Below are 52,699 nucleotides of genomic sequence, written 5' to 3'. Positions count from 1 at the left end.
TTCGCCCTAAACTTTAAAAAGAAAAATCCCCCCCCCCTCCAAGGCATGATATTTCAAATTTTCTAGAAGGGTACGTGCAAAAGGCAAATAGTCAATGTATGTTGCGTCGAAAAACATCAGCAAAAATTACGCCAAATTTATAGAAATACAGTTATTTTTCCAAAATCATTAGAAGGGCAATGCCTCTCCTGACCCTCTTAAATGGAAGACCTGTTCCCCTCCCCCCAAAGAAAAAGAAATAACAATAAGAAGAGTGTATAACTCTAGAAAAACCTCTTGTAATCCACACAAGTCTTATGTTTTGCCGAAATATTTCAAGATACCAGCTTTAAAAACCCATTTGAAAACCATCTTTGGTAATGTTGGAAAAGAAAGGTTCAGAGATTTTTCCCCGGGATTTTTTTCAAACTGAATGTCTAAAACCAGAACTTATTTAAAGATGTTCGAAGATGTGAGGTTACATCCCAAGCAGCGAAGGCACGTTTAGTAAACGTCTTCAAAAGGTATCCGAAAACATTTATGGGAAGGTCTAAATGTCCCACCTGGCAACGTTATTTTAGACCTTTTTTTTGAAAGACGTTTTGTAAACGTTATCCACCGACGTTTTATAAACGTCGTTCTTTCTCCAATTATATGCATTTTGTAAACGTTGTCTGGATACGTTTTATAAGAGCGTTCATATGCGTTTTGTAAACATCATTTAACAACGTTTTATAAGCGTTTTATAAGATCGTTTATATGCGTTTTGTAAAAGTCATTTAGCAACGTTTCGTAAACGTTTCATAAGATCGTTTATATGCGTTTTGTAAACGCTTTCAAATCTGCTCCAGTGGTGAGAATAAAGTCAACAGTCCCAAAAAATGCGTTATTACTATATGGACTAACGGTCAACAGACCGAGAATAAATGATTCAGAGCAGTCTCTGAAAGTGCTATTGTCACTCCAGTTATGTTATTTTTCACAGAAGTAGGTAATACCTTTAAACTGTGACTGTACTTCTTCTAAAAAAAGGGGCGTGATTTTTGAGTTTGTTTATCGAACGAGATGAGTTTGTCGAGTTGCAGTTGTCGTGTCTGTTTACTTCATATACATTCTATATCGAAGAATGTGTTGTCATTTTTGAGTGATATTAATCAAGTGCGATGACAGTTATAAATGAACGAACCTTGCGTCACCGACATATATTGCTTTTCATTTTGATATGTATATTCGTAATTGCTGTTCTTGGTGTAACTGTTTCAATTTTAATTATTCACCCGCCTCAAACTGATGAAGGTAAACCAATTATAACATTTAACTTACCCTTTCAAATTTCGTTCCAGAAAAAAAAAAGAAAGAGTTTCTCTCACCTTTTTTTCCCTTTCTTTTATATGAGTTGAAATTTAGTAAAAATTGAAGAACGGAAGAAAGTACTAAAAACTTCTGTGCAATCAAATTCTTAGATACGAAATTTATTTCTGAACAGAAGATATTACTTATGTTGAGCAATTTAATGTTAAAACATCACTTGCTTAGTCTAAGCTTAGTAAAAATTTTAATTCAATCAATTTGGGTGACAATCTCAACTAGTCTGGAAAAAATAATTCTCATAATTTTAATAAATTAATTATTTTTTATGAAATGTGGCAGTGAGCAGCAAAGGAATGTGAGTGAACATGTATAAGTTTTGAATAAAATGCATTTAAAGTTGCTGTCTGAGGTAGATTTTTATTGAAATTTTTTCCTAAATCCTTAGACTATTGAGAGATAAACAAGCTATCCCATTCAGTCACTATTGTAGGCGCTGAAGCAGGAGTAAAGTTTTATGATCCAGGGAAAAGATCAAATAATTTCGCCACCGTGTACCCCATGGTTCAGTAAACGGTCCTTTGGATATCAGCCTTTTTTACCTCTCACTATTCTATGAGCTCAACTTTTAGAAATATTTTTAAATCTGCATAAGTCAACACCTTATTGCAGAGATTGAAAAAAAAAAAACACTTATCCATGAATCAGTAAACTATTTGCTTGCGAGTGACAGAAAAAAAACCATGCCAAAACATTTCAGGCAGAAGGTAAAAAAGGCCTCCCAATATTTTGTTCAAATAAGACTTTTTATGCTTATATTATTTATTATAATGATAATAAATACATAGCCTATGAAAACTTATAAACTTCAAACTAGACACGACAAAATGAAAAACCCTCCCTGAAAAATAAAATGGAATCATCAGGCATAGAATGCCCTCCACCACCGCTCCCTGGTATACAACTACTATACTACCCTACTGTGTGTAGTTTAGCTAACTCAATGAATCAGAATAAAATTTCATGCCACAAGTAAAATCCACCCCCCCACCCCCCTTTTTTGAGAATTAAGGATTGCTTCATTTTCCCCTCTAGCTTATTATCTTGTGAGTTTTTATTTATTTACTTATTTATAAAAGCATTCTTCTCCTTTTTGATAATTTTTTTTAAATTTAAAAAAAAAATTTTTAATCAGTTGAAGACTTTAGCTGCTCCACCCCTGGCAAGAGGCACTCCTGCCAACCCCTTGGTATGCTACCAGTGGCGGATACAGCCGGCGGGCAACCGGGCATTTGCCCGATGGGCCGGTCATGCATTGGGCCGATCAAATAACAGCAAAGTATTTCGGGCCTGTCTACTAACAGCAAAATGTAAATTTTGCGCGCATGTGTTTAGAATAACGCAAATGCGTAAAACACAGCCTCAGCTCTTTTTTACGAATGGGCTAAAGCTTGCGGGTGGAGGGAGGCAGGGCCGTCACCAAGAGGAGGGAGGGGGAATTTCTGAAATGGAACTGTCCAGGGCCTGATTACCATTACAGGCTGACTAGGCCTAGGCAAGGGGCCCCATGTTCCTATGGGGCTCCACATTTTTCAAAGAATTATGCAGAGCATTGCAACGATATGAAAAAATACACATATTTTTAAAAAAATAATTATACATTATGACTTATTAATTGGAAAAAAAACTTCTTTAAAGGGGAATTTTTAATCATTCTGCCAGTAACGAATTTCCTTGTTCACGATTATGAGGGAGCCCAAACGGGATTCAAAAATGAACATAAGTGATTTATACATAGTTGTGTGATTAGACAAAGAGGCCTCCAAAAGTGCATTCGTGCCTTAAAAATGTAATTCAAACACTGCATAGTCTTCAGGGGGCCTCCAAATTAATGTGAGCCTAGAGTCTTACTTTTAGTTAGTCGGGCCCTGGGGCTGCCAATACATTTTTAGTGGTGTAATAAAAAAATGAATTAAAAAAAAAAAAACACGGAAACCTTAACGGTCGTAAAAAGTTAAAATACTTTTGGTTTCTTTGACGCTTTTATTTATAAATGACAATTCACAATTGCTCTAAAATGCAACTTACAACAAGGGCCGACGTGAGGTCATGTCAGCTCAGTTGGAGAATTGGCCCGGCTCGGAATTGAACTCGTGAAGAGTGTAAAATATCCTAATGGCGAAAGGTGTAGAAGGGGGCCTGTGAAAAATATTGACCTATGTCATTTTTTTCCATTTTTGCTCTCGGCGACCCTGCTTATAACTATTCGAATAAAAGTGACAAAATATTTTTTTCCGTAAAATTATTTTAGAAAATGCAATTTTAAAATACCATTGAGGAGCATGAAAGACTCTACATTATTAAGATTATCAAATCAAAGCCCAAAGGCCGCTGAAATGTGAATTTCAAACATTTTTTGACGAAACATTCAAGTATTCTGTCGCTGCACAAACTTACGGTTTCGGGCCCCTCAGTTTAAAAAGAAAATAGGTTGATAGATGTGAAGTGTGACAATGTTGAAAGAATTCCGGTGGTCCCCAGAATCTCCCCCCCCCCCCTAATATCATCGAAGATCGCGTAAAATTTAAATTTTTGGGCTTCAATTTTGAATAATTTCCTAAGAGAACAGCAGAATCCACTCCCGCCATAACATGGAATTCCAGTTTCAAAAGTTGCTGGAGGAAAGCACTCGAACCTCTCCCATTTTTTAACATTCCCAAAGATGGTCTAAAACTGGGGTTTTAAATTAACAGTATCAAAAATTTTCTGGGAAAGTGCCCCATCCCCTCCTCTCTCTCTCGGCATCATCAATGAAGAACGTTTTAAATCTCGTTTTTTAGTGCTTCAATTTCGAAAATTTTCCCGGGTGAGCCTCCTGAAAACTCCTTTTCCTAACATCACTGAAGGTCAGCAGAAATTGCGTTTTTGGAACTTAACTTCGAGTAACTGCCGGTGCCCTAGTCTTTACCAAAAAAGGCTTTTAAGACTTCAATTTGAAAATTTTCTGGTGGATGGCCTTAGAATCTATCTCGACTTAAAATCACCAAAGATCTTCTAAAACTGCGTTTTCAGAGCTAATATATATATTTTTTAATTTCAGAGGAGAGCCCCCGGAACCACTCTTCATAGCATATACTCGAAGATAATTTGAAATTCTGTTTTTGGCTTTCCACTTCCGAATAATTGCAGCAGGAGAAACCATGAACCTACGCTCCCCTGACATCACCAAATATTGCCTAAAATTGAGTTTTTAAGACTACAATTTCGAAAATTTCCGGGGGAGAGGCCCCTTGGACCCCCCTGTTTCAAACTCAATGTTAATCTTTCCATTAAGTTTATATGCTAATACTTTAATGGCTCCCAGAAGTCCGAAAGCTAAATCCACTTTCTCTCTTTGTATTGATACATGAGTTTGAAAAAAAAATTAAGGGGCTGCCAAACTCGTACCCGACCCCTCCCACCAGGTTTTTGACCCTGTATCGAGTCTGGGGGTCGTCAGGGTATGGCAGTATAAAAACGGGAATGTTTATGACAGGGCCCAGTAATGTGTGTTTGTGTCGAGGGACCCATCATGTTCTAAGACGGCCCTAGTCTTTCACCCATGAACATCATAAAACAGGGCAATTAAGTTACTTGTTATGACTGCAGAAAAGGACATACTAAACAAGCAGTGTTATCAAGTATATTCAATCGAATTCCCGGCATTATAAAAATACTTAAATGGACAATTACAATCACAAATTTCCCCCCAAATAAGATTTAGCTTATACTGTATCAATTTGTTCACCATTAAAGCGCAGAAGTGTTCCTATCTGTATAATTTCGTTTAAATAAAACATATTTAGTTGTTAAGAATAATTTCCTCATATTTAAGTGATATCCCAATCGTTAGGTAAAATTTAATATCTATAAGAGCTATGGGGCCGCTACATCTAATGCCAGGGCCAATTTTTTCAACCAATCCGCCACTGTATGCTACTGAGTGTAACATCTTTTGTTATGCAGCTATAATATATTTTCTGTTTTAGTTATCAAATTTAGCCTCTTTAAAACTCATTTCTTTATGTGGTATTTCAATAATGTATTCATAAAACTATCTTAATTTGTTTAGTAATGCTTATTTGTTACTTCTTTTTATCTGAAAATAGGGCTCAATTTTGATTATTTTCCCACTTGCTTTAAATTTAAGATTAATGAACTAAGTCAAGCACTATCTCCATAGTTAGCATTGATCTCTGAAATATTCCTTTCGCCATTAATCCTTTTTTCTTTTCTTTTTTTGTCTTTAAAAAGAGTAAAAAAAGAAAAATCTCCAGGAAAAATCAAAAGCGACAAAAATTATAATAATGATAATTTTATGATTTTGCTCATAATTACTATACTTGTTGCAGATTAATATATCATGCCCCAAAATGTAATTCTGTGGGGGAAAAAGATCTTGTTCTATCCAAATTCCGCCCTCTCATCCCTAAATAAACTTTACGAAACTTTTTGCTGTATTCCTGTGCTTTCTTTAGATACAAGAACTGATCAACACTATCAATTTTTATTGACTGTTAATTTTAAGCTTAGAAAAGTGGAGGGGCTAAACCCCTTTACTTTTTAAGATGAGAGGGCAGTTGCCCCCCCCCCCCCCCCCACTTTGCCCTTCCCGCACTAGCTGCCTATGTCCAATAAAACTACATCTCTATCACTCTTATTAAATTCATAAAGCACATGTGTATTTTTTAATTATGATTTGCTTTAAATATTTTGTTCTTCATTACCTACTTTTAGCTTTTGAAATCATCCTTCTCATTTTATTAATCTATTGTTCTATGTTGTCAGCATAATAAATATTTTTTTGTATAATTATACAGTGAAGCACCATTTATGCATTTCTCTTTTGTAGGTTTTTATCAATTATACATTTTTTAAATTGGTTCCTGCAGAGTCTAATACGCATTAACCTATACCTATTATATGTTTTTTCATTTGTATGTTTTTTCATACAGTCCCTTCAAAAACGTTTAAACGCTGCTTCACTGTATATATATTTACAAACTCATGTTTGATGTTTTTTTTAATAGATGATGATACTATTAGAAAAAATATATTGTTTATTGTTGTGGATGATTTAAGGCCAGCTTTAGGATGTTATGGAGATAAAAACGCAATCACTCCCAATATAGATTTCCTTGCTTCTAAAAGTGTCATATTCAAGAATGCTTATGCACAGGTATATCTCATTTAGTTGCATGTCACCTCTTTTATTTCTGCTATTCTTCCTCTTAATTGTGCATCAGGTCTAATTTAGATGTATATTTCAGTTATGTATTAGTAGTATTTTTTGCATTGATTTTGTTTTCTTCCTATTGTCATAATATTTTTTCCTCTCTGAAGTTTTATTATTATTAATTCAAAATAAATGCAACAAGTAGCAAAAATTACTATCACAGAATATAAGCTTTTTGTACAAAAGTATAAGTCTACCCATTTTTAACGTAACAGTGTTTAAACAATTATTTTCAAAAATCACTGGAAAACGTTTTCAATTAGCAGAATGTAAGAGATTGACTTATATGTGGGTTTTCATTTTTTTTCTCTTGTCCTAAAACTAGAGACATCAACTTATACGGGAGTATATTTTGGTTAATACTTTCTACCAAGAAAGGAAGTGAGTATAGAAATGCAGTATAACTCCTATGACGATATTTTACCTGTTCATCTTCTCCTAGAACATTGCTAGGAGTGATTTTTTGTATGATAATTTTTTGATGCCCAATGTAGTATATTTAATTTTATTTTGTTAACAAATTAATTTCTTAGTTTTTCCTAAGAAGTTCATCAACAAATAGAGGGATTACCACTGAGATTTATCAAGACAAAACATAACCATCCTTCTTGATTGATTTCAAAACAGCCAGTCTCTCCAATTTTTATTATTTTTACACTTTTTAAACTTTATGTACATGCATAATCAATTTTCCAAAATCGATTAATTTTGAAATTATTATCTTGTTTATCTTGCACTCAAATGTATTGCTATGTAATGTATTAAATACACTAAAATATGCTGGAAAAGTAAGACACTTTCAGTGAAAAATAAAAGTCACGCTGCAAATGATTTGACTGGAGTCCAGAATAAACAAAAGTAAAGTTGGTGAAACTTTTGAAAATTAGAATTTTCATTCTAAAAGCCATTGTCTGTTACGATAAAAATGATTGAGAACAACAGCTTGCAGAAACAGTATAGGCAGCTAATCCATAAAAAAGTGGGGGGGGGGAGGGGTCAAACGAAGTGTATGGATTAGAGGACATGAACCCTGAGCCTTTTTTTTTTGTAAAATTGGGCAATATTTAATACTGGCTTAAATCAAGAGCTTCTAAAAATGAAAAATGTGGAATATGGCAACAAAAATTGAGACAGATGGCCACTGTAGACTTTCCCCTTTCATTTTAAAGTTCCATTCTTGTGAAATAAAATGACAAAAGTTCATTTATTTGGAATTTTTAGTTTTTACCTTCGTGAAATTAATCAATCCACTCTATAGAAAATCATTTTTCAATCGATCATTAATTTTTAACTCTGAAAAGTGAAAGGGCAAAGCTCTTTTGCTTTTGAAAGTGAGGGGGCAGTTTTCCTCCTTGCCCCCCTCCCCGGACGAGCCGCTTATGGGAAACTTAGTGTAAAATTTTGTTTCAAAATGCTTAAATGAAAGTAAAAATTACTGTTTCGACATAATTCCTTTTTAGTCTTATTTTTCTCTTTCAATTTAACTAAAACTGCTCATTAATATGTGGTCTGATGTTTACAGCAAGCATTGTGTTCTGCCAGTCGCATTTCATTCTTGACCAGTCGTAGACCTGACACACTACATTTGTATGATGATGGAAGTTATTGGCGTGATACTGTTGGCAATTTCACAACTATACCTCAACTGTTCAAGCACAATGGCTATGAGACTATCAGCATCGGGAAAATATTCCAGCATGGTAATAAAAAATTGTTCTGTTTTTAAATTTAAACAAAGTATGAAAATGAAAAAGAAAAACCTTTTGATCTTAAGTGCATTCATGCAGGATGTTTTTAAATAGCTTATTAACGCTTAGATTTGGTTATATGTAACATTATTTCATTTTTGAGATTGAAATTTTAACTGGAGGTGTTTAACTTCTATTCCTCTAATAAATATGAGTTTAGTCTATTGAACCAAAATTTGTGTTAATTTAAATTATATTGAACAAAAAAACAACAACGTTAGTTAGTGTATTTGTCCTTGTGCCAATGGTGAATCCAGGGGGAGCTATGAGGCTTCAGCTGCCCCTAGACCAGAACTAAATTCTTAAAATTGTCTCCTTTCTCGCTCTTTTTAACTATTCTTCTATTCCATTTACACCACCTGCTTATTGCCATGCGCAATCTTTTTGCATTTTTAACAAGAACTGAAATTTTTGCCTTCAAATTGCATGCATGAAGTTTAACTTTTTTTTTTTTTTGCACTGACATTAAAATTTAAAGCTTTTACCACTGAATAAGGGTATTTTCCAATGATTTTTGTAAGCAAATTTTGATGAGATTTTGTGCGAAAGGGGGAGGGGGGTGCGAGCTTCCTCACAGTTTCTGGAAATTTCACACTATTTTCAAAAAGTTTTACTTGAGTCACCCCCTAGTGGAACTTGATCGAGGGTGTTTGCCGTTTTTGCCCAACCTAAAGCTTGCAGGTCATATGGGGATTGTTAAGCTGTTCATGACTATAGTTATTTCTTAATTTTAACAAATTTACTTATAATTTATTTTTTATTATTTTTAAAATGCAACTTTTAGATGTTTATTGTTTACATTATTTAAATTATGCTAATTTTTTATGCATACTTTTAAATGTTTACACACTACGTTTTGGACAATTACTGTGTGTCATTAAATCAGCAAATCAGATTTGTCTCCAATACGTAAAAGCTTAATACTTGGGAGGGACTACAAGTTGGCAATATTTTCTTATGTTTTATTATTTTTAAAGTTATGCAATCATTTTGATACTGTAGAAACTATTATTTAAAATTTTAAAAATAGTTTTCAAAACCATGCAATTCAGTGATTTAAATTTTAAATTGACTAAAAATAAAATATACAGCAGTTTGAAAATATTTAAAAGCAATTTTGTTTTTTAAGGATCTTGTTTAAAGGTTATTGATTGGAGCTGAAAGACTATGTTTTAATAACACATTTGTTTTTGAATAGTTTGGTCACAGGAAATGAAATTGAGCCAATATAGTTTACCATATTTGTTTCATATATTTTATTTGCTTAAAACTCAAACTTCTCATGGGCGCCCATATGCAAAATTGTAAGGGGGGGGGGGGCAGATATTTTAACCATGGTTTAGCAGGATATTTTCCCCATGGAAGCAGATTATAGGACAGATTAGAGTCATTATAATTTGACATTTTTAATAACGTATTCATCAATGGCTGGAGAAGAAATGTTTTTACATTTTTGCAAAGAAAAAAGCATTGAAAGCAAGGAAGTTCTAATTTCCAGGGGGGGGGGCTCGAGCCTCCCCCCTTGCCCCCTATATGGACGCCCTTGAAACTGCTCATTTGCAAGAGTTGCAAGTAGCTCATTAGCCATGCCATAGTCATTTCTTACTGTAGCCAAGTGGTACCTGCTAATAGTGATTGCAATGCCAGTTCAAAAATGCACTTCAGATGTTTTGTTTTTTATTTGATGTGATACCAAGATATTGGTAAAAAACTTAAAAAAAAATTTTTTTTAATGTAGCAAAAGTGTACTTTTTTCTTTGTTGTGTTGCACAACTTTCTAAAAAAAGACAAAACTTGTAAAAATATAAACAATTTCATTAGGAACAAGAATAAAATGAAGGAATAAATGTTACAATCAAATGTTAATACAGTGAAACCTCTCAGGAGCGACCACTCTCCGTTCCTGAAAAAAGTGGTCGTTAATAGAGGTTGGTCACTCTTAGAGGTCATTAGGTCATTTTTTAACATGCAAAGGTAATATAGCACCTTTGGAAATTATTCATATTCTTCCTGCAGGGTAATCAAAAGCAATAGAATAAGAACGTTTAAACAAAGAAACTTCTTTTTTTTTTTTTTGAAATTTTTAATTTAAAATATAATTTTTACATGATTTTTACAGTTAAACACTATTTAGTAGCGTTAAAATATATAAAGAGATTTGCCTGCTTCAGACTTTTAGTTTCGTCTGAAACAACTTTAGATTCTAACTTAGCTTTTAGCTGTAAAAATAAGTTATTAATGTCCTCATCATTAGTGCAATCTGAGTGCAACATAAGATTATCTATCTCTGTTAGAGTTTGTTGAGCTGACAGCCTTGGTCCTACAGCATCCGTCAACCCCGCGTTTTCATCACCTTCATTAAATGTGTAACATCAATACGTTTCTCGAGCATGAGATCAACTCTCTTTTTCGACATTTTTACTGCGATGTTGATCAAATGCAGATCCAATGCAACACTGAAACCAATACTTTAGCTATTCGAATGAGCTGTAGATTTTGTTCACTCTAATGACCTAGGATTGGACCATTCCAACACCCCTCTCCCGTAGTAACCAAGAAATTCCAAGAAGCAATCCTTTAGAGAACTTCTATTCTTATCACCCTTCCTCAATGATAGGGGACGCACGCTTGGTTGACTTGACTGGTGATATACCTGTGCAACCTTTTAACTTCCCAAGGGTCCGAAAAACTACGTCCTCCTTTTTGTGACATTTTTGAGGTTTAGAACAGGAGAAGACAAGAAAGGAACGTGTTTGAAACCACAGGGAGAATAGATTTTAATTCCTTATTCTGGTTTCTTTCCACTTCTGTTAACAAGAGAAGACTGATATGTGTGTAAACTAAATGTTCTATTGCTTTTCATCTGTTGTCTCTCTTTTTTGATTTCTAACGAAAAATTCCTAGCTTTTTTTTCAGCTGAAGTTTTCGATATGCCGGTCGTTGTGAGAGGTTTCGATGGTCTTTCCAAGAGGTATTTAAACATTAGGTATATACGGGGGCCATGGAAAATTGGTCGTTAATAGAGGTGGTTGCTGTATAGAGGTGGTCGTTCATAGAGGTTTCACTGTAGTAAGAGAAGAATAATAATTTATAGCATTAGAAACAAAAAATGGGGATAAAAACGAACCATTACAATGCAATAAAAGAATAAAACATCTTTATAAAAAAAGTAAATGGTAATCCAAAATTTTTTTTTGCGTGTATGTTTTTTCACATGAAAAAGTCATTCATCACACCATAATACCCCTTTTATTTCATCGATGCTCTCTTAATTCAAGTTTCGTCTGCAAATGAACGGTTCTGATGCTGTCTCATTGATGAAAACAATATGCATTTAAAGTAACAATAGAAATGTGCTAAGTTAATTTAGAAACTCTTTGACTTAAAGATATTTATTACTTGCAGAGAATACCAGTATTTTTCCTTATAAAATACTGGTTTTACTGAGTTGCCAAATCACATGAAATACCAGTATTCAGTATACCAGAATTATGGTGTTGCAATCAGCAATCACTATTCCTTAATGATTCATGCAGTTATTTACTTCTTGTAGTTGAAAATGTTTGTGCATAATCAACCGTGGATTATTTTTTCTTTTTTGTTTTAATAAATATGCCCAAAAACGTTTTCTTTATAATCTAATTTTTATTTTGAACATTTTGTATATATAAACTAAAGTGCCTACGTACTTAAAATATATTGGTTGTGGTTTTGATTTTCATGCTGTACTTTCAGGGAGTGTCTCCAATTTCACAGATGATTATCCTTACAGTTGGACGGAATATCCCTATCAACCACCCACACAAGAACATGAAATGAAACCAGTAATACTTTGTTCACTTCTCATTCTTTTAATTCCGATTTCCTTTGCTGCATGTGTTATTAAAAATGCAAAATTGGCTTAAGTTTCTATTCTATGCTAAATACTTCAGATTGAGATTCGCTGTTGTGAAATTTTGGGGTAAAAGTTGGATATTGTAGAAGTAAAGATTTAATGGGCTTAAAACTTCAAAATTTGTGGTTTCTTTACTGCCCAAAAGGTTTTTTTAAAAAGCTAAATCACCGTCTTCAAAATGCCATGTCTGCCAAATGCAATGAAGAGATAAATAATTAATCTGATAGTGAGATTTTTGTATAAATGTCAGAATAAGACTTTAACCTTCTGTGTACAGTAAAATCTCAATTGCCTGTGAGCAGATTATCTGCAGGGCGAATTATCTACAAGTCAATTAACAAGCAGGAACATGTATTTTTGCTGCAAAAAGCAAATAACAATGACTTTTTTTTTAAACTGTAAATTTAAACTCGGTTTTTTTGTTTTAGTTATTTATTTGCTTACACATTTATTTCTCATGTTTTCTTCATCATACATACACATATTCTTTATTGGTGTTTAATTCTGTTGTGCAAAAGTACAAAACATTTTAACTGTACTGTATTTAAAGTGAAGCACCTTTTATATGTTTTTGAAGGACTGCATGAAAAAAGCGTGCAAAATAAAAAGAGGTATAATAGATATACGTTAATGTCTATTTGACTCTGCAGTGACCGATTTAAAAACTGTATAAATGATAAAAACGTATAAAAGAGAAACATATAAACGGTGCTTCACTGTATTTTCAGTTTGTAGAAAGTGTTATGCATCAATGAAGCCAAGTTTTTGTGGAAGGAAAATATTTACCTTATTTGTCCCTCATTTTAACTTTCTTTCACTTTATCCACGATTTTTATTATCCCTTTCACTTGTGCCATCCAATTCCACAGATAATCAGGAGTTTACTGTACTGAGTTTGCACCAAGACCTTTTAACTTGAATATATGTGTGCTAATTATTTTATTGCTGGTTGTAACATTTCTAAAATGCCCTCTTTTTTCAGAAAATTCTTTTTGCAAAGAGAAGTGGTTGTTTAATAAAGGTTGCATTAAGGTAGTCAATAATTTCAATATATGTGCCTAAAAGTATTACCCAGTGGAACCCCAATTTTACGCTGTCTGTTTCAAGCATTATCCTGCTTCCACCATCATTTTATACTGGTCTGTAAAAATTGCTTTACTAATAATGTTAAAAAATTCCAAATATATAGTAACCCTTTTTCAAAAAATCTGCTTAATACATTTTTCTACTAACATCAAAATCATTTTTTACTTGCAAGACACTTGTTTTTTTTTCTTTAACTTTTTTTTTTCATACATATTGCCTCTTCACAACACCAATTACTTCAATATTGGATTCAATACCCACTTCCGATGATAGTGATGAAGGCAATGAAGAAATAATGGAAAATGTCGTCACAGCTAATCAAGCGATTCAAAGCATAAAAACTCTAAAACATTTTTTTTTTAATGCCAACCAAGAAGCGAATGTGCAACCAAAGTAAAAAGCAAACTTCAAAAAATTGTTAGTATGGAACGGACAAAAATGGAATTGAATCTACAAACAAAGATTATGTATTTCTTCCACTAGTTCATGGATTGGCTGTGTAAATTTGCGTAAATGTTTAACCCGGCCCCAGATTTTGCTTGCCCGCTTATTAGGTCTTTTATTACTAGTTTGACAGAAAACATGAAATCAGGGTTTCATTGCATAAAGAAAGAATTCAATAAATACTACTGTAGCTTCAATGCAATTCATTTTTCTGAAGGGGAAAAAAAAACGAGTGGATGTACTTTATAATAAGAGTGAATTCAAAGAAAATAATACTAAGTTAACTTGCTTTAATTTTGCTAAAGGTGCAAGATGAACCCCTTGATGAACAAAAACTGAACCTTTTGTTATTGTAATGCAATAATTATTCTAATATAATAATGAAAATCCCAATTTTTCAAAAAAAATCATGATACTTAATTTTACTGCTGTATAAATTCTTTTCAAGTTTTTATGTGTCTTTAAGTTGTGATAAATACCATTGCAACTTTCCTACTTATATTTGTTGAACTGATAGCTACAGTGAATTCTGCTTTAGCTAACTGAACAGAACACTAACATCATAACAGAAAAACATACTTTAAACAATTTTTATTTTTGCTGCCACTGCTCTTAGCTAGAATAGGACTATAGCAAACAGCATTTTAATATCAATCAAACCAGTAATAAAAACAGCAATTTAATACCATTTTTTGGTTGTAAAACTAAAATTTGATCTGTTTGGATCTTTTTTAACTTTTAAAAGAATCCCCACAATACTCTCCTGCTGTTTTAGTTGATTTTTGAACTTTCATTTCAAACTATGAAACTTTTTTATTTTAAACTTCTTAATGTTATTTAAAGGTGTGTACATCAACTGATGGGGAGAACCGTATGAACTTATTATGTCCTGTGGAAGTGGAAAGTCAACATGGAAAAACTCTTCCTGATATTGAGAATGTCAATTATGCTATTCAATACTTGAAAAATAAAAGCATGAGTATAAATAGGTCCACGCCTTTCTTTCTTGGAGTTGGTTTTTATAAACCTCATATACCGTTCAAATTTCCCAAGGAGTATCTAGGTTTGTGTTTGAGTGTTAAAATATGTTATCATTATTGAAATAATTGATTTTGTAATACTTGCTCTCTACTGCCTTCTTAAGGAAGAAGGGTGGATCTCAAAAAGTTCATTTTCGATCATCTTCCCAAGCTTTTGTTTCATATCCTTTTAAAGATTAAATTTTCAACCCTAACAGTTGATATTTCAATTAATTTTCTTTATTCATCTAAATCTAATCTGTTCATGATTGTATTATTAACCTTGTAAACTATACTGTTATGAAAAAAGAATCCTTTCAATAAACAAATTCAGTCCCCCGCCCCTTCTTGCTTGGGAGGGCAGTGTAGTATATTTTACAAATATGCTGTATGTGTGGCATGAAAAGTGTTTCCTCAAGATACAATTAAACAAGTTTCTTTTTAAGCAGTAAGTTAACCCGTTTAAGCCAGGGCTAGGGCTAATTACAGAAATACAGGCGTCCCTTGCTATTTCGCGCTTCGACTTTCGCGGTTTCACTACATCACGTTTTTTTCTGTTTTTTTTTTTCAATTATAGCAATGAACCTTTTTTATGTACTCGTGTAAACTTTTTCTTACAAGAGAAGTACAAATTATGTCTTTTAAGTAAGGTAAGCTCTTCTTAGGGACTGTAGTTGTACTAGTTGAGGGAGTGGAGGTTTAAAATCGCCGAAGAAAGTTTATCTCAATTTAGCCTTAAACGCTAACTGAAAAGTATAAATCACTGTATTATTACTAGGGGATAAATACATCTCTCTAATGGTGTTCAACAAACATACTACTAGCTTTTTAAGCTGTATGCATAATACCTTTGATGAGGATAAATGTAGTGGAAGAAAGGGGGCATATATACAGTCACTAACTGGAAATTAATTCATCATTGAACAAGATGAAGTTGAGCTATTTTCATAGGTTAGTTGTAGTGTGTAAGAACTGCATGTGTGTGTGTACTTTATTTCCCAATAATTAATGTGATATCGATTCCTTTTAATATATCTCGTTTTCTCATATTTTGTGCAATATATTAAGTAATAGAAATGTAATGTTGGATAAGGGTGCTGCTAGGGGGCTCTGACTATGTTAAAAACCTATTTAAATTGTCGTCAGTAAGTTTTATACCCTCTAATTAGGAAAATATTCGGTTTATAAATACAGAATCCGACTTCGCGGAAATTCAGTTACTGCGGTGAAGTCTGGAATGAATTAATCGCGATAAACGAGGGTTAACTGTACATGCAATATGCCGAAAACCTGGTTATGCCAGCAGCCTGATTAGTCCACGACAAGCGAGAAACTGCAGTCGCTGGATGGCATTGCCAGGGTGTCGGTATACTGCAAATTGCTTTTCATTAGAAGAATATTTCTATTGTAAAATAACAGTTTTGGTTTCATATAAATTCAAAATTTTGTGTTGAAACTTGATGTTGAGAACAGTATTAAATAAAAAAATGGCATCATGTTTGCTACGCTAAGTATGTGATTGAGTTGATTTTTTTAGTGCATTAACCATTAATTGGCATTATAACTTGGCAAATTCATTGTTGCCTTTTTATTTATTTTTTAAATCTACAATTATTGACAACAGTTGTACGAATATAAATAGATGGGTGACTTTTTTTACCATTTACTAGTTTGAGATATTTTTGTGACTTATTTTTAAAAGTAAATGTATAAATTTGTGTGCTTACAGATTTGTACCCAATTGATTCGATGGGTTTAGCCCCTAATAACACAATTCCTCCCGAAATGCATAATGTATCTTGGAATCCATGGATGGATATTCGAGAAATGGATGATGTGAAGAATCTAAGTGTAAACTTTCCATATGGTCCTTTGCCAACCGATTTTCAGGTGAATAATTGTTGCTTTGAATTGTCAAACATTTTTTTTCAACAAATGAAAGAAAAATGAGGCAAAAAATTTTTACTAGGACAGGCATTTGATACATTTCTCATTTTGAAATATATTTCTGATAATATGGTAAACTATAGTTTATTAATGTATTAGCTGCACTGTCGGGCTTTGCACGGTCTACCTCAAAAATTAAAGTTATGTCAAGTGACGCATGTTCAACAATCAGGCTTCAATTAGAGGAAAAAAGTTCCAAATTTTCCGTCAAAATAATCATTTTCAAAGAAAGAAAACAGCAAATCAAAAATTCCCGAAAAAATTAAACGCAACCCTCCAAAAATACAACTAAAATCCTTAAAAAAATGAAAGAAGATGAATCGCCAAATAATAATCAAAAGGGGAGATTTTTACCTCAAAACGAAAACAAAATTTTATTTAGTCACAGCTGAGAAAAAAAGTGGCAACCTTCTGAACGCTAATTTAAAATGAGATCGCACAAACAATAATTTTCCCATTTAAAATTTCTGTTCCATTAGGCTTAAGTGCTTTTTAATTTTTTCCCAGTGATTTTACAGCCTTTTTTTTTTTTGGAAATTTGAAGGAAATGAATGAACTCTATGGATGTTTTTTGCGGATTTTGAATGGTGCCAAAATTGAATTGATTGGATAATTATTTCAGTTAGAAAGAGCTACTTAATGCCATTTTCAGGCCCTAAAATTAAAATTTGAACAATTCAGTTCTTTCTTGGTGTTTGACCCCCCCCCCCCCCCCCCCCCGCATTCCTTCTCAGGTGCTCAAGGACCTCCCAGCCAAATTGGGTCCAGATCCAATGAAAACTGGATTTGTATAGGGAACATATAAATACATATACATATATACACACATTTTTTTGTTTTATTTATATAGATTCTATAACAAAACAAAATCTATGGTAATGTAGCGATCATACAAAAGAAAAATATATTTGCTGTATACACTACTTATACAGTGGGCATACTCAGGACTCGTGCTAGGGATTTCCCACTGCTTCCCAGTAAGTTTGCCAAATTTCTAAAATATTAGCCTTAGATTAATTTTAAAAGTTTCATAGTGAATTCTTGTCTTCAGAAAACTTTAATTAGCAAATAAAGTATAATTAATAAGATAGGCAGATCGCTTACATTTTAAATATGCAGCAGTCGCTTAAGTTAGATAGGACCCTAAATAACTAAATAAGGCAAATGGTTTTCATTCTACAATGAGCATTTCTCGCGGCAGGCAGAGATTACAAATCAATTCTCAAGTTCGAGGGGGTTTTTTTCTCCTGCCAAATTTTCAACAATTTCTTGAGGATTGGGGGAAATATTTTTTTCCTGTTAAAATCTTGGGAACTTTCTCCACTCACCTATACTTCTGCCAAATCAGACTTAACTTTGCTGAATATACGATTTTCTTGCATTTGGCTTGGTGGCAAATGCCGTAGCCAGAGCCCTGCATACTAGCAGAAAAGTAATTTTCTGGTACAGTATGGCAAAGAAAGATCAAACAAAATTGGCATTGAAAATGAGATAATCAGGTCTAAAAGTTTAGTCATGCTGTATTATATGCATCTTTGGTTGCACATGAAATGAATCAAAATGCATAGAAGAAAATAGAACATTCTAAAGAAGAAAAATATCCTTCATTTGGAAAGTTCTTATCATTAAAAAACTTGACCCTTTTTTTTCTAAGCAACAAACTTACTAATTCTGCTCTAACTGCATTCTTAAAAAGTACTTATGAACTATTTAATCAATCATTGTTTTACGTCGCAACTGGTTCCTACACAAAGAACTTTATATTCCTAATGAAATAAATTGGGCATAACATATTGGCTAAGTATGTAAAAAGTCATACATCACTGTGCCATTCAAGTAAAAAAAACAATAGTTAATAATGAATATACACTAGCCTGTAACGTATCTATTATTACCAGTTACGAGTTTTTGATTTCTCTGTGCTGGGACAAAAGCTTGAAACTGGAGCACATGTCCAGTGCAAATGTACTATCACAACTTGGAAGCACTAAACTTTTAAGGATCTCATTCAGAGGAAATTCAGCAGGATTTTACTTTTCTTCGCCTAAACTATGTGTAACCAATATATAAATTACCTATACATAGGTTTTGTAAACATTTTCTTGTTAATGAACCTGGTTGTAGGGAACAAAACTTTTTATCTTGATTGTTGCATTTTAACATTCTAGAGTCTCTCCGTTTATTTTTATTTATTTATTTATTTTTTGTCTTTTAGTCATAAAAAATAAGCTTGATTTTCAACAAGCTTTAGTCAAGTATTTGAATTAGTTATTTATTCGAAAGACCAAGTGAACAAATTGTGAAGTAGTTCCTAATTTATACACTTGGTCTGTAACATGAAAATTGATTCAATTCTGAGGACCAAACGGTCTGCAATATTCAATTATTTATCAGCATTCTAAAAATCATTGCCGTCATGATATACATAAACTTCATACAAGAATAAAAAGTTTTTAAGTAGATTACTGCACTTGTTTTATGTCAAACAAATTCAGTAATAAAAATGTTTCAGAAATTTGCTCGTCAAGGATATTATGCTTCTGTGTCCTACATGGATGACCAATTAGGGAGGTTGCTGGAAGTGCTTGAAGAAACTGGATATGTAAAAAACACTGCAATTATGTTACTTGGAGATCATGGTATTTTTATTGAAAATTTTCTTCACATTTATTAAAATGTATTTAATGTAATGTGATATAATGCATTGAAGTTTTGGACAGTGATTTATCAGTTTATTTGTAAAAATATTAAAAAAATCTTAAGTTGTTATGCAGACACTCTGAAATGCAGCATGTACTTATAAAGATGTACAATCTGATTAAAAACTTTAAGGCCAGTCAACTTTTTTAAGGAATTGGCCACAGCTTAAACTTAGGATCAGAAAGTCATTTCAGTGATAACTATTTACCTTAAATACAAGTGAAAAAGACAAACAAAATTCATTTGTAAGTATTTCATTACCAGAAAATATTACAGATCAATATTTGAACCTGAGTAAAATCTTTAAGGCCAACATAGTAAAAAGCATATGAACACAAAAATAAAAAGATTTATAAGCTTGTTTAGGATCCATTTCTTTAAATTACTTCAAATATTCATGCTTTCGTAGATGAAACCGGTTTTTGACAACATTCGGGATCCATTTCATGCCTTTCATCTTCAATAGTAGATTTCAGCTCTATTTGATGAAGTAAAATGTCTCCAACTTGCATTAACTCAACTTGCTAAGTCACCATATAAGTTCTCTATTGGGCTAAGATCTGGAGACTTACTACCAAACGGCACGAACTTGAGGGTCATGGATTTGAACAAAATTCTAGGTATAGGTCCATTCCCACTAGTTATGAGCACAGGTTAAGTGGTTTGACTGCATATGCCCTAGTTCGGCTACAACGGGGGTCCAAAGTTGTTACTTTGTACCCAGGATGCAATGAAGTTTCCTTTAAAATTACCCTTTTTATCCTTTTTTCTGCTACTGTACTGCAGTATGAGCCATTTGCATGTTTACCTTTGAATTAATTATGATAGATACTAATTTTTAATAAGCGGTTCTCAAATTTTAATTTGCTGCTATTTAATTTCAATAACTTGAATGCCAAAATAACATAGTTACAGGATATCTATAGTTTGCAAATGAAACTAATTATTTTCGCTTTATATTAATCGTCAGCTAGTAAAAAGTATTTATCCGTTTGCTAATAAAAACATTCACTTTAGCTGGATATTTATCGTCTGCTGTCAAAGATATCCCACATTGATAAGCAAATGGAAGAGGAGAAAAGGCACTGATTTGTTGCACATGGCACAAAAAAAAAAAAAAAAAAAAAAAAACCAAGATTGTTTCTACTTTTCAAATAACTTAGATAGTGGCCATAAATAAATACGTGTTCTTCCTCATACTCAATTTACTAACAAAAGATGCCAAAGGTGTTGGGAGATCGAACATAGTGGTGAAGTCTGAAATTCCAATGGAAAAGCCATTGCATTTTTGGGCCCAAACTAGCAACTTTGGACCCTCGTTGCAGCCAAACCAGGGCCTATGCAGTCAAACCGCTTTATCTGCACTCATACCAAGAGGGAATGGACCTATAGCTAGAATTTTGTCCTAATCCATGACCCTCAAGGTCGTGCCGTTTGGTCGTTAGTTGGTCATTGCAAAGTTTCAACATTGTTGACTTGGATCCAATTTTTTGCACTGTTACTGGAATAAATAGGTGCATTTGTCTTGCTTAGATTTCCAATTTTCTCAAGTAACAAAGTTAGCATTTGGTAAAAGATGACTTGCGAGGATATTTTGATATGCTTGTGAATTCATTTTACCTGAAACAAACGCGATTGACCCCTCACCATTGTAAGCAAAGCGCTCTCAAGTCATGACAAAGCCTCTATGTAATTGGCAATTGGAGAATATTTCTTTTTCTTTTCGCAAATCATGCCAATAGTTCTTCCATCCCTCTGGTCCATCCAAATTTTACGTCATTTTGTCACAAAAAAATTATTTGTATCCATTGGTTATCTCAGGACATGCTATCCTGGCTACAGTTCAAATGCTCGATGTTGTGCCTAGTCAGTAACTGAGGCTTAGGAAATTTTGCTGGGTAAATAAAACCTCTACACCTTTCAATTCTGTTATAAATCGTTTTTTTCAAACATTTAAAACTATCGTTTGAATAAGTTTCCTGATTGAGTACTTTTCAGTTTGTAAACTCTTTCTCTATCACATGAGGACTAAGCTTTAGGTCTTTCCCCGGTGTTCTTTTTACCATGATTGTGTTTCAATTAGAAAAAGTTATTGACTTCAATCTTCGCTCTTTCTACTTTTCGCAATAGTAGGCCTAATCATCCTCATTGAAAACAAAGCGTCAATCTGCCCTCTTTCATGAACAGTTAACTTCTCACCTTTCGATATCTTCACAAAGAAAACTAAAACATTGAAGAAATTAATGCCAAAACTGCAAATTGAAGGGTTTCCAGTCTTTCTGACTGTGGTGATAATTGTTTCAGTATATGTACATGTAGTTTTTAAAAAATACTAGTATCCTTAAAGTTTTTACTGATGTTGAAATGCTAACTTTGAATGTAGCAGGGTTTTTCTGATAATTGCGTACTTTACAAATCCTGTCTTCTGTGTTATTTCTCACAAATGAATATTAATAATTAATAATACAATAGCATTCAAATCCCTTGAAGTTCATTTTCTAGTTTTCACAAAATTTCTTCCTCGCCTTAAAGTTTTTACTCAGGCTGTACACAGGGCCGGATTTAGAAGTGTGAAGGCCCCGGCGCAACAAAGGAGTGGAGGCCCCCTAATCAGAGTCAAAAAGATCATCACATTTTCGAAAATATCTGGTACTTTGATATATAAATATCCGAATATTTTGATATATATGTATATATCCGATATTTTTGATCAGCACTTTAATAGTAAATACATTCTGAAGTTACTGCTATTTATTATTATTATTATTATTTATAGGGGAGAAAAAACGTAAAATTTGATGACCCGTGAAAGTTAGGATATTTTGTAAAAATTTTGTTGTGGGGGCCCCTTTCTTGTGGAGGCCCCGGGGCAGTAGCCCCTCCTGCCCTCCACTAAATCCGGCCCTGGCTGTACATGAACACATATGGACAATCACAAGAAAAGTGCAATTTCTTGTCATAGGCTCACATCAATAGAAATGTTGTTTTCATTTTTTTTAATTATTTATTTTTTGCCTTCTAAAAACCAAGATAACAGGCATTTAACAGTGCTACTTATTTATGTGGAGGTTTAATATAAGACCATCCACTAATCAGATCATCTCGTCTTCAATGATCTGTCTAGACTAGGACTGGGCGATATACCGATATATTGTCATATATCGATATATATCTATTACCGCTGTGACGATAGTTAGGTTTCTATCCGTCTGATGTATCGTTTGAAACGGAAATACGGGACATAATTACGGAGAAATTGAAATACTAACTCAAAAATACATAATCTTTGATAATTCTGTGTGATGAGTGAGTGTTTGAAATTTCAAGAAATTATCTGCATTCTTCAATCAGTAATTTAATATTTAATTATAGTAAAAGGGAAAATTAACAGGGCTGCTGAAGGGCAAGGTGGGCCCATTGTCAGTTTGGTCTCCGAATCCCATCTCGCTATAAAGTTTTCAAAACCAGGGCCCTTCTAAGGACCATGTCCCTAGTTTCTGGCAAGACTGATATGGCCTCTCGTGGACCCTGAAAAGTAAATGCATGTTGGTTAAAAAAGCATCTTAATGCAACAATTAAAAATTAACCAATTTAGGTATCAACACGATTCATAGTTCTAATTAAACGTAAACCATTCATATTATGCTGAATAAAAGGTTTGTAAAAATACTGAAAGAAATATTTGTATTTAAAAAAAAGAAAAACTGAAAAAACCTAATGAGACTACTTCTGTCGTATATTTATCTCACTAGGGGGAGTGCAACTCATCCCTTTCGGACCGCATAAGCTGAACAAATACAACTTATAAGTCCCGAATTAAGAGGGAAAATATTGACTTCGTTCATAACACACGAAATTAAAGTGTGTACACCAATTTCAAATCGTTATTGCTGGCAGCCCTGATAGAACGAAATTGAAACTGAAACTTCCGATATCCCTGTTGTTGCCAGACAGTTGCTATGCATGTGCAGACATAGTGTTTTTGTGTAAGTTCTAGGCATAAAAAAATTGGAGTTGAAATGATTATACAAATGCAAATTCTAGCTTGCATGAACACAGGCTTCTTTGTGAAAGATCTACACATTTGCGTACTTGAGGTTTTTCGACTTATCAAACATAGGTTGCGGAATTGGGGCTGCATATATTAGGATTTCTGATTCTCTGCAAAACATTGATTGTCATAAAAAACAGAGAATAAACTTGCATTTCTGAACTTATATGATTTTTGAAAATTATGTAAGGGAAGAAAATTTTAATGTGCAGATAATTTAAATATGGATGTTACCTCCCCCCCTCGAAAGTTTACACGGCACCTTCCTCCCCCTCCCCCCCAAAAATGTTATTCCCCAATAATGAGGTCTGTTTCACAAAGACTTGAAAATTTCCAAGCACCCTTTGTAAAATTTCAACAATTTGGTCTTGGCTTATGACCAACCACCCTTACGGCATGAGCGGGGGGAGGATTGTTGCAGCGAATATTATTGAAAAAATTACAGAAACACTACTTACCGAGGGCTTTTATCCATTGCAGATCTTGATATGCATAGATATATTAGTCCAAGTGTCCCCCCCACCCCAAAGATGACCTCCTCAATTAAAACACCCCTCCCCCCGAAAATAAAAAAGGCATTTCTTTAAAGAGACTTAAATCGATCAAAAAATCCTTTATTGATAATTTCAGTGGTAAAGTCTGCCTCATGCCCCCCCCCCCTTCCTCCAATGCGTGACGGGCAATTCTACTTCAGTTATTATTAGAATAAATTACTGAAATATTTACGGGTCAAGATTTACGATGACTTTTCTCTACTGCAAGTCATGTAGCTAGGAGTACCAATTCTAACCAAGTGCGTTGCCCCCCCTCAATTTTACCAAGCCTCCCCCCCCCAAAAAATACAGGATCCTCAAAAAATGAGGCTAAATCCTTTTGAAATAACATCTCTGATTTTTTCAGTTACATAGTCTGCCTCCTGCCCACCCTCATCATGGGCATATCCCTGTTTCAGCAATTATTATTGGGATCAACTACTTTAATATTTAGCTTTCAAAATGTCCGATAGCTTCCCTCTATTGCAGATCTCAATATACAAATACAGTAAAATCCCTCTAATGAGGACACTAACTGGACAATTTTTTTCGTCCGCAATAGAGAGCTGTCCACAGGACAGGGGTTTAGTAATGTTATTTGCATTGAGACTGGGAAATTAAAATTTGTTTGCATAAGAGGGTTGTCCGCCTTTGAGGGGTGTCTGTTTGGAGAGATTTTACTGTAATATAGGTAAGGACGCACATCCCCCAACTGCAATGACACCCTTCAATCGTAATGAGCGTCATCCCCCCCCCCAAAAAAAAGGGCTCCTCTAGTGAAGTCTAAAATCCTTTAAAAATAACTCTGATAGTTTCAGTGGTATTGTCAGCCTGATGCCCCCTCCCCCCACCTTCAAATGGCACCCCAGCTTTATCATTAGAATAAATTGCTGAAATATTTACATTTCAAGATTTTCGTAGGTTTTTCTCTATTGCAGATCTTAATACATAGACTAGCTGCGTTGCCCAACTTTGCACGGTCAACCTCAAAAATAAAAGTTATGTCAAGTGACGCGAGTTATACACTCAGGCTTGAACCAAAAAAAAAAGTCAGTGAAATTTTGCGGCAGAATGCGGAAAACCCCCAAAAAGTAAACATTTTAAATCCCCTGATTACAGGAAAAGCCTCAAAACAAAAACAAGAATTTTACCTGTTCGTATTCCAAAAAAAACATGGCAACAGATCTTTCATCTCAATTATTTTCTTCACGCTATACATTTTAATAAGAGCATTGTTGCGGAAAATTGTGATGAAGCACTGAATAATAATTTGAATGGAGGAAAGCCTTCGAAAAATAGGGATTTAATTTGGAAATCTAAGAGCCATAACTAATAGTTTTTAATTGATATCTCCACTAATTATTATCAGAGGATTATGTTAAATAGCCAAACATGAAGACGGGAAGATTACGAATCTATCGATACCTGGTTCGATGGTTAGTTCACTGTCGTTCGGGAGAAGAAGCTTGGACATGCATAGATACACTCAGTTTTTAATTATATAAGATCATGATGCTAGGGCTGCCAATCCCTAATAAGTGCGGTGCCCCCCCTGATTTTTAATTTTACCGAGCCCCCCCCTTTACCCCAAAAAAACTAGTATGTTGTGGCCATCACGAAACTTTCTTTTACATCTTTCATATAATTATGATCCCTCCCCATGCTTGATGAGGTAGCAATATTCCCAACAAAAACAAAATTACACACGCCAAAACTAAACCACCATCCCAATTCCCGATTTATCTCAAAAGCAAAGCAAAGAATGAAAATTGAAAATTATTTTAAAAACCTTGCTTAAAATAATTACAAACATTTATTTGTTAACAAATACGAGATGGCAACAGTTAAAAATTTTAAATCATTGAAATAATATTTCCGATCATTTCCATGCAATTAAAAGCACGAGATAAACGCAGACGACAGTCTATTACGATTTATCTTTCTTATTGTTGCAATTTTAAAGCTATTTTTATTCACACAAATAAAAGAAATCAGCCCCCCATGGAGCGATTGGCGTCAAAATTGAACCAACGCCTGTTTACATATGGATTTATATTTATTCCAAATTTCATCCAGAACGTAGCATTATTTCTTGAGATATTGTACTCACAATGGGAAAAAAAGAACGTTTGATTGCGCCACCCCCCTTTTCAGCTGCTGAGGCCTAAACAGAATCATTTCTTATACCTTCTAAGGGCTACTTGTCGATAAATTTTTGTTTGATTACGTTCATTATTTCTTGAGATACAGGAGTCACAATTGACGACAAAAAACGTTCTATAGCTCAACCCCCATTTGAGCTATTGACCCCAAAATTCAATCAGGACCTGTACCTCTTAAAGGCAACATATGGACCAAATTTTGTTTGATTCTGCCAGTTACTTCCGGGGGAATAGCAGTCACGCAAAACTCAAAAAACGTCCCATTGCTCCAGCCCCCTTGGAGGAATTCGCGCCAAAAACTAATAGGCACAAGTTCACATAGGGGCACATAAGTGTACCAAATTTCGTTCGATTTAATGCGGTAGTTTTTACTGTAGAGTGGCCACAAAAAACTGGTCACACACACGGACACACATACACACACGGACACACAGAGACAGACAGACATTTTCCAAAAATGATAGAAATGGACTGAGCATACCTCAAAACGTTCAAATCCTTCGAAATTCGAAAATTTGCACGAATCCAATACTTTTTTCTATATATTAGATATAGAAGAAAGTAAAAACAAGAGTCCCTACTTAAGAGACTAAAATATTTTTAAAATAAGTTTCCTGATAATTTCAATGGCATAGTCAACTTCAAGACCCCCTCCCCTCCCTAACGAATGGGTACTAGGGTGGAACGAAAAAAACAAAGATTTTATTTTCGAATTGTAATAGTGCAGAAAAGTTGTGATTGGTGAAGACTTACAAAACAAAACAAAAATTTTTAAAATCGGATAATATCTTCCAATCCCGCAACAAGCCTAAAAATTTGAAAAAAAGGAAAATTTTATGTGTTTTTAGCGATTTTTTAAAAACTTTGCTCCAAAGTTTCTTTTTAATAATCTAAGACGGAAAAGTTACGATTCCTGAAGCCTTCAGAAATTTAAAAAAATATATTGAAATCAAATAATACCTTCTGATCCAGGAACAAGCATGAAAAGTAAAAAAAAAAAAGAATTTCATCTTTTCTTAGTGATTAAAAATATAATTGTTCTTCTTGTTTTTTCCCCGGTGTTACAGGGAAAAGCCTTTTAAAAAACCCTATATTACACATAAACATTAATTCATTTTTTGGCTTTTAAGGTATCTTCTAAACATGCAAAACTACCATTCTTTACAACAATGAAACATTTTCAAATAATAGAAAGTTATAAAATATTTACCAAATTTACAATCCAGTATACAAGTCTTATTGTTTTAAGTGTTTCTTGTTGAAGCTAATTTATAATCAGATTTTTTGGAAAATTCGGGCATAATCGATCTAGATTTCATTGTTGCTCTTATGTAGCCATCTCTTGATTTAAATCCACACACTTTGAGTGAAGCCTCCGTCACTAGCTTAACACATCTTTCGACAACTTGCGTGTGGCAGAGGAATAGTTTTATATCCCAGTCGGGTATAGTGCCTGTTGCAATAAGATTTTCAATGTCTTTGTTAGGAACTTTTCGAAGAAAAGATGGAGAAAATAGCTTTGTCGTGTTCCAATTAATAATCTCTGTGTAATCTTCTGCTTCGAAATTTAGAGATGGAATGACAAAGTTTCTAATGCTTTTGCCTTTAGAAACTGACTCCCTGGCTTTTAAGACGTTTTTAAACGCTAGTTTCTCTTATGTGCCTCCTTTCATCAAACACCATTGCCATTAATAAGTTTTCGGGATGCGCAAAGAAAGAGTTTCTTTCAATGACAGGGTAAACAACTTGTTTTAGATTGTCAGGTAAGTATCGACAGGTTTGAATTGTTCTGTAAACATGAATGGCACCGTCTGTGAATTTTTTTCGGTTCTTTATTTCAAACCAGACCGGCAAGTAACCATCTCAAAATAAAAGTCACTATGTCTTTTAACTCACCTGATGGGATCGATACACTTACGTACAGTCTAAGGACTCTATTTGCACAAGTGAGCCATCTGAAATGTGAGAGTAGGGCCGGGGTCACGATTTGACAAATCATTTGGGCAATTGCCACCCTTTATTGCCTGAGATATATCTAAAAGATATCTTTGATCCTTGCTCAAGCACTTTCTGTTTACATCTGGAATTGTACTGTCAATTGCTTGAAAATCTATTACTGGCAGTTTTTCGCAACCTCTGAGTTGTTCTCCTATTAGTCCAGAAAACGAATTTGGGCCAGTTGTTCCACCATCCAAATACCGAAAAAGATGGCGAAAAGGCAACTCAATGAAATGTAATAAACAAATAGCCCATTGCAGTGGTCGTCCAATACAAATTTCAAATTGACGAATCGTGCCACTTTTCCACCCAGTATTGATTTTAGTATCATCGCAACCTACGATGACTAAATCATCCAGTGAAATTCTTTGTTCATTTAGATATGAAACAATGCTGTTTCATATATAAATTCTATTCACTATGTCTTTGGCTGATCCAGAGTTTGGAGACAGGTGGCCAATATAAATGGAATCAGGTTCTTTGATAATAGAATAATGCTCTTCTTTCACTGTTCGAAGGAATAGCTTTGATTCAATATTATCTATATATAAAGTATCATCTTTTCTTCCGTCAAAATAAGTACTCCGAACGGAGTCTTGTTTAATGTCACTTTGCAGATCTTTTCTATTTTGGCTCTTTTCTCTCCTAATTTTTTGTCTATCAACAACTTTGGAAGTATCTGTTTCAGTCACTAAGCCAACGTCTTGAAGCACACTGGATGCTATGGCAGCAGTTGCACGATCAGATACGCCATAACGATCGCTACTTAGTCTTCATTTGAAAGATCAGATTCATCTTTCATGACTGAAACGCACTCAGTAACTTTTCGTTTTAAGGCATAGGCTTTTCTTTGAAATCTTTTTTTCAACCTTTTTGTTTCCTTTTGGTCCAAAGTTCCAATTTTTCCTATGCCATGTTTCCTCTGAAGATAGAGAAATCTTTGTTCAGAGATCGGTATCTTTTTAGATTTTTCACGTGTAAATTTCATGTAAATTGGACATTCACAAATTTCTGGGGTCTTTTTACAAGTGCAAATAACATTCATTACGCACTTACACACAGAGACGTCAAAGAGTTTCCTTGCTTCACTTTTAAATTTATCAATCCTTTCTTTAAACTTTGGTTTATCCTTGTCTCGGTTGTAAGATCTCATGAAATTGAGATATTTTTTGTAGAAGATATCAGTGAGCTGAGCAATTCTTTTCAGGGAAACTGTAGGAATCGAGGCCTTATCAAAGATACATTTAACTTTTTGCGCCACTATGTCCTTAACAATGGAAAAACTCAATTTCGTGTTATTGACTTTTCTAGCTAAGTCAAATCTCTCTTGAAAGCAAATTTGAAGTACATTTTCGTAAGTATTGAGCTTATTTGTTGTCAAATCTTTCAGGTGGCCAAATATAGGGCACTCAAAGGACTTTCTCGTAATTCTTTTCTGCAAAGATGGATTCATGTTTGAAACACGTTTAGCAGAGCAAATCGACTTCACACGCACATTCGAAACATTGAGAAATACTGATGCCAGCACGACTGCTTTATTCATTTAAGTAAGATACCTATAGACACAAGCCAACTAAAAAGCTCATAAATTCAAAATCGTGAGGCGCTAATGGGGCGTATTAGATGCATACACTGTACTGAGCGGCATAAACAAATAATAGTCTCGCGGGATTAAAGGGCCATGTGGACAATTTCACAGGCAGGCTAATACTAAAATATCACATTTGTTTTATAAACAAACGTTCTTCCATTAGTATTTCATACCGAACTTATGAGGATCGTTAAACTAAAATTAAAAAAAAGCTGAAAGAGGGCTTAAAGTTTACATTTTTTTTCAAACATGTGGGTTCGTTGCGCGGTCGGAAGATATTGTTTTGTTTCAAAAAGATATATTTTTTTTTGTTTTGAAGTCTTCACTAAACGTAACTTCTCCGTTCTGTAGCCAAAAAAAGTACATTGAACCAAAAATGTTAAAAATTCGGAAAAAAGCCTAAAATTCTCAACTTTTTCGATTTTTTAGGCTTGTTTCTGGATCAGAAGGTATTATTCGATTTCAATTTTTTTTTAATTTCTGAAGGCTTTACCAATCGTAACTTTTCCATCTTAGAGCCTTAAAAAGAAACATTAAAACAAAATTTTTGAAAAATCACTAAGAAAACACAAAATTTTCCATTTTTTCAAATATTCAGATTCGTTGCGGAATCGGAGATTATTATCCGATTTTTAAAATTTTTGTTTTGTTTTGTAAGTCTTCACCAATCGCAACTTTTCCGCACTATTACGATTCGAAAATAAAAACTTTGTTTTTTTTGTTCCAACCTAATGGGTACCCTGCTCTAGGCATTATTATTCGTCTAAATTGTTGGAACATTTGCTTATCAAGATGTTCGATGACTTTTCTGTATTGCAGATCTTATAATGTATGTGATGTAGCTGGGGTGCCGATTTCCCTCCCTAAGTGGGGTGGCTCCCCTTAATTTTATTACCCCCCCCCCCCAAACAGAAGAAAAACACCATCATCTTTTTAATGGATTAAAATCCTTCTGTAAAATATTTAATGGCATTGTCTGTGTCATGACTTCCCTCCCCCCTGCAAGGGCTGTTATTATTCTTATATATTGCTATTATTATTCACATAAATTCCCCTTCCCCCTCAAATTAATCGCTCTTCCCCCAAAACACAACCTTTTATTGAAGAGACTTAACTCCTTTTAAAATAACTTCTCTGATAATTTCAATTGTATACTAAGCATCAAGACCCCCCCCCCCCCCAATGGGCATGCCTGCTTTAGCCATTATTATTTGAATAAACCGATGGAATATTTTGTTTCTAAGATGTCCAATGGCGTTTCTCCGTAGCATATCTTAATATGCAGATAATGTAACTAGGTGTGCCCATTCCTCCTGACTGCAATGGCACCCCTCAATTTTACCAAGTCCCCTTTTCCCTCAAGAATTGTGACCCACTAATAAAAAGACAAATTCTTCCAAAGTAATTTCTCCAAATATTTCTGTGGTGTAATCTGCCTCATGACCCCCCCCCCCCCTCAGCACAACAAACACATGAGAATCCTTGCTGTAGCTATATTATTAGAATAAATTGCTAAAATATTTATTCACAAAGATGGCCTACGGCTTTTCTCTGTTGCAAATACTTATACAATAGGCTTTGCAGTCCACCCCCCTCCACAAAACGTTGAAATAAATGACCTAAATATATCGATATATCATAAATATCGATATTTTGAGAGCAATATATCATGGTATTAAAATTCTGATATTGCCTAGCCTTAGTTTAGACTGATTTTAAAAAATAAAATGCATCTTTAAAATAGATTTTTGTAATGCTTCAAGTATCCCACTTTGAAATCAAGTTCGTTTTTTGCTTGGTTGCCTCCCCCCTCCCCCCCCCCCCAATTTAATGGTTGCACTATTTCCTGCCTCCAACCTCACAATATTTCCTTTCGTAGTAAAAGAGAGACTGAAGACAAATAAAGGTAATATTAATATAGACCTGGCTTAGTTGCAAAAAAAGATTTTTATTGCTTCTACATAAAATTTCAAGTTCTTTTACCCAGTTTTAGAATTTTTTAACTTGGGAGTTAAATTCAAAATTGGATTTTCAAATAAAACTTAGCTGGTAATGCCCTTAACCATTGAAGGCACAGAATATAAAATGTTTTTTTGTACTGGTATTTTTTTTTTTTTTTTTTCTTTTTGAACAGGTGTATTCAGTCAAACCCATTGTGTCAGTCGGCTGAAAAATAAAAGACTTCGAAACAAAAATGAAGTCACTTTGCATCAAAGGGGAAAGAAGATGATTGAAATTAGGACCAAATCTTGCATGAAACTGTCAAATATTAATTGGTGTTGCATTCCAGCGGACATGCATTCAAATTTATCCATGTAAATTTGAGTAACTTTGTATAGGATTTACTTCTCATGTCAAAACAAGATTATTATTTTTTTTCTGTTTTTTATCTTTTAACAAACTAATTGCATTTGTTCATGAATTTTCATCAATTGCATTTGTTCATGATTTATTCATACTGATGAATAATCCATACATTTTGGTAGGAAAATGAGTTGCACTAAACAAATTTAACCTCAATGCGAAATTAACTAAATTTAAATTATGTTCCAGGTTGGTCTCTTGGAGAACATCAAGAATGGTCCAAATATAGCAATTATGAAGTTTCTCTGAAAGTGCCACTCATAGTTCATGTGCCAGATCTCACGGAAGCCCTAAATAAGCGCAAGCCTTTCAAACACATTTCTGTTCTTGATTTGATAGGAAAGAGCATTGCAATACCAACTCCAAAATATGTATCTGAAAATTTGATTGAGCTTGTTGATGTTTTCCCTACCTTATCGGAAATAGCTAACATTGCTATTCCTCCTTTATGCAGAATTTTCACTTCTGATTTCTGTTCAGAAGGAATCAGCTTCTACCCGGTGATTCAACATTTAGTTTATGACCCTTGGGTCGAGCTTTTATGGAAAACGGCTGCATTTAGTCAGTATCCAAGACCCGCAATCAATCCCCGCAGTGATTCCGATCAACCAAAGTTGAAAGACATTATTATTATGGGTTATTCTATCAGAACAGAACAGTTTCGGTACACAGAATGGGTGAAATTCGATAACCAAGCTTTTAAACCAAACAGAGCTGCTATTATATCAACAGAGCTGTATGATCATAGGACAGATTCTTTTGAGTTTCTCAATCTCTCAAATGATACATTGCATCAAAATGTTGTAATGGAGTTATCCCTGAAAATCAAAAAAGGATGGCGGCATGCTTTGCCGCCTGGTCTTTTTGACACTCCTAAAAATGTTGTTCCTACTACCTCTATCACAAAGAAATGAAGATAGATTTACCACACTACCACAATTTTTTTAAATGGAACATCATCAGTGTTTTTATATTTCGATGATGTGCTATTTTGTAATTTTTACTGAAATTTTTTTTAGAAAGGGTTTTTAAGCTACATTTTAAAGTTAAGTGAATTTGTTATTTACTACCTTTATGTGTGTATGAATAGCATATATACTTGGCTCTTGTACAGCCACATAAGACTTACCGTATTATCCGGCAGGCCACGAAATTCGGGGGTCACCAGATTTTCAATAACACTCGTCTGGTCTTTTCCGACATGCCGGAAAAATCGAGGTTAGGAAAAAAAATTAATACTATAAAAAATATATGTTCAGCTTGAAAATGAATATAAGTTCAATAAATAATGCATATCTTATTAGTATTAATAAACAGTTTAAATTTTGTAGAAATATTTACTAACAATGTCATTTATTATTTTTAAGGAAAAATATTGTTTAATAGCCAATAATTTTATAAAAATTAAATTAAAACTAAGTCAGAAAACATTTAAGCCGTAAGTTACCTCCCCTAAACCAGTGCTAAAGAATTTACCATAGCTATTCAACAAATAAAAATTAAATTTATTTCTCTAAAAGGAACCTAAAATAATTTATTTAAAATTATTAGGAACAAATCGCAGTAACAATGATTGCTTCTGAATTGATTACATTATTGGCATATAATTAAATCCATTAATAATGACTTACCATAAATAACAAGCACATATTATATGCAATACACATTTTTTTTTTAAGAAAGTTACTTTCAGGATTTATTTATTTTTTTCCTCACAGTGGTTTGCTTTCCATTTAGAACTGAATGGTGAACTTTACTTTTGTTTTGTTGCAAAATAAACCTTGAATTATCCGGCATGCCGGAAAATTCGAATTTCCCGGCGTGCTGGTCAATCTCGCTTTTTTCCGGCATGCCCGGATAATGCTGGGTAATAAGGTAATATTGCTGATATTTTCTGTTATAACTTAAGAAAAGTAAGAAATAGTCATGATGAGGGACAAGAGCCAAGGAAAGTGCCTTTTCAGCTAGATCTCCCCCCCCCCCCGCATAAAATTTATAAAAGTTATACTGCTCTAGTTCCGAGGCGGGCCACAAAATGGTTGGGCCCCTAGTTTTTGAATAGGCTGACATAGCCTCTCCTTTGGTCCTGGTTGTGTTAATAACTTATAAGAGCTTCTAAGTAATCCATGTGATGCATCTAAGTAATAGATTTTGATTTGCATGTTGTGTATAATGCAGGTGATGCATTTTGTTATTGCAATAGTAATCTTGAAAAATTGAGTTTCTTTTTTATATAATTGTTTCTTGAAGACTGTTGCTTATTGTATCAGGGATGACGTGTAGAAAAATTTTATTTTCTATCTTAAGTTATTCTCTTTTTTTTTTCTGATAGAATCATAAAATTTCCAGTAAAATACTTAGATTTGTGAATAGCATAACTTAGACCTGTAAGAAGACCAAACTAAAAAGAAAATAAAGAAAAATGGAACAGGCATAGAAGTGTATTTATCAAAAAATAAAATCTGGGGAATGTAAATTGCTTTTCTATTGGAGCAACCTCCTCTCGTGCCACTTAGCTTATGTTTATGGGCATACCTTGGCAAATCATTTTTAATTTTGTTTCAGCCTAAATGTGATCACTAACATAGGAGCTGACTTTCGCCTGATTTTATGTTCCTATATATATTTTTCTATTAACCGTTTGTTTTGAAAGTAGGGTCAATCTATTTTTAAAATCATTGAAGATAATGTCAATTGTAGACAAAACTATGTATGACTTTTAATCTGTTACCATTCTGAGCCAAAATAAAATTCAGAATCCTCATATTTGGAAGGTGGAGGTCTTAGCTCCTCATAAATAAAACTGATCATTGAAGTGCTAATCTTTAAATATCACACAATAACCAAAAATGGATTTGCTCCACTTTCAAAATAAATGAATCTTGTGTGTGTGTGTGTGTGTGTGTGTGTGTACGTACATTTAATAATGTGTGTCAATTTTAAAAAAGACTGAAGATAAGGATTTTCATTGAAACTTTCACTAACCCTTTCAACACCAGTTTTTTCTTTTGAAAGAAAAAGAAAACAGTCAAATTATGGCTTTAGTAGGTTAAATAAAGTTGGTTAAATCGGTATCTATCAGTGAAACGTTACACCAAAGCAGCGGTTCCCAACCTTTTCCCCTTTGCGAACTCATTCCAAGTCTGAAAAAAGTTGGCGAACCCCCTGGGGACTACATAATAGATTGCAAGCCAAAAAAAAAAAAAAAAAACCTGCCGACACAAACACAATAAAATTTAAGAATTTTTTTTTTAATTTGATGCTGCTCCATAGTTTACAAGAACGAACACTAATTGCAAAATGCAGAATTGCAAATATTGCTACGAACTAAAATGATAGCTGAAAATGTATATATGCAAAAACCCCAAAAATTTACCCAGTGAAAATTCTTTTTGAAGTTTAGTCAACTTTGAAAAAGTTTTAAAAATGGAATATTTGTGGTACAAAGAAGTTTAAAGTTTGACTCAAACATCTGACAGTTTCAATCTTACCTTAGGTTCAGCTTTCAATTTGTTTCAGTATTGATCTCCTTTTATAAAGAAAATCCTTCTTCATATAGAAACGTAGTCCAAAATTTACTAAAATTTAAAGTATATTTTTCTGACACAGGGATACATTTATCTCTTTTGCTAAATCAGAAGTCAGTAAAAGTATTATTTTTAGAAAAAAATTTCGAAGAACTGTGTCAGATTAACTAAATGGTCTTTTTTCTTTCATTAAAATTACAAAGGTGTCTGAATTTATGTCTTCTTGAAGAGGAGTGCGAGTTCCGCTGTTTCACTGCCTACATTAAGCGTTTGAATGCTGTAGAATTTTCTTGTCCTTATGCTATAAGTAAGTAATAAAATGCGTATATCTATATATATAAAAATGAATGTTTGTCTGTATGTCATCCATGAACTCAAAAACTACCCGGCAGATTTGGCTGAAACTTTCACCGTTTGTTATTTTTGGTACTGGGAATGTTTATAGAACAGTTCGAAAAAAATCCGATCGATAGTTCCTTTATTATTCCAATTTAAGTCACAATCCATTGGATAAATACGAATAAAATTATCGGCTGCAGAAATTAATTCGCGTGAAAGATCTCATTGATAAGAAGTTAGCTATTGCCATTTTTCTTGAGTTTGAACAAATAAATTCTTTCTTTATTGTTTTATGACTTTTCATGCAACGGGGGGATTTAAAACTTTTTCTATTTGATATTTTTAGCGATTGATTGATCTTGCAAACTGCGTGAGTACAAAATTTGAGTATAGTCACGGCTTCACTTGATACCTGGACCAATTATTATGAAAATTGCTAGATATATGTATTTTTCCACAGAGAAGGTGCATAATATGCTCATTGAAGCCACTCGCCACCAGGTGGCACTGCAGAGTAGCAACTTCTGCCCCGTTCAACCGATTGTCATGAAAATCAGTATAATGATGTATTTTTTTGTTGGCGTAGCAACGTGGTCGGGTACAGCTACTTGAAAAATAATAGAAACGCCTATAATTTATTCTAATTATTACACAAAAGTAATTTTTACAAAAATAAAAAATCTTAAAGCTCACCTACTACAAGAGGAAATTTCTTCACAAATTTCATTAATTCCTTACTTACATATGGTTGCATTCATCGATTTTTTTTACTGCGCAAACCTCACACTGACAAGCTTTACCCACGAAAATTTTCTGAAGTAATTTATTTTAGCATACTTCCTGTGGAATTATTGGGTTGCTAGCCCTTTTTAGACAATAAAGCTTAAAGTAAATTGTAGTTTATGCAGTGTGAAAATTATAGCAGCAAATAAATGCGTGATTGCATTTTTGGTGCACCACAAAAAAAGTGCAATAGCTCATGGTTGCACTCAAATGGTGAAGAAATTAAACTTCAAAAATCAATTAAAAATATTTCAGACGCTCGCATATGCTCTATGTAACGTTTTCATCAAATTTAATCAATTTTCCGATCAAAAGCTACTGAGAAAACCAACACCTTCATATTCTATCATCTAAGGACATTATATTCAAAAGGGGAGCTTTTTTTTTTCATGGGTACAATGCTATCATTCTTAATGGCAGTGGTAAAGCTGGCGCTTTGACTTATGTAATTCTTTAAGTTTAAACTATGTCAGCAAGTATGCTTTCAATGATAAGAGTATTGAGTGTGTGAAAGACAAATAAATAACTGTTGAACAAAATTTGTTTGAAATCGCTTGAATATTAGACGTCAACTCAAACAAGCATGTTAAGAGTCATTTTTTTTAAAGCTGGACAAAGTGAATGGGAGCCTGATAGTTGACACCTTCGATTTTCCTGAAACTTTCAGAATATGTTGCTAGTATTGTGATAAGACAAAGTGTAGCTTCTTTCTTCTCAAATTTGACTTGTTGGCAATTCAGTGGAGGTCAAAGTTTAAGGACGTGAGAAAAAAGAGCTTAATATATGATACCTTTGCTTCAAAACCAATGAGTGTACCAAGCCAATTTTTTTTTTTTGTGGATACTACTTGATATTAGGTACATGCTAGCCGAAATATTTTGGTCGCTCATTCATGGCTTTGAGGGCAAAGGTCAATTGAAAATGCTATTTTTTTTACTTTTTTTGCCTTGTTTGGGCCCGGATATCTGCTAAAGCCGTGAGTAACCCTCGGAAATAAGTATATACCTAACTACTCACCACAGTATAGTACTAAGAAAAACATGAAATATCATGGGTTACTCTTTGCTTTAGTAGTTAAACGGTCTCAAAGTCGATGATTTTTTAAAAATAGCCAAGTTTAGACGTCAATAACTCTGATCGCGACGCATCAGCAACTTTGGGACACAGCTGTAGTTATATTCCAAGTGGTCTATTTTAAGGTCCAGGTTAGAAACCCATGGCAACTAATAAACTTTTTTAGTTATACGGCCTCAAAGTTGAAAATTTGAGCTATAATTTCATTTTTTTTTTTTTTCAATTACTCTATGATTGGTGAGTTAGTAACTTAGAAAAACATCTGTAATTACATTCAAAGTGATATAGTTTTAGACTCAGGCCAGAAAACTTTGGGATCTAATCATCTTGCTTAATTAAACGGTCTCACAAAAATGATAATTTTAACATAAAGTGTCAAGTTTCAACTAAGCTAATCCACGAAAACAAGACTTTCAGACACAGCTGTAATTGTGCTCCAAGTGATGTAGTTTTAGAATCTGCTTCATACCCATGACACTTTTAAAATTTCAAAAAAATATATTTTTAATTCGAACTTTTACTTGTTCAATATAGTTAATAGCACGTGTTGAGTTTTCTCCCTTTTCAAAATGTATTTCTGAATTTTTTAAAAGTTTCGTACTTTATTTTATAGATGGCAGCATTAAATTATATGTAAAACCTATAAAACCGGATAGTAGTGGCTGATGTAGCCATTTTAAACAAACAACACTGAGCCGAAGCTTTGAAAGGCGGAGCATTCAAAACAAAATCTATCAACAACCAGCTTTTTTTAAATTTTTAGCAGAGAGAATGTTGGCCAGATATTGTGTAAAGGTAAGGTACTGCTTTTTTTTATGTTAACCAACTATTTTTTCATTTAAGTAGTTTACAAGTACTAGTGTTCAAATAGTTGTACTATTTTAATGAGACTTAACACGTGGTACAATAGCCGAAACTCAAATCCCACCATTATCTACTCGCAAAATAATGACTGAGAAGCTGTATGAAAAAATATTCTTTGATGAAACTGGATGGGCATTGCCAGTTAGAAAATTTTCAAAATTTAGTGATAAGCAGAAGAATTTTATGCGTCAGCTGTTTTTGGAAGGAGAGAAGACTTCCATAAAAATTACTCCCGAAAAAGCGGCAAAAGAAATGAGAGAAAAAAGAAATCTAAAGGGAGAAAAACTATTTTCGCCTGATGAGTATCTGACGACTCAACAAATTAGGAGCATGTTCTATCGCATGGCGTCTAAGATGAAAAAAGGAAAACTTGTGGAACATGATCAGACTCTTGAAGACAATGAGCAAGTAAGTTACTATACATAATGCATTCGCATTGAAAATTTAAAAATCTAAGATTTCCTTTTGCTTAATAGAATCGAAATATTTTTTTTTAAATAATTGATTAGATAAATATAAGGAAAACTTATTAGCTGATAATAGCTTTTTTTTATAATGGTAACCTTTAAATTTGAGTGTCTCTATCTTGTTAAACTTAAGTGTACTTTCCCTAGGAAGAAGATAGAAATGAAGTAAGATCAATTCTCCAGGAGATAAGGGCATTGGAGCTATAGGAAAGCCACCTTCAGAAGTTTCAAATGTAAATTTTTCTCCATGCAGCTCCAAACCTCGGGTCTGCAAGAGCAAATCTGTGCTGTATTTTGAGTTATATTTTGCCTTTTAAGTTTAGTAAAAAAAAATATTTATTTACTTTCAATTGTTTATTATTCATGTATGCAAATTTCTACTTTACTTACTTTATTGTGCAATTGAAATCCTATTTATAAAATACAGCATTGACTTATTTTGATTATAAAATCAAGAATGACATTAAGAAATAGGAAAATTGATTGTTTTGCGCAAATGAAGAGTGAAAAAAAAGGTTGTATTTGCAAAAAAAATTAACAAGTCCCATGGATATATAATCTGGGTCAAAAACTGAATGCTGGGGACTGAAGCTGTAATTACAGCTGTGTCTCAAAATTTTGACTTGTGGATTAGCGTAGTTGAAACTTGACATTTTATGGGTAAATTATCATTTTTGAAACCGTTTCATTAAGCAAGATGATTAAATCTCATGGTTTTCTCACCTGAGTCTAAAACTACATCACTTAGGGTATGATTACAACTGTTTCTCGAAGTTACTAACTCATCAGTCATAGAGTAATTGAAAAAAAAATAAGTTGAAATTATAGATCAAATTTTCAACTTTGAGACCGTGTAACTAAAAAAGTTTATTAGTTGCCATGGGTTTCTAACCTGGACCTTAAAATAGACCACTTCGACTATAACTACAGCTGTGTCTCAAAGTTGTTGATGCGTCGCGATCAGAGTTATTGACGTCTAAACTTGGCTATTTTTAAAAAATCATCGACTTTGAGACCGTTTAACTGCTAAAGCAAAGAGTAACCCATGCTATTTCATGTTTTTCTTAGTACTATACTGTGGTGAGTAGTTAGGTATATACTTATTTTCGAGGGTTACTCACGGCTTTAGCAGATATCCGGGCCCAAACAGGGCAAAAAAAGTTTGAAAAATAGCATTTTCAATTGACCTTTACCCTCAAAGCCATGAATGAGCGACCAAAATATTTCGGCTAGCATGTACCTAGTATCAAGTAGTATCCACATAAAAAAAATTGACTTGCTACACCCATTGGTTTTGAAGCAAAGCAATCATATATTAAGCTCTTTTTTCTCACGTTCTTAAACTTTGACCTCTACTCAAGGGCAAACAAATCAGTTTCTAAAAAAAATAAACTTCACTTTTTCTTATCATAGTACCACTAACACATCCTGAAATTTTTACGAAAATCGAAGACATCAACTATCAAAAGTGTCCAAGCTTAAAAAAAATGACTCTTAAAATTCCGCCATTACAATATTTTCGCGAACCCCCTTCCCTAATAGCAAAATTTCTTGCATCAATCTTGACAGATCTTGATATTATACTGACGGCGTCAATATTGACGTGTTTCATACTGCATAAAGCTTGCATAAAGATTAAAAAGCAATATTACAATAACAACACGTATGCAACATTGCATTCATCTTAAAATATCAATATTGGTATTACCTTACAATAACAACATTGCATACATATTGACGCCGTCAAGATGTATTGATTTCATGCTGTCGCCGTCAAGGTAATTAGTACACAATAGAACAGGTGGACCTGCGTTGATACTTGCGCATGCGCACAGTTCTTTCTACCCAGCGTCTCTCGAATTGCTGGCACATCTTCATCCTTCGACGTACGATTTCAGTCGGTTCAGAGGAGCTGCACGTGGCGTTGTCGTTGCGTTCTTTAGGCTTCGTTAAGTTGGTTGCTTAGTTATAGTGTGGAATAGTATTGTTTTAGGAATAACTTATGAATGACTGATAACTGCATTTGTTTATTAATATAGCACTAAACAAGTCATATCGCAGACGATGTGCGATCAATGTTAGAAATGGCCAAAAATAACTTTTTTCGTCCCTAGACTTCGAAACGAAGGACATGAAGCCCAGAATTTCGTATTATCACTTCAAACTCATGAGTAAGATTAATTTTATTCAATGGTTATTTATGTTATTCTTTAAGAAAAATTCATGTGTTTTGTCCGTGGGATATTTTCAATGCTGACATCCATTTGGAAATGTACTTTATTGTATTTAGTTACTTATTTATTATTTTACTTTCTTTATTCTTAAATGTGTTATAAAAACTTCCGCAATTATTCCTAACTAGGCATTTTATGTCTTTATAATACAATTAGAAGCATGAATTTATAAAATAAGTCAAGTATTACGCAAAACGAAGAAACTTTCATTTTTTAAATTAATTTGTGAGTACTATTAATACCTTTATATGAATTTCCGATCAGATGTCAGCTTTAAGGAAATATTCTTAGGCTAGAAAACTATCTTGAAGAATAACAGAAATAATTACAGAATGAAATTTAATTCTCGAGTTTCAAGTGAAAATAATACAAAGAAATAAATAGATAAAACACCTTGCAAACGTGCTGATTTCATACTGTCATGTCAATGTATCCTGACATTTTCCTGTCACATCAATACGTATGCAATATTACAAAAGCAAGATCATCTTGCCTAGACCTTGATTTCATGCTGTCATGACAACATCTTGATATTATCCTGTCATATCAATACGTATGCAAGATTACAAAAGCAAGATCATCTTGCCTAGACCTTGATTTTATGCTGTCATGACAACATCTTGATATTATCCTGTCATATCAATACGTATGCAATATTACAAAAGCAGCCTACCTTGATATTTTCCTGATATTATGTTGCATACACCTTGTCAGCCAATATTGTGGCAGCCTGCTGACAGCATAAAGGGAGTAACATAACAACATTGAGGCAGCATTAATGCAAGATGATTTTTCTTGCATGTCAACCTTTATGCAATACTGAGGCAAGATATTTTGCTTACTGGGTTAGTACCTCTCGTGAACCACCGGTTGAGAACCTCTGCACTAAAGTATCAGTGTAACTGCAGAAAACTAGTGGGATATGCACTCCACTAAATTTCAAGCTTATTTATTCCATAGGGAGTTTTGGAAATATCTGCGGGACACATATGTCCCACCGGGGTCGAAAGGGTTAAGTGCAATAATATTCAATGACAGAAAATCACCAAAGATTTTTTCTATTTAAGTTCACTATTTTAAAAAGATTTTAGTTTTATGCCTTGTATATGTGTGTATGTGTTACCGAGATAACTCTTTGGTGATACTATGATTATTTTGTTACTGAAATGAAAATTATTTTTGATTTTTAAAATTGTTAATAAGTATTAAACTTAGTAGAAGAGTTGTTTCTATTCAAGATGAAAGTTATTATTTAAAAATAAAAGTTGAAAAATATCTTGAATGTGTGATTATTTCTTCTGCTGTACTTAATGTGCTAGAGGAGCATTTGAAAGACAAATTCCAGGCTAATGACAACATCAAAGAGAAAGGAAAATAAAAAAATATTTTTCTTCATTCGTCTTTCAATCTCCCAATTTTAACCCTTTTTTCCACCTATTTTTCCTTTAATACTTGAGTATACAAAAGGTGAAATAGGCCCCTATCTTTTTAGATGATAGGGACTGTTTACTTGGATGCATTCTAATGTATGCAAGATTAACAAAAAGCAGTGAAAATCTAATTAGACTGAAAGGCCGCTTTGAATTTGCTAATTGGACAATGCAACAGCAGAATCTGGGAAGATTATTGTTTTATACTTAATCTTATCATACATTTCCACTAGACATGCAGAGAAACAATAGCAAATACAGTTGAATTCGGTTAATACGAAATGTCAGTAATCTACGAATTTGTTCGTATTAGCCACATTATTCGTAACAACCGTGAATATGTAAAATGGGGAAGAAAAAATGCATCTGTATATTTTACTATGTATGTATTTGTTATATAACATAATACATTGCTAGTCATTTATATGTCTAACGTTTCACAAGCTGATAGATATTTTCTTTTTATACCACCCACCATTGGTTTGTAAAGGATTACCAGAAAAAGCGGCATTTAATTCGTAAGAAACATAGTCTGTCAGGCTAAATACTGCGGATTTGTCTCCTTCATGAACAGAAGAGATAAACTAAGTTCCAACATTATATACCTGCCTCATTGATGTTCTCGGGGAGAATAAAATATGTGTGGGACAGGTGGTAACTCTCTCCCAAATGAAAAGATATTGTTTTCCTCCTAAATAGACCTACCTGTTCAAAAGTAAGAAGCAACAGTATGAGTTTCAACTTCAACACCAATCATTCACAGAATAGCAATAGGGGGAGTAATGGCTTAGCTCTAACAATAGCCCAGCCCAATGTTCCTTACAGTTCAATGTGCACACCCTCCACCCAGGGGAGTGCACAGGGGGAGAAGGGACCAGAGCCCGATCATTCTGATATTGAACATGGGGCTCATTTGTATTTCAGGGCCCCCGTAGGGCCTCACTAAGATTTTTGAAGACACTGGGCATGAAATTAATTCTGCCCCCCCCCACGCCCCCTTATTCTGAAGCTATGAAATATTTCAATACTTGTGTATTAACACAACCATGCTAAATTTGGTGGTAACCTCATATCACAATGTTTAAAAAGAAGAGATATGGTATACAATAATTATATAAGATGGTGTTAAACTTTGCCAGTTTACCGTAAACATCAAAGGTATTTATTTTATGATATAACTTTTAATAATATATACAGACTAAACTTGGAGTGGTTTTGAGATTTGCAAAGAGATCAATTTTTTAAGGGGAATTTTTATCAACAAATAAAGAGATTTTTCCCTTCTCTTTGTTTTTGTAAAAATATCAATGACATCATTATACTCTAGATTCTGAGTGAAATCATAATTTATTTTTAATTAGCATGATAAATTAAGGAGATTTTGAGCCCCCCTGAAATCTAAGAGCAGGCGCCTGTGCTCCACTTGCCCCTGCGGTAATCAGGCTCTGGCAAGGGACATCTGTTGGCCTGGGCCCGAGCCTGAAAGGGGCTTAATATTTTTAAAACTAGGGGTGAAATATAGCGGTAAACAATACAGAGGGGGGCTCAGAAAAGCCATTTGTGACAGGCCCCCTCCATATTGTATATCTCTATATTTCACGCCTAGTTTTAAGAATATTGGGCTCTCGTCAGGCTGGGGCCCAGGCCAACAGATGTCCCTTCTCTCCCCTCCCCCCCCCCCACCTGTGCATGCCCCTGCGTGGGGGCAGCATTGATGCAGTCACTGTCAGTTACAATTTTCCGGTGCCATGTGAAAAAGATAGAATATCTCTCACCACTTGACAACTAAAAGACAAGTAGGAAGTTACTCAAAGGATTAGGAATGCATGGTGAGCTTTCTGTAATGGCAAAGTGTCACGAAAAAAAATAATAATGAATAAATTTTCGATCAGAAGTTTTGTTCATCTTAACCGAAACTTTCTTTCTGTTCTTCGTAATATCCATGACATTTTTCATGTAGTTCAATAGTAAACTAAACTTGATTTACAAAATGTTCGTTTTAGCCGTGATTTTGTATTAACAGAGTTCAACTATATTAGTTTTTATAAAACTAATTTTATAACACTAACATATCTCAAAGCCGCAAGAATAGTAATTTCACTAAGAGACCAATTTTACTGCTGTGAAACCACTCATCGGAATGTTAATTTCTGTGAAATGTCTGTTGTCTGTATTAACCAAAGCAGTGGCGAATCCAGGGGGACAGCTATGAGGCTGCAGCCACCCCCAGAAGGGAACTAATATTTTAGTGTCTATATATCTTAATGTCAAATATTTTTTAAATGACTTAATTTCCTACATTCATCCTATCTTTATCATTTCATTTGCTTTCCCTCTTTTTACGGTTGATACACAAATCTGTACCAGTAACAGGGATTTTAGTTTTCCGAAATTTCCTTTCGAATTAAGGAAATTTTTGCTCTATCTGTTTCAAAAATTTGTTTATTTGCTCCCTAAAAGAAGGAAGGCAGAAAAAAAGTGCAGACCTCATAGCTACTTTTTTTTTCTTTCTTTAATTGTGGCGTTTAGAATCAATTCAGAAAATTTGTCTTCGTTCTCGTTGTTTTTACTTTGCGAGTTTTCACGTTTTCCTTTTCTAATTTCGTCTACACTCAAAAATTTCATTGGCAATTTACCTCCCCCCCTAGATAGCAGAAAATAATGTAATATAGTTTTTAAAAAATGCTTTCGTTTGCACAGGGGTGCCCACCCTTCTAAGGGTAAGGGCGCACCCCCCTAAATATCAGGAAGATCGCCCTAAAAAAGTAAAAAAAACTTCTCAAAACAACCCCCCTAAAATGTTCAATGGCGTGAAGTCTGTGCCATAACCCCCCCCCCCTAGGTGGGCAGCCCTGGTTTACATCAATGAACTTTGGTGATGTCAAGGAGACAGAAAATTTCAATAACCTCAGTCGCCCCCAGAATAAAATCATGGATCGCCACTGAACCAAAGCTACCGATAATAATTGGCGCATACAGATTCGTGTTCCTGAGTATCACGTGATTGAATTGAAGTCTGTTGGCGGCCGCCTACAAGACGTTGTCAAAATGGAAGCGTCATTGAAATAAAGTTATACGATTAAAGTTTGTTTTCGTCTGAAGAAATCAGCATAGATATATTTGATATGATACGTGAAGTTTTCAACCATGAAGCAGTTTAGAGCCAGTACTTTTTGCTAGTATAGTCAAACCTCCCTTAACTGGCACTCCCAGATAGCGGACAGTTTCTGTATCCCCAGACCCTCGAGATAGGCATATAGTGTGTTTCACTTCTCGTTAGCAGACCGTAAATCAGCCGAGTTTCATTTTATTTTTCTGTGTCTGGTAAGAGTTTGCTCAGCACTGCTTTTGTGGTAAGCATGTTTTCTACTCTTTTCTGAAGCTCTGGGGCTAACCAGTACAGTTCTGATAAGAGGATTATCACCCCTTTTTCTCCAAAAACAGGAGTTATTCAAGTCGAACTTTTAAGTTGAACCGTATGAAAGTTTTGTTTTTATTTCATACACGAAATTCCAGCAAAAAACAGAAGAAAAAATATCTTTCTCCTTTTACACAGTACCTTGCTTTATCAGTTTGCATGGGAGAGGAATTCATTGAAAAAAAAAAACTCTAATGCAACTTAAGCCCTGATTTCCTAGGAGCGAACTCACCGATCTTCGGTGTCGACCCCTCGCCGAGGGGAAAACTTGATTCTTCTGCGCATACGCTCCCGAGCTAAATCGTCCTTTTCGACTTCTTTGCGAATCTAGTGATTATGTGGTCAATGTTTACATCAAACATCAATGTCTCTGTGGATATTCAAGAGAGAAAGTTCCACAAGGCGTTCTTCACACATTGAGGCTCTTAACCAGGTTTTTAAACGCCGCAATGTCGAGAAGGTTCGCTAACTTGTGGCAATACTTGGCAATGCAGCTATGAGTCGAAGAAGGCAATTTATTCCAGGATACATGTCCTTGTCACATTCTTCGATAAGTTTTATGATACATGGAGGGAAATCTTTAACTGGATTTTGATTCTTTTCCCGTGTCCACTTCGCGACCCGCAGTTGATATTCAACTTGCAGCGATGATGTATTAACTGGCAAAATAAAATACATCATGCATAAAAAACTGGCAAAATTTATAAAAATCCCCTAATTTGTGTAAAACTTCGTTATTAGTACCTGCTAGCAGAGTTTGCGGCAAAAATGCTTTAAGATTGAAAATATCCATGATGTCCGAGGAGAAACAGTCTTTAAGCTCAGAAATTACATTGTCCTGTAAGGGAAAATAAATTACTTTTCGAAAATATTCTGGGCTATTTGCGGGCACATTTACTCCCTGCGTTTGACGAGACACTATTCCAGGTTTTTAAAGAAAAACCTATTTGCCAGAATTTGTTTATAAATATCCAACAAAAATTACTTTAACCCCTGTCCCACCCCCTTCTTTACTTTTTTTTTAAAGCAAAGTCTCTACATTGCCTCGTTTCTTAGAGGTACCAGGTATTTTGTGTTGAGGTATGCATTGCAGTCTATATATAACTGCAAAATATGCTGCTTCAAACTGCTTAAAGCCAGAGCTCTCAGCACGAAAATCTTTCTAATTTAAATACAAAAACACTTCCCCCACCCCTATATTTGCGCTTGGATATAATTTAAATTTGTACACAAATTGGGAGATCCTCAATTTCTTCTTCGAAAAAAATCTGTAACTGGAAGATTAAAAAGGATCTGGAGGGTAGTGTTTGTTCTGGTTAAGGCGGTGGGGTCATGACCCCCCCCCCCCCCTGGATCCACGCTTGTCACCCCTCCCCCTTAATTTTGCCCTTGGATATAATTTAAATTTGTACACAAACTGGGTGATCCTCAATTTCTCTTTCGAAAAATATCTGTAACTGGAAGATTAAAAAGGATCTGGTGGGTAATGTTTGGTTTGGTTAAGGGGGTGGGGTCATGACCCTCATGATCCCCCCCCTCTTGGACATACGCTTTTCCTCTCCATAAATTTTGCGCTTGGATGTAATTAAATTTTTTATACAAACTGGGTGATCCTCAATTTCTCCTTCGAAAAAATCTGTAACTGGAAAAATAAAAAGGATCTGGTGGGCAATGTTTGTTCTGGTTAAGGGGAGTAGGCTCATGATCCCCATGACCCCCCCCCCCTTGGATCCACACTTGCCCCTCCCCCCCTTAATTTTGCACTTGGATATAATTTAAATTTGTTCATAAAGTGGGTGATCCTCAGTTTCTCTTTCGAAAAAATCTGTAACTGGAAGATTAAAAAGGCTCTGTTGGGCTATGTTTGGCCTAGCTAGGGGGGGGGGGTCATGACCCCATGACCTCCCCCTTGACCCACACTTGCCCCCCTCCCCCACAATTTTGTGCTTGGATGTAATTTAAATTTGTTCACGAACTGGGTGGTCCTCAATTTCTCCTTCGAAAAATTCAGTAACAGGAAAATGAAAAAGGCCTTATTGTGTAATTTTTGGTCTGGCTAAGGGGGGGGGGGAGGGTCATGACCCCATGACCCCCCTTTGGATCAGCGCTTGTTGAGAAGGGGGGTCCGGACCCCATGACCCCCCCTTTGGCTACGTCCTATGGGTGGATGTTTGTTACTCTTTCAAGCAAAGACTACTGAATGGATTTTAAAGAAACTTTACAATAATATAGCTTATGCATCAGAATAACACATAGGATATGTTTCGTCTCGTTATGGGGTGCAAAACCCCCATAGGGGGGCAATAATAAACTATTTTCATACAAATTCTCTAATATGGGGGTGAAAAAATACTTGATCGTATTAACATTGTGTCCATCGAAAGCTTTGATTTTTCTGCTGAAGATGGCACCGGTTCGAAATTTCTAAGTAGAAAAAAAAACGAGCTATAACATTTTTAGTTCCATGTTCGAAGGCTATCCTCAACGCAATACAGAATTTAGGGTATCATCTCAACTCCCTGGCAACAGCTACCATTGTTGTATTGTTGACTCTTTTTGCTTTTCGTCTGACTGTTCAAGGCTTTTCTCAAGTGAAATCTCAAAGTATTTTTGCAGAAGATTGGCGAAAAATAAAATGATTTGGCTGATTATTTTCCATTTTAATGCAACTTTGATGCAATAAATGTTTTTTAAATTTATTTGTGTTGACTGGACATTTACTCATTATCCAATTGACCAGCAAAAGAATCTCGTCAAACGTTTTTTGGGGAAAGACTTCAATAGCTAATTAAGGCATTGAGCAATTTTTTCAACTGTCGCTTTTTTAAGCTAAAAACAACGAAATACTGTTTCTCTGTTTTCACCATGTAATCAAAATATCGCCATTAAAAAAATCTTTAAATCTTCTATTAACATGTAAAATAATCCGCCAAATTAAGCAAATCCACAAACAGTACAAAAACTTCCATTAATTTGACTTTTTGTGCTATTTCAAACAATTGCTGAATTTTATTGTGGAAACATTTCGGTTGAAAATGTGTAGCATCGTTTTATAGTCACTAGAAGTATCTCAATATTTGGGGACAAAATTTCTTCAACGAAAATTAGTAACACACAATTTTAAAAGTAGGGAGGGGGAGCCTTATCCAAGGTATCCCAAAACTGTTTTTTGGGTAATTTGGTGAAATTTGGTAATATTTTAAATCGCAGAAAGAACCCATAGAAACTTCCCAAAATAACTAAAGCAATTATAGGAGGATTACCGGCGGCTGCATTTTTTTAAACAGTTTGGACTTCAATAGACATATAGAGAAGGTTTTAGACTACGTTCAAAGAAAAAAAAAATCCTTACTTATTGGTGACTTTGCTTGTTTGTTTGTAATTCTTTCACTCCTTCCTATTCAACTTCACTCGAATTGGAATTTTTATGAATTACCCATACAAACTTCCTTACTACTCTGAAATGTTTTCCTGATTTACGTGATTTTTTGGGTTTCTCCCCAGTTTCGCCGACATTTTTGGTACACATATGTGCCCCTATGTGATCTTGTGCCCATTGTTTTTTGGCGTGAATTCCTCCTAGGGGGGTGGAGCAATGGGACGTTTTTTGAGTTTTGCGTGACTGCTATTCCCCAGGAAGTAACTGGCGGAATCAGACAAAATTTGGTCCATATGTTGTCCCTAACAGGTGCAGATGATGATTCAATTTTGGTGTCAATAGCTCAAACGGGGGTTGAGCTATAGAACGTTTTTTGCCGTCAATTGTGACTGCTGTATCTCAATAAATAATGAACGTAATCAAACAAAAATTTATCGACAAGTAGCCCTTAGAGGGTGTAAGAAATGATTCTATTTTGGTGTCAACAGCTGAAAAGGGGGGTGGCGCAATCGAACGTTCTTTTTTTCCATTGTGAGTGCCATATCTCAAGAAGTAATGCTACGTTCTGGATGAAATTTGGAATAAATATGAATCCATATGTAAACAGGCGTTGGTTTAATTTTGGCGCCAATCGTTCCATGGGGGACTGATTTTTTTTTATTTGTGCGAATAAAAATAGCTTTTTAATTGCAACAATAAGAAAGATAAATCGTAACAGACTGTCGTCTGCGTTCAGCTCGTGCTTTTAATTGCATGGAAATGATCCGAAATATTATCTCAATGATTTAAAATTTTTAACTGTTGCCATCTTGATTTTGTTAACAGATAAATGTTGGTAATTATTTTAAGCAAGGCTTTTAAAATAATTTTCAATTTTCATTCTTTGCTTTGCTTTTGAGATAAATCAGGAATTGGGATGGTCATCAAGTTTTGGCATGTGTAATTTTGTTTTCGTTGGGAATATTGCTTCCTCGTTAAGCATGGGGAGGGATCAGAATTATAAGAAAGATATAGAAGAAAGTTTCGTGATGGCCACAACATACTAGTTTGGTAACGATTTGACATCTGCCTGTGTTAACTATTAACGTGAATCGATTAAAATACTCGATATTAGCCGCGGATAAAAGCTAGTATTCCATAAGGTTCAACCGAGGTGTGAGGAAGATAAGCTCCTAAACTTAAATTTGTTTCTATTTAACTTGCGATTCCTCGTCTCTTTAACAATCGGTTCGAATGGTTTCGTCATTTGATTGAGTATTATTACTGTCACGGATCCGGTGCAGCTTCAACTTTCTTGAAAGGACGACACAATTCATGAGAAAAAACACAGGAGATTTATTTATAATATGTACAGGAAAGATCGTTAACAACTGATACGACACGATACGCACCTTCATCTTCTCCGCCACGATGTTGATTCGCTCCCGTGCGAAGTTATGAACGTCTTCCAACCGGGCCTGGAGATCCTGGATGCACTCCTCTGGCGATGAAGGCGCATCCAGAGTACGAACGAAGACGAGATCACAAGGTAGCCGAAGTTCTCGTCCGAAGAGCATCTGAGATGGGGCATTTCCGGTAGTCTCGTGGACAGCACTGCGGTAGGCCAGCAGGAACAAAGGTAGCTTCTTGTCCCAATCCTGTTGATTTCTGGAGACCATAAGCGAGAGATTATTCAAGGTTGTGCGGTTAAATCTCTCCACCATGCCGTCCGATTGTGGGTGTAGTGGTGTAGTCCTAGTTTTCTCAATTCCGAGAATTTGACATAGGCCCTTAAACACAGAAGAGATGAAATTCCTCCCTTGATCGGAATGAATCTGCAAAGGTGCACCATATCTCGAGATCCAATGCTGGACTAGAGTACTAGAGTCTCTGTTACGGTGGTGGCTTCTTGATCTGGAATGGGATATGCTTCGGGCCATTTAGTGAAATAGTCAATGGAGACTAGAATGTATTTGTTCCCGTCAGCAGTTCTTGGTAGAGGACCCAGGATGTCGATCCCGATTCGTTCGAAAGGAGCTCCAACGTTGTACAGATGTAGCTTCCCTCTGCTTCTTTTCTTCGGTCCTTTACGGGCAGCACAGGCGTCACAAGAATGGCACCATTTCTCCACGTCATCTTTCGCCTTGTTCCAGAAGAAGCGCTCTCGAACCTTATCCCAGTAAGCAAAATATCTTGCCTCAGTATTGCATAAAGGTTGACATGCAAGAAAAATCATCTTGCATTAATGCTGCCTCAATGTTGTTATGTTACTCCATTTATGCTGTCAGCAGGCTGCCACAATATTGACTGACAAGATGTATGCAGCATAATATCAGGAAAAGATCAAGGTAGGCTGCTTATGTAATATTGCATACGTATTGATATGACAGGATAATATCAAGATGTTGTCATGACAGCATGAAATCAAGGTCTAGGCAAGATGATCTTGCTTTTGTAATCTTGCATACGTATTGATATGACAGGAAAATGTCAGGATACATTGACATGACAGTATGAAATCAGCACGTTTGCAAGGTGTTTTATCTATTGATTTATTTGTATTATTTTCACTTTAAACTCAAAAAATTAAATTTCATTCTTTAATTATTTCTGTTATTCTTCAAGATAGTTTTCTACCCTAAGAATATTTTCTTAAAGCTGACATCTGATCGAAAATTTATATAAGGGTATTAATAGTACTCGCAATTCAGTTTAAAAAATGAAAGTTTCTTCGTTTTGCGTAATACTTGACTTATTTTTAAATTCATGCTTCTAATTGTATTATAAAGACATAAAATGCCTAGTTAGGAATAATTGCGGAAGTTTTTATAACACATTTAGGAGTAAAGAAAGCAAAATAATAAATAAGTAAATAAATACAATAAAGTACATTTCCAAATGGATGTCAGCATTGAAAATATCCCATTGACAAAACACATGAATTTATCTTAAAGAATAACATAAATAACCATTGAATAAAATTAATCTTACTCATGAGATTGAAGTGATAATACGAAATTCTGGGCTTCATGTCTTTTGTTTCAAAGTCTAGGGACGAAAAAATTTATTTTCGGCCATTTTTAACATTGATCGCACATCGTCTGC

At 34.3% G+C, this 52,699-nt stretch overlaps 1 protein-coding gene across 1 annotated transcript; it reads left to right on the top strand.

Annotated features, from left to right (window-relative positions):
* The first annotated feature begins 1,024 nt into the window (after nt 1-1,024).
* LOC129217078 (iduronate 2-sulfatase-like) lies at nt 1,025-34,523 on the top strand. Its single transcript, XM_054851327.1, has 8 exons — nt 1,025-1,275; nt 6,357-6,505; nt 8,085-8,262; nt 12,046-12,134; nt 14,579-14,798; nt 16,484-16,644; nt 19,214-19,340; nt 32,290-34,523. The coding sequence occupies exons 1-8, from the start codon at nt 1,143-1,145 to the stop codon at nt 33,012-33,014; spliced, it is 1,782 nt and encodes a 593-aa protein (XP_054707302.1). The 5' UTR covers nt 1,025-1,142; the 3' UTR covers nt 33,015-34,523.
* Nucleotides 34,524-52,699: the final 18,176 nt, after the last annotated feature.

Source organism: Uloborus diversus, chromosome 2 (genome assembly GCF_026930045.1).
Source record: "Uloborus diversus isolate 005 chromosome 2, Udiv.v.3.1, whole genome shotgun sequence".
Lineage (NCBI taxonomy): Eukaryota > Metazoa > Arthropoda > Arachnida > Araneae > Uloboridae > Uloborus > Uloborus diversus.
Note: the sequence above shows the minus strand (reverse complement) of the source record. Positions and strands in the feature narration are given on the sequence as shown.

Excerpts from the sequence above, each read along its gene's own strand:
- LOC129217078 (XM_054851327.1), top strand. The coding sequence starts at position 1,143 with ATGACAGTTATAAATGAACGAACCTTGCGTCACCGACATATATTGCTT. Across the intron at positions 14,799-16,483 it reads ATTTCCCAAGGAGTATCTAG|ATTTGTACCCAATTGATTCG; the intron begins GTTTGTGTTTGA and ends GTGTGCTTACAG. Across the intron at positions 16,645-19,213 it reads CTTTGCCAACCGATTTTCAG|AAATTTGCTCGTCAAGGATA; the intron begins GTGAATAATTGT and ends AAAATGTTTCAG.